Source organism: Balaenoptera ricei, chromosome 15 (assembly GCF_028023285.1).
Source record: "Balaenoptera ricei isolate mBalRic1 chromosome 15, mBalRic1.hap2, whole genome shotgun sequence".
In the NCBI taxonomy this organism is placed as follows: domain Eukaryota; kingdom Metazoa; phylum Chordata; class Mammalia; order Artiodactyla; family Balaenopteridae; genus Balaenoptera; species Balaenoptera ricei.
In genome coordinates, this window is record NC_082653.1 from 78,220,566 (window position 1) to 78,292,654 (window position 72,089).

The window sequence follows — 72,089 nt, forward strand, 5'->3', positions numbered from 1 at the left end:
GCCCCAGCAGCAGGCAGTATACACGAGGTGGTGGAAGTGGGTCGCTCGTCTGAGAGGACAGCCTCAGAAGCCTGTGCCTGGGCAGAGTGGGACATTTCCATTTTCTTTCTCTGCATGAATCCGGATTTTGGCTGCCCTGGGCAAGCATACAGAGGGAGACAGAGGAGAGGGATGGGCCTCAACACAGCAGTGTGCTAGCAAGAGCCGGGGACATTTTTACCCTGCCATCCGCTCTGGCTACACAAAATGAGTGCGAATTATGGGGGCCCGCTGAGCCTTTGATTTCCCTAGGCTGCCATCCCAGCAGCCACTTTCCTGGAAATTAAGTGCGTGTTTCATCTGCTTGCAGAGGGAATGACAGTTACGTGTTTGCCTGTCACTCTGCCACCAGCGGTCCATCGCAGCCCCTCCTCCCTCCCCAGTTCTAAAGTAGCCCTTTCAAAGGACACACGCGTCCCGCCTCTGGAGGCTGGCTGGGATCTGGAAGTCTTCCAATTAGAGATGCTGCTTCTTTCAAAGGACAGGACTTAGGTGGAAGAAAGCAGTTAGGGAGAAGGTTTTTTGTCCGTTTCATTTATGTGAGTTATTGTTTCCTTTTTCTCTCTTCTCTTCTCTCCTTCCTCTTTTCCCCTCTTTTTTCTTCTCTCCTTCCCTCCCTTTCTTTCTTTTCTGATGGGAAGTTTAAAAAAAGACTACTATTTTTTTTCTGCCAACAAAGTGAGCTTTCTAAAGTGGCTCTTCTGGAACTTAAGCATTCAGGTAAATCACCCGGGGGTCTTGATGAAATGCAGATTATGATTCGGTATGTCTGGGGTCTGACCTCAGATTCTATAGTTCTTACGAGCACTCAGGTGATTCTGATGCTGCATGAATCACAGGGTCCATGAACCACACTTGGAGTGGCAAGAGTCTAATCACCCATGTGTCATGTTATTTCCCCAATCGAAAACCCAAGGTAACTCCCTGTTGCCTGTAGAATGAAGTCTAGACTCTAGAAATCATGAAAGGCCTTTCAGCTTCTGGTCATTCACTCATTCATTTATTCAGTTAGTCAGCAACATTTATTAAGTGCCTCCTAAAGGCTGAAGCCCAATATTCCTTTCCAGCCCCATCTCCTACCACTCCCAGCCATGGCTTCCGCGTCCTGCCCATCTTCACCTCCCAAACATCACGACTTCCCACTTCTGTGTCTTTACCTCAAGCTCTGCTTTCAAGCCCTTTCCCCTCTGTTCTATTTTTCAAATTGCTCCTGACCCTTCAAGATGCCCTTTAAATGTTGGCTCCGCTGAGAAGCCTTCCCTAAAATCCTCCAAACACTTCTTTGAGTATCTCAAGGAATCATGTACAAAATCCCGGCACAGCACTTGTCACCTTGTAAGGCAATGCTGGGGTTTTGTGTCTGTAACCTCCATTAAACGGGGATTTTCTTAAGAGCAGGGCTAGCATTTTTCTTTCCTTCTGTCTGCCCCTGGCACCAGCCAGAAACAGTCAGATGCTCAGTAAAGTTTGATAAATGAACGAGTGAATATTAGGAAAGAAGAGGTACCAACTCCCTTCTTGTCCTCTGGTGGAAACACACATACCTAATATGAAGAAGGCTTAGAAGAAACAACAGAAATGTATAAATTGTTCTCAAAGTTTTATAAAATAAACTTGTATTTTTGAAAAGTTCTAGATTTACAGAAAAGTCATAAAGATAGTAGTATAGAGAGTTCTCATATATTTCACACCCAGTTTCCCTTATAATTGATATCTTATATTAGTAAGGTATATTTGTCACAATTAATGAACCAATATTGCTACATTATGATTAATGACATTCCACACTTTACTCCGATTTCCTTTGTTTTTACCTAATGCCCTTTTTCTGTTCCAGGATCCCATTGTAATAATCAACCTTGATAGTCTGTAATTGATGATTTGACATCTTGAAATCACGGGCCAAAACTGTTGACGTCCCTACCACCCCTGTGGTTTTACAGCACACAGAAATCATATTACTAACCTTCCAACACAAACTCCAACATCTGTGTTTGCTTCCTGCTCGGTAGGGGACATCCCCACCAGACAACTCCCCACCACTTCTTTATTTAGTAGTAAGGACTCTGGTCTACACTTTCCTCTCATTCCTTCTGCTTCCTGAATGACCCTGGTGCTTCCTCGTGTGGTCCTGTATGACGGGCGTGCCCCCTCCTCTTGGGAATTGTAAGGCATAAACTCTTCTTCCAAAGCAGCTGTCTCCATGTCTGTCATCTTACCACACCTGATTAAAACAAATCCCAGGTACATTTCAAAACAATTGGTGCGGCCAGCCAGGTGGCTCAGTGACCGATAGTGATGACATGCCTCTAAACTGCTCTTGGCTTACAAGCTGAATTTGTAGAATGACTGGCACCAGCTGTAAGGGCACCGTGGGCTATTGACATTTTGCATTTTAGCCACCACTGCCTTTTGCTGTGTCTGCTGAATTCTACTTTGGTTTGCCCCATTGAATTTTTGTAGGACCTGAAGGGAGAAATCCCAAGACTCCTGCATAGCTTAGGGTAGCTGTAGGCTGGGCAACTTTCCCAGCTGGCACTCGTAAGATGCTTAAGATGTGTGTAGTGTCTGGGCAAAGGTGGCCGGGGTCACTTAGGGTAATTGGGTGGCTGATAAGACAAAGGCACCTCCCAAGGGAGTGGGAAAGGCTTTCTCAAGGTGTTGGGGGTGGATGTGATCCACAGACCAAGCAACACAGGAAGGCCAGGCCTACCCACAGGATTGCTGTAGACTGGGCATTGTGTCCACTCTTCTTAAAATTACTTAGGTGACACCCCCCCCCCCCAACTTTATCAAGGGAGTTTCACACATTTGTAATTTAGTTCACTTTTTTCATCACATTCTACATTCTATCCTAGGATCCCCTGACCTCCTAAATGATTCTTTTTACTTGCATACATTATGGTTCATTCTGTGTTGTAAAGTTCTATGAGTTTTAACAAATATATAGTGAGTGTCATGCATGAACCATTATAGTTTCATACAGATAAAAAATTCCATGTGTTTCATCTGTTCAGCCCTCCTTCCTTCCCCTATGCCCCTAGCAACCACTGATCTGTTTACAAGCCATAGTTCTTCCATTTCTAGAATGTCATATAAATGGACTCAGACAGTATGTAGCCTTTTCTGACTGGCTTCTTTTACCTAACAATGTGCATTTAAGATGCGTTCATGTCTTTTTGTGGCTTGCTAGCTCATTCCTTTTTATCGCTGAATAATATTTTATTGTATTGATGGACCACTGTTCGTTTATCCACTCACGTATTGAAGGACATCTTAATTGCCTCCAGTTTTCAGTGATTAGGAATAAAGCTGCTATGAACATTTGCATGCAGGTTTTTATGTGGACATATGTGTGCAGATTAGTTGTGTAACAAATTTAATTTTTACCAATAAACATTTAGTGAGGGGTAAATATTTAAACACTTTGCTCAAAGCTGCTTGAATGACCTATGATTCTGGGTACGTAAAGAGAATTCCAAATCACTCTTTCACTGTGTTACCCCAGGAGTAGAATAATAGATCTAATAGTTGTCCAAGGAAGGAGAAATAAGTTATATAAATTATGTGAGAGGATTTGGTCTTGAATGCCCAGGGGGACACAATAGTTTAATTCATTAGTTACCTGGTTATTTTGAAATTAGCTATTTAGGAAGCAGATTTGGGGGGGTGGTGTTGAAATCTAGTAAGTGATTCTTAAAATCAATTGTTCCTATAAACCCAAACTGGTTTGGAAATTGGCAGCTGACATCATTTATTGTCAAGTAATATGGCTCTTCTCTACTGAACTAATTTCCCCTGCAACCAGTCTGTCTCCTCCATGTCTTATGAATGCATTCCTTTCTTCCAACCATTTATTAACCTGTTATACCCACTCCAGGCCCTTCTCCTCTCCCCTTACTAATCCGACGCTGACTAAATCCTTCAGGATTTGGTTCCATCCCACCTTCTGTCATTAAATCATCTTAAATTGTTTTATTCTCAATGTCGCCTTCTTTTTAATTACATACCACACAGGTTGGCCCTTCTGTTAAATAATTGATGAATTAATTAAACATGTATTCAGAATCCACTATATTCCAGACTTTTTGCTTAGTCTTAGGTGACAGAGAATGTTTTCATAAATGGCCTGTACTCACTTTTACTTTTCACTTCTGTATCTTGCATTTTAGTTTTCTTTTGCAATGAAATGAAGTGATTTCCATGGGTAGGAATATCTTTTTCTCCTGCATCTTCAAAAATACCCATAATGGAGATGTGTGCGTTATAATAATGGCTAACATTTATTGAGTGTTTATTAAATGTTGGCACTGTTAAAAGCTTTACATATATCCATACATGTCTTCATAGCCTCTCAACATGCTTACCATATAATTGTCTCCATTTTACAGGCTAAGAGCCTGGGTCAGAGAACGTTAAGTAGTTTGTACCAAATTATACAGCGATTAAGTGGCATAACCAGGATTTGAGCTCAAGCAGCCTGACACAGAGCACTTGGTCACTCCCATTTCCATTCCCCAGCTGCACATACACAACTATCTTAATCACTATGCCCTACAGTCTCTGGCCAAAAAAGTGCTCAACACTGGATGATTTTTCAGTTTGTAATTCTTCATGGAATCAGTCATGTGCAAACCCCACTGTGACTTGTACACATAAGCCCATAAAAAAATAACATACTCAAGAAAATGAGAAAAGAGGCCACGGACTGGGAGAAAATATTTGCAAAAGCCACATCTGCTAAAGGACTGGTACCCAAAATATACAAAGAACCCTTAAAATTCAACAATAAGGAAACAACCTGATTAAAAAAATGGGCCCAAAACCTTATTAGACACCTCACCAAAGAAGATATACAGATGGCAAATACAGACACACCTCATTTTATTGTACTTCACTTTATTGTGCTTTACAGATATTGTATGTCTTAGAAATTGAAGGTTTGTGGTAACTTTGTGTCAAGCATGCCTATCATTTTCCTAACAGCATTTGCTCTCTTTGTGTCTCATTTTGGTAATTCACACAATATTTCAAATTTTTTCATTATTATTACATTTGTATGGTGATCTGTGATCAGTCATCTTTGATGCTACTATTGTAATTGTTTTGGGGTGCCATGAACTGCATGCAAATAAGATGGCTAACTTAATGGATAAATGTTGTGTGTGTTCTGACTGCTCCACCCACTGGCCGTTTATCCATCTCTCTCCCTCTTTTCAGGCCTATCTATTCTCTGAGACGCAACAGTATTGAAATTAGGCTAATTAATAACCCTACAATGGCCTCTAAAGTGTACAGGTGAAAGAATCACATGTCTCTCACTTTAAATCTAAAGCTAGAAATGATTAAGTTTAGTGAGGAAGGCATGTCGCAAACCAATATAGGCTGAAAGCTGGACCTCTTATACCAAATAGTTAGCCAAGTCATGAGTGCAAAGGAAAAGTTCTTGGTGTAAATTTAAAGTGCTACTCCTGTGAATACACAAATGACAAGAAAGCAAAACAGCCTTACTGCTGATATGGAGAAAGTTTTCGTGGTCCAGATAGAAGATCAAACCAGCCACAACATTCCCTTAAGCCAAAGCTTAATCCAGAGCAAGGCCCTAATTCTCTTTAATTCCTAGAGGGCTAAGAGAGGTGAAGAAACTGAAAAGTTTAAAGCTAGCAGAGTTTGGTTCATGAGGTTTAAGGAAAGAAGCCATCTCCATAACATAAAAGTGCAAGGTGAAGTAGCAAGTGCAGATGTAGAAGATGCAGCCAGTTATCCAGATGTTCTAGCAAATATAATTAATGAAGGTGGCTACACTAAACAACAGATTTTCCCATGTAGACAAAGCAGCCTTCTATTGGAAGAAGAAGCCATCTAGGGTTTTCATAGCTAGAGAGGAGAAGTCAATGGCTGGCTTCAAAGCTTCAAAGGACAGGCTGACTCTCTTGTTAGGGGCTAATGCAGCTGGTGACTGGAAGTTGAAGCCATCGCTCATGTACCATTCTGAAAATCCTAGGGCCCTTAAGAATGATGCTAAGTCTACTCTGCCTGTGCTCTGTAAATGGAACAGCAAAGCCTGGGTGACAGCACATCTGTTTATAGCATGGTTTCCTTAATATTTTAAGCTCACTGTTGAGACTACAGCTCAGAAAAAGAAGATTCCTTTTAAAACATTACTGCTCATTGACAATGCACCTGGTCACCCAAGAACTCTTATGGAGATGGAGAAGGACATTAATGTTTTCATGCCAGCTAGCACAGTATCCATTCTACAGCCCATAGATCAAGGAGTAATTTCGACTTTCAAGTCTTATTATTTATGAAATACATTTTGTAAGGCTGTAGCTGACATAGAGAGTGATTCCTTTGATGGATCTGGGCAGAGCAAATTGAAAATCTTCTGGAAAGGATTCACTATTCTAGATGCTATTAAGAACATTTTTGATTTATGGGAAGAGGTCAAACTGTCAACATTAACAGGAGTCTGAAAGAAGTTGATTCCAACCCTCATGGATGACTTGAGGGCTTCGAGATTTCAGTGGCAGAAGTAACTGCAGATGTGGTGGAAATAGCAAGAGAACTAGAATTAGAAGTGGAGCCTGAAGATGTGACTGAATTGCTGCCATCTCATGATAAAACTTTCATGGATAAGGAGCTGCCCTTTCTGGATGAGCAAAAGCAGTAGTTTCTTGAGATGGAATCTATTCCTGGTGAAGATGCTGTAAAGACTATTGAAATGACAACAAAGGATTTAGAATATTACATAAGCTTAGTTGATAAAGCAGTGGCAGGGGCTAAGAGGACTGACTCCAATTTTGAAAGAAGTTCTACTGTTGGTAACATGCTATCAAACAGCATTGCATGCTACAGAGAAATCGTTCATGAAAGGAGGAGTCAATCAATGTGGCAATCTTCACTGTTGTCTGATTTTAAGAAATTGTCTGGAATTCCCTGGCAGTCCAGTGGTTAGGACTCTACGCTTCCACCGCAGGGGGCAAGGGTTCGATCCCTGGTCGGGGAACTAAGATTCTGCATGCCGTGCGGTACGTCCAAAAAGAAAGAAAAAGAAAAAAGAAAGAAACTGCCACAACCACCCCAACCTTCAGAGCCACCACTCTGACCAGTCAGCAACCACCAACATCGAGGCAAGACCCCCCCCAGCAAAAAGATTCTGACTCTGAAGGCTCATATGGAGGTTACCATTTTTTAGTAATCAAGTATTTAATTCGGGTATGTTAGTTGTTCTTTTAGACATAATGCTGTTGCACACTTAATCAACTACAGCCTAATGTAAACATAACTTTTGTATGCACTGGGAAACAAAAAGATTTGTGGGACTCGCTTTATAGCAATAGTCACTTTATTGCGATGGTCTGGAACTGAACCCGCAATATCTCTGAGGTGATCTGTAAGCACATGAAAATATGCTCCACATCATATGTCATCAGAGAAATGCAAAGGAAAACAACAGTGAGATACCCCTACGCATCTATTAGAATGGTTAAAATCCAAAGCAGTAACAACTCCAAATACTGGCAAGAATGTGGAACAATAGGAACTCTCATTCATGCTGGTGGGAATGCAAAATGGATCAGCCACTTTGGAAGACAGTTTGGCCACTTCTTGAAAAACTAAACATACTCTTACCACGTGATCCAGCAATCACATTCCTTGGTATTTACCCAAAGGAGTTGAAAACATATGTCCGCACAAAAGCCTGAACAGAGATGTTTATAGCAGCTTTATTCATAATTGTAAAAACTTGGAAGCAACTAAGACGTCCTTCAGTAGGTGAATGGGTAAACTGAGGTACATCCAGGACAATGGACTATTATTCTGCACTGAAAAGAAATGAACTATCAAGCTATGAGAAGATATGGAGGAACCTTAAATGCATATCATTAAATGAAAGAAGCCAGTCTTTAAAAGCTACATGCTGTATGATTCCAACTATACCCCATGGTGGAAAAGGCAAAACTATGGAGACAGTAAAAAGACCAGTGGTTTTCAGGGGGTAGGGATGAATGCAGGGAAGGAGGGATGAATAAGTGGAGCACGGAGGATTTTTAGGGCAGTGACATGACTCTGTATGATACTATATTGGTTGATACATGTCATTTATACTTTTGTCCAAACCTACAGAGTGTGCAACGCCAAGAGTGAACCCTAATGTAAACTATGGACTTTGTGTGATTGTGACGTGTCACTGTAGGTTCATCAATTGCAGCAAATGTACTCTGGGGAGAGACGTTGATCATGGGGGAGGCTGTGCACGTGTAGGGGGCAGGGAGTAAGTGGGAAACCTCTCTACCTTCCTCTCAGTTTTGTCGTGAACCTAAAACTGCTCTAAAAACTTAAAGTCCTTAAAAAAATAGATAACTTCCTCATTGTATCCCAAAGTCTTCCCAGAGATACTCCCTGACCCGTATCTTTGAGTGTGTTTGACTCCTCTCACAGGTAACTGGGTGCCCACTTCACCTTGTCCCTGGAAGGATTTTTCCTGTTGCTTTGTGCTAATTCTCAAGCCTTTCTTAGAACTTTCCCCAGAGTATCTTCCATGTACATGGTGCTGGAGTGGGTGGAGACATATGCATTTATTTATCGATTCAAACATGCCCAATTTATTTAAGTTGTACCGACTGCCCTGTGGCCTCTGGGAATGTGTGTAATTCTCAGAGGCAACCTTTAAACTAAATCAAACTGAAAAACTTATCTTTAAGTAACAACTTACAGATCTAATAACCAAGGAAGGCTGCACCCGAACACAGATGTTATAAATCTATTATCTAAGTATCCTCTGTCCTAACACAATTTTCCCTAAAGCCTTTGAAATGCTAAATTTCTGCCAGACAAGCACACATGAATTCCAACAACTGGCTTGATGGATTTTTCACAGTTTTTTTCCATGAGTAGTCATATTGCATGCTAGAAATACCGTGTAAGGAGAAGGCTATGAATGGGGTGAGTCTACTCAGCCAGAGAGTATGAATCACAAAATCTGGGGTTATAATGAGGTTCAGCCTGATGTGGGATGGTCAAGTTTGGGGGTAGGAGAGTCTAATGCCAGTGTATTGATAGGATGTTGGGTGGGGTTATCAGGTCTTCTGCTTAGAAACGCCGACTTGTGGTGCAGAAACATTTTCTACGGAGGACAAAACCAACAATAGCTGATCAATATAAAAAACAATGTCCAGTCCGGGGGCCAAAGCAATGTGGAATTAAACAAGGTTGTTAGAGATTCTACTGATCATGTGGAAATTTAGAGTTGAACCTCTATCCTAGCAGTCCAAGAGGAAAAACCAGGAACCAAGGACAGAGACATCATGGGTGGGGTGGGGGAGGGGGCGGTAGGGAGCCCATCTTCTTACTTATCCCTGTCCAAGACTGACGCCAGGTAGGAAGGGCTGGACCAATTCCAGAAGCCAGCCTAGTAGAGAGAGCCTGCCAGTTTCTTCATGTATTTCTTTGGTGCTGAGCCTGCAATTGGAAATAGAAGGAAGGACCACAGTACTCAGAGAAGCAGCCAGCACTGGCTAAATAAGCCACTGCTTTGGTGGCAAGTAGCTTCACGCTCACGCTCTTAAGGAAAGAAAAATCTACTACAAATATCTCTTGGAAAATTCTATAAGTAATCAGCGTCAGCAGAGTCAAACTGAGAACTGTTATTCCCAGAAAATCAGATGCTTCTTTGTAAGATTAATTACTGGGATTCACCAAACCCTGGCTTTGAGCGGATGGGGAAAGACTGTGAGGGCTGTCCTTCCCTTTTCCCAATAATTTAGCCTATGACGTGGCAGCCCCTTGGCTCCCAACGTCACCTAGACATTACGAGCCACCTCTACCCTCCCTTTGCCCTCCCCTCTTCACCATACCTGGTGGGATATTTTCCAAAGTGGTCCTTCCCAAACTACGCTCTCACCATTGGACTACGAAAATTCCAGTTTCTCCAGATCCTCACCAACGTGTAGTATTGCCAGTTTTTTCCCCCCTTAACTTTAACCATGTTTGAGATGGTATCTTGTAGTTCTAATTTAACTTAAATCATTGTTAACCAGTGATGTGGAACAACTTTTCATTTGTTTACCGGCCATTTGGAATCCTCTTTTGTAAAGTACCATCTCAAGAATTTTGCAGTAGCATGTTTGTCATAAATCATGTGATTCATATGTGTGAGTTTGTTTCTGGGTGCTCCATTGTATTCCATTGGTCTGGTTTGGATCTAAACTTGTGCCCATACCAGTTGTATTTTTTAAATTGAGATATAATTGACATATAACATTGTGTAAGTTTAAGATGTACAATGTGCTGATTTGATACATTTATATATTGCAATAAGATTACCACCGTAGCCTTAGCTAACACCTCTAACATGTCACCTAATTGTCATTTCTTTTTTGTGGTGAGAATATTTAAGATCTAGTCTCTTGGCAGTTTTGAAGTATAAAATACGGTATCGTTGCCTATAATCAAATGTTGTACATTAGATCCTCAGAAGTTATTCGTCTTCTAGTTGCAAGTTTAATGTCTTTAACCATATCTTCCCAGTTCCCCCCAGCCCCCAGCCTCTGGTAACCACCATTCTATACCCTGTTTCTACGAGTTTGGCTTTTTTTTAGATTCCATGTCTAAAGATGTCATATAATATTTGTCTTTGTCTGGCTTATCTCACTTAGCATAATGCCCTCAAGATCCATCCATGTTGTCACAAATGGCAGGACTTCCTTCTTTCTCATGGCTGAATAGTATCCCATTGTGTGTGTGTGTGTGTGTGACACTTAGGTTGTTCCACATTTTGGCTATTGTGAATAATCAATTATCTGAATAGGCACAGTTTTATAATAAATTTGATATCTGGTAGTTATATTTTCCAACTTTTTTCTTCTTTAGGATTGCCTTGGCTGTTCTTGGCCCTTTGAATTTCTATCTAAATTATAAATTTACATTCTTAAAATATGTATTCAGTTTTCTGACATAGTTACCCTTTCCAGTGTTATTTTTAATACTTTGCTACCTAATTGTGTTTCTATATGGGGTCATTTAATATCTGCCTAAAACACTCTCTTTAGAATTTCCTTTAGGGAGCATTTAATGAGCAGCAATTTTCTCAGTTTTTGCTTGTCTGAAAATGTCTTTAGATCACTTTTAGTTTTAAAGGATAGTCTCACTGGGTATATAATTCTAGGTTAGAAATAATTTTCTTTCGGAACCTTAAAAGGCACATTCATTGTCTTCTGACTTACATAATTGCTGTTGGAAAAACAGCTCTCAGGCTGTTTTAAAGAATAAATATTGTTTATCCCTTTGAAGGCAACATGTCTTTTTTTTTCTAACTTCTTTTAGAGTTTTACTTTGGCTTTCAGGAGTTTTATTATGATATGCCTAGTATGGCATTTTTTGTATTTATGCTTGTAGGGAGCTATAAAGTTTTTTGAATGTGTGGTTTAATGTCTTTTGTCAGTTTGGGAAATTTTTCAGCCAGTGGGCTAAAAAGCAGTACTTCTGTCCCATTCTCTCTTTTTCCTCCTTCCAGGAATCTAATTATAAGTATGTTACACTACTTACCATGTGTTATATGTCCTGCACACTACTTTCTGTAATTTTAAACAGTGTTCCTCTCTGTGCTCAGTCTGTATATTTTTCTACTAAGTGATCTTCCAATATACGAATCCCTTCCTCTGCTATGCCTAACCTGCTATTAAACCCTTGATTTTCAATTTTAGCCTTTACTATTATTTTTTGTTCTAGAATTTCTATTTTGGTTATTTTTATAGATTCTAATTCTCTGTTGACATTCTCCATCTTGTAACCTATTTTCCTAAACATATTATTTTAAAGTCCTTGCCTTACTATCTGTATAACCTGTAGGTCTGATTCTTACTTCCATTTTATTTTTCCTCTTGGCTTTTGGTCACTTGCTCCTGCCTCTTGGCTTGCATAATATTTTTTTTTTTTATTGAATGCCAGTCATTTTTATGAAAAGTTGTAGGGTTCTGGATAATTTTATATTCTTCTAGAGCGGACTAAAAGTAATTCTGGCTATTAGGTACAAATGCCTTAATTTAATCAGGGACCGAGATGACTGGAGACTAGACTTAAGGTTCTATATGGGCTTGCCTATTTTTTGGTTCATACTTGCTCCTGGAGCATAGACCCTTAAGGTCGCAATTAAAACTCACCCATGAGTGCTTAGCCAACTTCTTGGCTCTTCCTGAAGTCCAGTATTTTTCCCTAGCACCACAAGACTGCTAAAAGTTCTATATGTATATGTATAGTTCTCTGAGCTGCCATTTTCTGCTTTATCAGCTTTTTTGTCTAGCTCAGCTTTGGATTCAGCAAATGCGGTGAAGTCAGAAGGGACACAGAACGTCTCTGTAGGTCCTCTTCTCCAAGATATCAACCCCTGGAAGTCTTTGAGCCCTGAACTCTCATATCTACCCATCCCCAAGGTAGTGCTGAAAGCTCTAGGCTGTCACTTTCTGCTGGCCATATAAGCTCCAGGCTAGGGCTTGGAAAATTCCTTAAGGACGGGAAAGCATCGCTCATGTGGCTTCTCAAGACATGGTAGCCTTGGTTGTGTTCTGACAACACCAAAAAGATCTTTTTTTTTTTTTTAATTTGCTTCTTTCTGGATCTCATCAGGAATCCTTAGTTGCTTTCAATGAGAAGATAGCGAAGAGAAGAAAAGAGGCACATTATAAAAGGAAGCAAAAGCCCTCAATAATTTAGTTTTAAGCAATCAAAATTGCTTACTTGGATTGAAGGTTGGGAACGATGCTGCAATGTATAGCTTCGGTTACGAGCAGTGGTGTGCTGGTAAATGTTTAACAACTGGCTCTCTGAAAAAAAAAATCTCACTTGTGGTGTTTTACAATTTCTATGGTGTAAATGCTCTACCATGCCGAATTTCCAGCTACCAACATGATGTCACTGTACACAGAGTTGGAAAGAGATGGGCACAAATGACTTTTGAGGGCTGCTGCAAGCTGGCTCTAGCATACCACTCCAGTATGCCACTAGTCTTCAGAGAGACCAACTGACCATTGGTGGCAACTCAGCTGCATTGGGTTCCTTCCATCCATGAAGGGCCAGGCGTTCCTCCTTATAGAAATATATATCAAACTTGTTACGGGTTTGCTTCCCCCTCCCCGCCCCCCAGAGCCTCCATCAGTCCTCTCTTTTGTGGCTTACATTCCTGATCCACAGGTATGAAATCCCATACAATGTAGCATCCATCCAGGGACCTACTTCATAGTGAAGAAGATTTGAGCATGGGCATATTGTCCACCATTGTCATATAATCTACTATATAATCTAGAAGGAAATGACCTCAAAAAATGCTGAAATAGCCTTCTATTGCTGAAGCAATACTGTGCAAGGATAGAGTGGCATCCTTCAAGACACAGCATATACATTAAATCAGAGACCTTTATATGGTACTGTGTCCCCTATGGGAAGAATATATGCATCTGGGAACAAAGAGGTGGAGTCAAGTTTGCCCCTATTTATCATTATACCCAGTGACCCACTGAAGGACTTTGTATTTTCTGTTCCTGAAATTCTGGGCTCTGCAGGCTGGTCCCCAAAGGGGATATACTTACTAGAGGGCAGCAAGAGTCCCACCAAACTACAAACTATAAGTGCTTTTCCAAGGTACTTTGGATTCCTTGTGCCCAGGAATCAGCAGATGAGAAGGGGAGTCACTAACTTGGCACCAAAAATATTATTGTGTTCTGTAAATACAGTGGTAAATAGCTGTTGGCATTCAGCTTCACACTGGAGAACAAGCAGTAAGGCATTGAGGGGAATGTGGCATAAGTGGGAGGATAGAGGCTACTCAGCCTCAGCTGATTGTTGTGTTTGTCTCAGTATTTGGAGACCTTCCAGTTTTTCCAAAGAATCCATACATTTGTAGGTTGGTATAACATCTCCTGGTTTTCAGAGGTTGGATGCTGAACCTGGGTCTGGGGTCTACACTGAGGACTGAATGAAAGATAGCTCAACTCTTTCTCCTAGGGTAGCACACTTTGTCATGGTGCAGCTGGGCTCCCTGGGAAGCAGACTCTGAGATGGAGAGGAGCATGTAAAAACTTTATTAGAGAGTGTTTTTGGAAAGGAGGAAGTGCCAGTGGAGAGGAGGAGAGAGAAGCCACCTTGGACTGAAGGAGACATTGAACTGTGTGATACTGTCTCAACGGAAGCCCCAGCCAAGCCCACGGAGAGGTCTCAAGATGGAAGGACCCTTCAGAGCCATCCCAAGTTGGGGTGAGAGGACCCAGCTTTCACACCCCCACATCCATCTGTCATTGGATGCAGGCTGGTCCAGGAAGGGGCTGTGGTCTGGGGTTCGGTAGCTCTCTGCTGCTAAGGCGATGCCCAAAGGGGGGCTGAGGGTAGATGACTCTGCTGGCAGCACTCAGAGCAGTGGAAGCAGCACGTCGTTTATCCCTGGATCACAGCATCCACTACCAATAAGAGCTCAGAGGGGACCTGAAAAAGAGAAGGGTCACCTTCTTCTGTGGATTCAAGAGGGAGAGTATTGTATTTAGAGTTAAAAACACTGGTTACTTACGAAGGGTCCAGGGTGATGTCCATGGGAACCTTGATGATCTTTACAATCTTGTTGAAATAGAATGTCAATCCTCCCCTGAGAGTGAAGACTTGAACACAGGTTTGGCATTGCCACTCTGGGAAGTATAGGCAGGACTCCACACACAAAGAATCTTGATGGTCCCCAAACCAACTCACTCACTTTACAAATGATGACACTTGGGCCAGAGAAGGGTTTCCTGATATCACATATGGCCAATCCCTGGTAGGTTGAGAACCAGGATCAGAATCCCTCACCCCAGCCAGGGATCTCTTACGCTCTGCAACATCATGTCACCTCTAGGCTGTCCCATCTACCATTTTAGCCTTGCCATCTGGAAGCCTAGATTTTAAGTACAATTACAATGGTGACTTACATGGATACTGGTGAGTCATACGTCGTCCATCCCCTTATGAATAAGAACCAGTTAAAGTATTATGTCAAAATAATTTATGAACTGTGTCAAGGCAAAAATGAGAAATTCGATTTGCATAGAGCACTATTGATTAGCATGCTGTACCATTGCTCTGAACACCATTCAGGATGGCGTTCAAGAAACTCTGGGATGAGAGGGAGATAGATTCACAGTGCACAGAGAGTCTCTATTTGTGAGCCAACTAAAACATATCACCAACCCCAGCTGCCTCTGTCACCCCTCCCTGTTCCCCCAGCACGACGGCACTGACAGATCTAAATATGAAGAAGAAAAATGTCTCCGGCAGGCTGTTATTTTGCTGCCTGAATTGTGTCAGGGAAGTGTAAATATAATCACATTTTATCCGCCAATCTGAAATGGATTTCAGGGGGAAGGATCACAATGTTAGGAGAAATCTCTTTCATTGTAGCATGCCTTGATTGAAAATAACTCCCTTGTTACCATCAGTAATGTGTTCAAGGAAGAAAAAAGCAGGGCAGTTCATGACAGAATTACTAGGCAATTCAATCAAAACCCCGTGCCTTGCTTTGCAGGTTATATGGGAGACAGGTAAGTCCAAGGTTTACCTCAAGAGCATGTGGATTGTTCTGAAAATCTTCATTTAAACATCGGTATCTCTGGTGGTTTACGCCGAAAACCATTGCGGAAACACTGGCCTCTCCAATGCAGACCTTTAATATCTTGGCTTGGCCAGTCCTATGCCCATCAGGAGAGCCTTTTAATTCCAGAGCAGGATGAACGGGCCCCCCTTGTTCCCTCTGAGTCCTAAACATACTGCATTTATAATGTAATCATTCATCACTTTGGTCTTACTTTTCTATTAAATGAATATATCTATACAGTTGTCAATCAGACCTTCTTTTCAACATTTGATAGTCAGGATGAGTTGAAATAATTAATTCCCCAAACAGAGGCATCTGATATTTAATTGGACTGCGGAACCTTGGTGTGTGTGTGTGTGTGTGTGTGTGTGTGTGTGTGTGTGTGTGTGTACACACACATATATATAAGTACGTATTCATTCAAATGCTAAAGATATTTAAAATCAGTACGAAGCACATTGACAGGCTTTTACTCTTTCTTTGCTACAATAGCCCTAAGAGCATAGATACTGACCCCCAGAGAATAAGCACCCATTTAAGGATGAGAAAATTCATGAAGGACCCTTCAGACTGTCCTTGCAGTAGCCAGCTCCCAGAGATCAGGCAGTCTGTTCCCAGCTGCTCACCATTGTCATAGCACATGTAACGTCGCTTGAATTAAGAGCAAGGGAAAGCGGCAGAGATCACCTTAGGTGTCTGCCAATAATGTGACTTGACATTTTAAGCTGGTCTCCTATTACTTTTGAACTTTTCACTGAGAAATATCCACATGACACCTCCTCGAAATTGTCAAGGCACCAATGTAGCCCTAATCCTCCCCACTCAGGCATTAAAAGGGAAAGAAAACAGAAGTATTCATGACACAGTTACATTCTTGGATGAAATTACTGATCTAAATTTAGAACTAGGCCAGGCTTTGAGGCTTGCCCTTCATTCGAGGTCTAACGCATGAAAGACCTCGTGTCGGGGATTTTTTCAGGCTTGCTTGGAAGGGGGCATTTAACCCAATTTGATCTACAGTGAATGCATCGGGAGCTGATTCTCTGCCGCTGGGGGAACGACGCTGCCCGCCCTGTGGTGTCTCGGCACTTTGAGAGAGATTCTTTCTGATGTCAGCGGGAGCTCTGTTTCCAAAAAAGAGGCAGACAACATAGAAGAAAGGAGAGCCAGGGTCTCTGTTTCAGAAAATTTCTCCCCCGGTTTGTCAGCCAGTAACACCCACTGTGCCGAGGGCGGTGGCAATGGCATTACTTGGAGAGGGCTGGATGGGGGTTGGTGGGGTGACATTTTCTTCTGATGGGAGAATTAGGATGGGATTCTCAGCTCAGACATTTTTAAGGCCAAACCTCTTTCAGTAGAGAACAATTAGGAGAGTCATCACTTGAGGCCGGGTGGATTTTTCTACTATCTCAGCTACTTCACTAATGAAAAAAAAAACAATTCCCTAAAAGCACACAAAGTCATTGTCCGTCAGTAAAAGAGAGTGAATTTGAATTTCAAATACCTTTCCTTTCACCCAGAGCCAAATGCTCAGTCAGCACAGCTGCTTCTCCCCGCCCCCCACCTCAGCCACCCCCATAAACACCCATAATCAAGGCCCTAGGTAGGGCTTAAATTAACAAATGATTGCCCTTGACAATGTCATTGAAAACAGCACTCAAGTACTGTCGGGTTCCTCTCTGCTGTACAAGGTGCATCAATTAGCTTTTGCTGCATAAAAAATTAGCCCCCAAATTAGTGGCTTAAAACTCTACCATGTATAGGTCACATGGGTGGGCAATTTGGGTTGAGTGCAGCGGGGGCTGCTGGGAGCTGCCTCTGTTGTCACGGACTGGACTTGCTCAAGTGTTTGTGGGGAGCAGGCCATCCAGGGCCTCACTCACATGACTGGGGGTTGGCTGGCTATTGGTTAGGGGGACAGGGTAACTGGGCCAACATCCTCATCAGTCACCCAGCAGGCTAGCCCTGGCTGATTCACAAGTTGATGGATGCAGGGTTCCCACGGACAGCAAAGAGATAAAACTGCAAGTCTTCTTGGGGCCTAGGATTTGAGAGCGAGCAGTGTCATTTCTACCACATTCTAGCAAGTCGAAAGACCAGCCTGGATCCAAAGAGTGGAGAAATAGACTCAGCTCCTTGACAGAAGCTCTAAAACCCCATGGCCAGTTTTTCAATCTAGCACACAAGGATTGCTGAGGTTCATGTTTTAATACAATAAATCCCATACATATGAACCTTCAAGTTGTGAACTTTCAAAGATGGGAACATGCTTATGCATGTCCCATCATGTAAGGCATGAGTGAAATTGCAGCTTGCCCTCTGTCTCCTGTTGCTGACGATCCTTCAGCTCTACCATCTCCCACCTCCTCTCCCTCCTCCAGTCAGTAACTCTTCTTGCCTGTTCACTCGATGCCAGCCTCTGTATGCCAGTTGTTATACTGTACTACTGTACCTTTCAAGGTACTGTACTGTAAGATTAAAAACGTTTTCTTTATTTTTTGTGTTTGTTTGTTTTTTATGTATTTTTTATTTGTGTGAAAAGTATTATAAACCTGTTACAGTACAGTACTATATAGCCGATTGTGTTAGTTGGGTAGCTAGGCTAACTTTGTCGAACTTACGAACAAATTACAAATGCGCTCTCAGAACAGAATTCGTTCGTATGTAGGGGACTTACTGTACCATGTAGTGTAGCTGAGAGTGTCTCATGAGCAGGGACCAAGTCACACTTGAGCTATGATTCGTGGCTACCTAGCCTGGCAGAGAAAAGGGACTAAACAACTGAATGCTGTTGAATGAAAGCAAGTTTTAAAATATATACCTTACAATTGTGATATAGCGCTAGGAAAATAAACACAGAAAATGTCATAAGTCAAGATAACCTTGATTACTCATATTGAGATAGAAACAGCCACTGGTCCCCTATCAGGGTTCTCCTTCTAATTGCCCTCCCAGCCTCCAAATGACAGAGGAGTCATTTTAAGACTTCACCATCTAGAAATATGTCAGGCCAAACCCTCTCTCTCCTACCTGAGACCTATCCATAGAGGATAGGTCTGAAGCTTTCTTTCCTCTCTGATGACTGTAAAGGAAATGTCCTTCTCCTTGAGGTGAGGCTGGCTCACCCTCCCCGTAGCCTTCATGGGATGACCATGTGGGAAACCAAAGCATTAACCCCAACAAAAGTGACTCCCATATAACCAAAGGGACTGTTTTCTCTTTGCATGCAATTTCCAGAGAGCGCCTCCCCATTTCCCTCTGAGGATGGTGTTTAGGACTAAGTTGAAGAAATCCCACAGGGCAGTCAATACAATTTGCCTTCAGTCCCCCCAGCTACCTTTCTCTGCAACCCATTTTCCTTCCATTCTTTTCACGTCAACCTTCCCTGTGTTTGAGAAACCCTGTGTGTGTCTGCTCTCACCCAAGTTCTCAGCTCTCAGCAAGGATAATCTATCAGTGATTTATACCTTAATGGGTTATATGAACTGCACTGCCTTTTCAGAGGTATTTGCAGTATCCATGTTAAATCTGATCTCTAATATAAAATATAAGGCTTAATTGCTTGTTAAATAAAAGCACAGCATTGCCTTAGATATTATAAAGTACCTACAAAAGATATAAATTAGTTTTGGATGGGAAATGAACTGTACCTTTAAAAAATGTGTGACCACAGAGAGTAAGGGGGCCACCTGGGATGGGGGAACTTTCTCCATAATTCCTCAAACAGAACCCTCTGATCAATTAGTTATTTGCCTCTGACCGAGGTCACACTGAAGGCTTGTAATCTTTCAAGCTGCCCCCTTGTTCAGCTCGAAATACCTCCCTTTCTTAGTGTCTTCCATCCACATTCTGATCAGGAGTCTTGAAATACAACCCGATTGGGTATTTGCCTGTGGTTCCAAGGTGAGAACTGGACTCTTCCCTGAACTGGCATGTCCCCCAAGGATCCCAGTCATCTCCCCTGGCTGTATTTGGAGCACTTTCTTTTTTTTTTTAATTATTTTTTTCTTTTAATTAATTAATTAATTAATTATTTTATTTTTGGCTGCATTGGGTCCTCGTTTCTGTGCGAGGGCTTTCTCGACTTGCGGCGTGCGGGGGCCACTCTTCATCGCGGTGCGCGGGCCCCTCAGTGTCGCGGCCTCTCTTGTTGCGGAGCACAAGCTCCAGACGCGCAGGCTCAGCAGTTGTGACTCACGGGCCTAGTTGCTCCGCGGCATGTGGGATCTTCCCAGACCAGGGCTCGAACCTGTGTCCCCTGCATTGGCAGGCAGACTCTCAACCACTGCGCCACCAGGGAAGCCCCTGGAGCACTTTCTGATGTAGAAACTACTGCTCAGGTGGAGGAAGCCAGAGTCTTGACGGCATGTCCCAGGGGGATGCTCCGTGATCACCCTTGTTCTTACAAAGCATCTCTGGGAAGTCCCTGCAGAGGAGCACAAGAAGTTGACGTGATGAAGACTCAGCACCAAACACACAAAACCAACAACTAAACCCTCAGGGGTTGTTCCAGTTAAAGTTAGGGCAGGGTCTGCACTGTCCTATATGTGTATGCTTTCTCCATTAGAGTAACCATCCATTAGAGAAATAAGGGCTGAAAGAAAGATGGAAGAAAACAAATAAAATGTACGGAGCCATGACTGACTCAGTACTCCTCACTGCACCTGTGGGAGGGGGATGGATGATCTTCCCAAATAGCCAGCAGGCTCAGAGTGAGCTGAGGGGCCTGAGGCCACGCTTGGTCAGCCTGACTCTGCAGTCCACTCATTACCCCATTTGCCTCTTTGACTGTTTACAAAAACAAAGATTTTCTAGCGAGAGGAAATTAGAACTGCAAAGATCGTGGGAACCATCTAGTTCAACTCCCATGGTTTTAAAGATTAAAATATCATCCTGATTAGTAAACAGTTGTATTAGTTTCCTATTGCTGCTGTAACAAATTAAAGCCATTAAAAACTTAGAGATTGTCATACTGAGTGAAGTAAGTCAGAGAAAGAGAAATATTTATGATATTGCTTTTATGGGGAATCTAAAAAGAAATGATACAAATGAAGTTATTTACAAAACAGAAACAGACTCACAGACTTAGAAAATGAACTTATGGTTACCAGGGGGGAAGGGTGGGGGGAAGAGATAGTTAGGGAATTTGGAATGGACATGTACACACTGCTGTATTTAAAATGGACAACCAACAAGGACCTATTGTATAGCACAGGGAACTCTGCGCAATATTATGTAACAACCTAAATGGGAAAAGCATTTGAAAAAGAATAGCTACATGTATATGTATAACTGCATCACTTTGCTGTACACCTGAAACTAACACACCTTTGTTAATCAACTCTACTCCAATATAAATAAAAAGTTTAAAAAAACAAACAAAAACTTAGTGGGTGAAAACAATGCAAAATTATTGTCTTGCAGTTCTAGAGGCCTTAAGTCCAAAATGGGCTAAAATCAAGCTGTCAGCAGGGATGTGTCCATTTCTGGAGGTTCTAGAGGAGAATCCATTTCCTTGCCTTTCCCATTCCAGCCTCTTGAGGCAGCCCACATTCCTTGGCTGATGGCCCCATTCATCTTCAAAGCCAGCAATGGCAGGTCTACTATTTCTCACATAACATCATTCTGACACTGACTCTTCTGCCACCTTTTCCCCATTAAAATTAAACCTTTCTTTCTTTCTTTTTTTTTTTTTTTTACGAAGCAGATTAGCCATATGCATACGCAGGTCCCCATATCCCCTCCCTCTTGAGCCTCCCTCCCACCCTCCCTATCCCACCCCTCTAGGTCATCGCAAAGCACCGAGCAGATCTCCCTGTGCTATGCTGCTGCTTCCCACCAGCCAACTCTTTTTTTTTTTTTTTAAACATTTAACACATTTTTTTTTTAAAGTATTTGTTTATTTATTTATTTATGGCTGTGTTGGGTCTTCGTTTCTGTGCGAGGGCCCTCTCTAGTTGCGGCAAGCGGGGGCCACTCTTCATCGCGGTGCGCGGGCCTCTCACTATCGCGGCCTCTCTTGTTGCGGAGCACAGGCTCCAGACGCGCAGGCTCAGTAGTTGTGGCTCACGGGTCCAGTTGCTCCGCGGCATGTGGGATCCTCCCAGACCAGGGCTCGAACCCGTGTCCCCTGCATTGGCAGGCAGATTCTCAACCACTGCGCCACCAGGGAAGCCCCTAAACCTTTATTTCTTAACAATTGGGCTCACCTAAGTTTTGACTTTGGGCCCACTCAGATGATCCAGCATAATCTCCTTATCTCAAAGTCACCTGATTAGAAAACTTCATTCCTTTTGTAACCTTAATTCCTTTTTTTTTTTTTTTGCCAAGTAATCTAACATATTCAGAGGCTCTGGGGATTAAAATGTGGACATAATTGGAAAGCCACGATTCAGTCTAGCACATTTGGTCTGCTTAGCTTCACACTAGAATGTAGAATATCTTATTCCTAGATGATGCTCTTTGCCCATTTCCAATATTTTCCTATTAATGAAGAGCAAGATCATTTCTTTTCTTTCTTTTTTTATTGTTTTTGATGTGGACCATTTTTAAAGTCTTTACTGAATTTGTTACAACATTGCCTCTGTTCCATGTTTTGCTTTTTGGCCGCGAGGCATGTGGAATCCCAGCTCCCCAACCAGGGATCGAACCTGCACCCCCTGCATAGGAGGGTAAAGTCTTAACCACTGGACCGCCAGGGAAGTCCCAAGATAATTTCTAAATATCTAACTGCTGTTTCCTTCTTCCTGCGGCTAAAGTGCCCTCACATCTGAATTTTAAAAGGTCTGGGCCTCCATGAGTCAAGACTGATTTTTTTTTTCTCTGAAATCACCATTTGGCCCTAAATATAAATATAGCTAAGGGAAAGTTTACACTGCACCTTGCAAAACAAGTTTCAGAATCATGCAAAATGAGGTAGAGCTGGGGATATCAATCTGCATATGGAAGAAGGAGGGAAGGAAGGAAGGAAGGCAGGAAAGAAGGAAGGAAGGAGGGAGGGATGGAGGGAGGGAGGAAGGAAGGAAGGAAGGAAACAATTAATATATATTAAACACCTACTCTATATCACTCAGTGGAACAAGTCTATATATTTATTCATTCAGCAAACATCTACGAACTCCTTCTTGATTGACACCATGTGTCCGAGTCTAGGTTCTGGGGATACAACCCTAAATGAGATAAATAGAGTTCTTGCCCACAAGAAGTAGTGGAAGATCTAGGCAATAAACAAATACACAAATAATGTCATATGGTGAAATTGTCATAAACATATCAAGAAGGGCAGGGGAGTAGAGGGTGTTGGAAGACAGATGGCATTGCATTATTGCCCCCATGGCTCTGGAGGCAGATGCTCTTTCACCAAGGCTCAGTATGCCAGACAGAGGGATGTAAAGTGAGGAGTGCTGTGTGATTCTAGCAGCCATACTGTCCAGTGTTACATGGTCTTTGTATGTAAAAATCCCTGCACGTGGTACTTCCGTTCCCATGGCCAGTCCACAGACACATTATGACAGCCTCAAAAACAGGACAGTGTCATCTTGCGTGTGCTTCCATCTCCAGTGAGCTGCTGGGAGCCCACCTCTCTGGTCTTCTCACTGAAACTGAAGCTAATCTTACATGCAGGGACAGAGGTATACAAATAAAGGGGCTCAAGTCCTTAAAATACCCACTGCACATCCATCCTGTTTGCATCTCTGGACTTCCCAAATCTATTAAAACCCTCCGAGGTGCCAGTTTGAAGAACTCAACAGCATCAGCCAGGCCACTCTGTGGACAGAAGGCAGGAAACCAATTTACAAGAGTGCAGAGATAGTTTAAGGCCATTCCAAAGGGAGAAGTCATTTTTGCCATGGCCCTGATTCCTCCCTGGAGGGGAAAAGATAATGAGGACTCACAGCTGCTCTTTCTCAAAGGGGAAAGACCACCAGGTTTCTCTGCTGCCCCTCTATGCAGCCTTCTTCTCCAGGTGCTCTGCAGCCCAGGTGTAATGGATTTCAATGTTGTCCTACTTCTTCACTCCTCTCCTATGCACAACCTTTGCATGGGAACTTGCAATCCCTTTCCTCACCACCAGAGGTAGAGTATATTTTCTGCCCCATTGACATTGATTGGGCTTGTCCACATAAATTGCTTTGGCCAATATGATTTTAACAGACACATGCAAACAAAGGCTTGAAGCATGCCTGTGCGTTTTCCTCTTGTATTTGTGTCATTGCCATGAGAACTTGCTCTGAAGCCTGCTGGTCCGACAAGGATGAGAGCTCAGTGGAGGAGCAGGAGCAAATCCACAACTCAGAGCAAAGATCAGCCAGTTGAGTCCAGATCAGCTGACCCCCAGCCAAGTACGGGCACATGAAGAGAATAAATGAGCATTGCTTTAAGCCACTGAGTTCCAAGCTGGTTTCTTACACAGCATTATTGTTGCAATTAGCTGACTGATACACAGGGGAGTGCAGTTTCCCCTGGTATAAATCTTGGTAGCAGTAACAAATATGCAAATTAGAGCTTTGAAGCCATCTGAGGGAGATATTTTTGAGAGCAGCAGCTGAACATGGGGCCAAGTCAGTCCTGAAACATCAGCTTAGAGTCTGCACAGAAGAAGTCTTATTTACTAGAAAACACCAGTGCTGCCTCACTCCAAAGATCTGGGGTCATGCCTTCTCTAAAGCCAGCAGCTCTGCTCTGCATTTGACCCCTGCTGGACGGAGTTATTTTGGATCTGTTCGTGTGACTCTGGGGCTTAAAATAGTCGCTGCTGAGCCATCTGTCTTGGGATCCATCTCACTTCTGAAACGTGTAGCAGCTGTGGCTGAATTGAAACCAGCTCCTGTTAAGAAAGTGAACAATCTCTCAGCTTTTCTCCATCCTATGAGTGTGCCCTAGGGAGAAAATAAAATAGAGGGCATTTGGCTGCCAAAGAAGGATAAGAGCTTGAGAAGAGAACCTGGGAGAGGCTGGGTAGATAGAAAATGAAGACTGGGACGGCTGCCAGAGGGTCTGGAAAGGAGCCAGGTTACATAAAGTTCAGACAGAGATGCTGCCAGCTGGAGGTGCAGGAGTAAAGGGGTAAAGGAGAACAGGAGGGAGCGTGGCCCTTGGGATAGCAGAACAGCAAAGTGTGGTGGAAAGGTTACCAAGTCCAGGGTCAGAGGCCCCAAGCCGAAGACTCAGCTAGACCGCCAAAGTTGTCACTGTGGAATCTTCTGCAAGTCTCTGCAACTCCCAGCCTGAGCTTTCTTACCATAAAGATGGACTGAGTGATACCTAGCTCAGGTTGAGGATCGATCAGAATGATACAAAGACTAAATAAACTGTATAAACCTAAGCAAAATGTAGTCAGTCACACCCAGGTCTAGTGGCCATCTGTCTGTCCTTTTTGCTGTTTTATGGTATATTTCCAGGACTTAGCTCAAAGTCTGGTGTATACATGTATGCACACACACCTGTGCACACACACGCACTCAATAATTTAATTGTTAAATTAGTAAATGCCATTAATACACGTACGAAGAAACATGACTCAAATTCCTGGCAAAGTAAGAAACAGCTGTTGTCTTTATCCTGAAACCTTCGGAAGTTGCGTTCCAATACAGAATAGTTAATGACAGTCGACTCGCCAGTCTGACACCCATGGTAGAGCAACAAGAGCCACTGTTGCCCTGAGCAGGATCCCAGCCCACAAGAAAAAGTTCATCGCCAGTGTGGAGCTGACGGGAACCTTGTAATAATGGAATGGGGCAGGCTGCTGGGGAAAATGCCCGTCTTCCATCTCTCTTCCTAAGGCACGTGTCTTCATTGTTTGCAGGCATTTCCACATGGTGTGTACATGGGCCCCGGAACTGGACACACCTTGTGTTGCCACTTAAAATCTGTATGATCTTTGGAATGTTGCTTAACCTTTTCTCTATGATTCATTTTCTCCTCTATAAAACGAATACTAAAAATATACTTACTTCAAAGTGTTGTTAAGAGCAGGAGTCAGCAAACTATAGCCTCAGGCCAAGCCCAGCCTGCTGCCTGTTTGTCTAAATAAAGTTTTATTGGAACATAGCCAGGTTCACTTGTTTACATATTGTCTAAGTAAAGTTTTATTAGAACACAGCCAGTTTCACTGGTTTAAATATTATCTAAATAAAGTTTTATTGGAATACAGCCAGGCTCACTTGTTTACATATTGTCTATGGTTATTTTTATGCTGCAGAGTAGCTGGGACAGAGTTACTCAAACCTGAAAGAGTTACTATTTGGCCCTTTACGGAAGCAGTCGGAAACAGTTGGCTAACTCCTGGTTTAAGGATTAAATGAAGTAACAAATGTAAACCTTTTAATACAGAGTCTGGAACACAGCTACAGTCATGAAATATTGTTGGTATAAAATGAGGGTAAATAGAAATAACTGCTTTTAAGTTTTTGAAGAGAGGGTTTGTTGACACAAGTCCAAGTGAGGGATGTGGATCCAGGCCCCACAGGAGTCAACAGAGGTGCCATAGGAGCCAATGGGAACCTCAGCTGGGTTGGCACAACTGGGTGTCCACATCAAAGGCAGAGGAAGAGGGACACAGAAACCTCCTGAGTCTCCAGGAGAGAGACCAGGGCAAGAAGGGTTGGGAATCATGACACTGAGTCTGGGGATGGGGGATGGCAGGTGTTTTGGTGAGAGTTCTTGGCAGAGAAGGGGTTAACCCATTACATAAGGAGTATTTTTAGGGAACTGCAGGGGAAAAAAAGTGCTCTCCCAATTGGAAAGCTTGTGTGGTGTGTGAGCTACTCCAGGCGCCCTAAAAACCTGCTGGCTTCACAGGCGTGCTTCAAATACCTTCCACTGGCCACTCTCCCTTTACACTCGCATATAATTTTATCTCTTTCGGTCCACAACAATTTATCTTTTTAATACCCTCTGTTCGTAAAGCTGTGCTTGGCCCAGTCAGGCATTTCCAGTGCTGGCTTAAAAATTTCAGTGGCTCACTCAACGAATATTTTAACAGGAGGGGGAAAAAAAATACACAAGAGAAGAATGTTTAAGTAGGCTGACTGCCAGGCAAAAGGGAGCAGAACAGTAGAGACAGAACTTCTAAAAACCTTTCTTCAGATAAAAAATAAAAACAGGATCATGCGAGCATTCTGAAATGGGCTGGATATTAAGTTTTCTCATTGCAGATGCACTCAGTGCTACCAGTTTTATGCTTCCTGGACTTCAAGTAATTTGGGGATTGAGTGTCCATCTATTCAAGAATTATTTCTTTGCTTTATGACTAGGATGTCTTAGTAGCAAACTTCCAGAGTTATTGTTTTATTATAAAAAGTAGACATAAAGATCAACTATTGTCTATTGTATTGTGCAAAAGGTTTTTCACCTCCAAAGCTTCATTGAATCCTCAGAACCAGTTTTCAAGGTTTAGAGAGAGTCAAGAAGAGAATGAACACCATTAGGCTATACGGCCAGGTCAAAGAGCCAGCGGCAGAGTCACAAGTTGAACCAAGTCTATGGGAGTCCAATCTCAGTGTCCTTTCAAGTTCACAAAACTACGTCATGAATTACAGCATCCAATGTTGCCCAGAACACAGCAGGGGCAAGTGGAAACAGGTGCCTTATCTGGTGGAGTAGGGGCTTCCAAGAAGGAGCACATAATTCTGGGGCATCTTGCCACGCCAGACTTACCTGCCCACCCGCCCACCATTCTGAAGGGCAGCCCCCAGGGATGAGTCTGACCACACACTGCTTATCAGTAAAAATGGGCATTGTCACTAAGGTTCCAGTCAATACCCTTGACTTGTTTTCCATCTTAGGTTTCATCCTCTTTCCAATGAGACTGTAGGTTGATGTTGCTTCTGAGCAAAGAGTCAAGGAGGACACTTTTGAAAGGAGTTCAAACCAAAAGCATATTTTAATTTTCCTGTACTTGGCAGAGAGGCCACGAGGCCTCAAATGTGAAAAGTCCAGGTCTTTACCACTAGAAAGAGGAACATCTTTATGTGGGGACTTGGGATCTGAATTTCGTCTCATTCTTGGGACTCTTTCAGTCCATGACTCTTTCGAGGGCACCATTTTCTAAGCTCTAGTCCCAGCTTGCACTCAAGTCCATTTCCGTGGTTTCCTTTTATTATATAATACAGAAAACAATCTGGACTTCACAGAAGGCAATTCAAGGAGCGCAGTCATAGTGTATAGGTTTCTACTATCGTCTCCCTCCTGGTTCCTCTCTTTGTAGACCTGTGGACTGCAATTACAAGACAACTTTATTCTGTCTCTCATTGTCCCTTTAAACTTTATTTCACGAGGGAATCTTACCCTTGTTTTCTCTGCTCACTCTTAGACAATAGAACATCTCCAAGTTATTTTCAGTTACAAACACAGATTGATTCAGAGACTACAATGTTCACACCGCAATTTAAAGAGAGACTCTGAACATGGCTGGAAGCCCGCGGTAAGAAAGGGGGCAGAGGGGTCAGTATTCTCAAATTTCTCTTCCTGCTGCTTCTGCTCTGTATCCCCTTGAACCCCCTTGAACCTCCTGCCCCGGCCCCCTCCCACCCTCACAGCACCAGCCTCCAGGCACTGCTGTTGGAGAAGGAAAGGGCAGAAGAGGTGTTGCTTGAACTGACTCTGGAGTTGTCTGGCTTTTTGTTCTCTGGGTCTGTTCAGATGTGTACAGTTGTTGCTTTCTCCTTTGCGGTGCACTTGGAGACTGTTGGCTTGGCGTCCTTGACCTGGGCACCGGGGTGGATGTATCTATTCTAGGTTGTGACTTAACAATCTTTCTTCAGCCCCTGGGCATCCAGCTGTGGTCCTCTGGCCTCTTTCTGCTGACACTTCTTGGCCCCCGGTGCAGCCTGATTGAAAAGGATCCAAGATGGCCCCATAGCTGCCTTGTCACCTATGCCTGCTCCGTGGGAACACTGGCATTCCCCATGGCCCTACAAACCCTGTGCTGGCCAGTCCCAATGCCACCCTTCCCAGGCTCCGCCACCAAGGCAGGTGGTCAGCCCTCCCAGCACCCTCCACCTGGGATATCCTGGGTCAGGAGTCTGAAGCAATTCACAACCCACTTTTCCGTTCTCAGACATCAGGCTCCTGTGTCTCCCGAAACAGGGATGCCTTTGGAAGCTCTGAAGGGTGCTTTGGAGCCCCTTTTCCCTCATCTCCTCTGAAGAGGCAACTCAGCATGATAGCTGTCCTTTGAAGGGATATCCTTCCAGAGTATTCCCCATCGTACCTTACCCTGCCCCTTTGCGTACCTGGATCTGCTAAGCCATAGAACAAGTTCTCTTTGTTTCCTTTTAAATAGCGGCATCTACAGTTTAGAAGGAAAGCTACCAATTGTCACAAAGTGGAAACAGAGGCAGAGAGTATCACTCTACTTTCCTGCTCCCCTCGTCTCCCCTTTTCCTGGGAAAGTTGCCACCTTGCTTTGTATGATGAAAAGTTCTCCAGACACCAAATCCTTTGGGAAAGAGTCCAAAAAATAAAATTCTCATCTACATCCCCAACCAGACCCCTCCCCATCGACTCACTGTCCGATCTGAGCTGCAAGCTTCTCCCCCGTGAATCTGGGCATTGACGCTATGGAAGCCTTCAGTGGAGATCCTGCCTGCTTGACCCCGCCCCCAAGAGGCCAACCATACAATGAGAATGAAATGCAAAATGTAGATATCGGGGAGGTCTAAACAGTCTACAGGCGGGAAAGCAACAGAAGTTAGCTCGCAGGAAGGAGAAGGAAGTTCCTGAGAGATAAAATGCTACAGATGGAGGAGTGTAGTCCAACCTGGTCACCAGGGCCTACGGTAGCAGGAAAGAAGAGCTGCAGGGTGAAAGGAAACACTGTGTCTCTAACAGTCAGTGCAACTCAGCTGTGGCCCCACCTGTCCCCTCTCTTCTCTCTCAACATCAAAATAAATAAATAAGAAAAGGGCAACATTTCCCTGCAAGCCAGTGAGGAAGGTCACTGTCAGATCTGGAGACATGTTGAGGTAGAAGGACAGACAACACTGTCACAGTCAGAAAATTCAGAGTTTAGGGGCAGATCGGCACGCCCTTGTAGATGGCCCAAGCAAGGGTGGTGAACCAGCCAGAGTTGGAGGCTGCAGCAGGAATTCCTTGTGAGACAACTGTCCCCTCCCCTCTGGTGTGCACCAGAAAGATACAAGAGGGCACGCGGTGAGGCCATACTGCTTGACAAGTGAGGGTTATTGTTCCAGCTGACTCGGAGACAAACATTGAAAATGACCTTAGTTAGCATCTAGAAACTTGTAGGGACGAGCAGAATAAACACATCTTAACCTCAACATAACATCTATAAATGTACTATTCATTTGATGAGAATTATACATGCAAAGTATTAAGGGGAGTGGGTCGGGATGGTCAGAAAGGGATGCTGGCTCAGCTATTCAGTGGTTGATGATCTCATTCAGTGGTTCTCAAAGCAGAAGTGACATCCTGGGACTTTCTAAAGATAAACATGTCCTGGTCCCCCTACCTGGATCTGTGATTCAATGGTTCTGGATGAGTCCTGGGCAGATAGAGATTAGAAAAAGCTATGCAAATGAGGCTGATTCATACCCCTGGTGGAGAGCTGCTAAATTAAGTCTTGGACAAGTTTACATTTCTTTTCTACCTTTTCTGTCTGCTTCTGTGTGACTCGTGACCACTTAATTTTTTTTTTTTAACACATCAATAAGAGAGGACCCGGGAAAAGGAAAAGTGCAAACTCCAGGGGATGCTCAGATTCTTGTAAGTGGTTCAGATAAGGTTTCAGTGGCTGAGGCTGATGAGACTGATGATTGAAGAACCGTGTATTGTGAGTACATTCTCATAGTCCGTTTACCAAATATTACCAGGACTCACTCCACAGAAGGAAAATGATTTTAAAAAATTAAAAAGCATGGAAATCAAACAACTGTACTATTTGGAAATGTCAGTTGATGGATAATGAGTTACTAAGTGATTGTTTCAGAAAAAAAAAAAAAGAAGGTAGATACTTTTTCCTCGTCCATCACATTTATATAAGTAGAAATATTCTAAGTTTTCTGGGATTGGAGCACAGGTAACAAGATTGGCATTTTGTTTTTGTAGGGCAGCAGTGGCTCAGAAAGCTGGAACAGTCAGCCATTTTAGAGAAGCAGGCTTAGATTTGGATTACCAGTAGAATATCTGCCTGGATGGCAAGGACATCACCACAACAGATCCTGACAGCATTTGGCACTTAGATTTAGATGGCCTGGAAATCTGTGCCACATCAGAGTGACAAAGGCCAGCTTCTTGGTGTCATCTGGGGCCTGGCCAACTAGATATTCCTCTGGTTCTGGAGAACGTCTTTCTGCCTAGGAGTCAGTTCGCTGGAATTTGATATTTATGTAAAATGGCAACCTGATTATATTTACTCAGTCTATTCAAATCTAGGGGAAAGCAGATCGCCTACAGAGACCAAATATTTGGCTCCATGAAGACAGGAGAAACAGGCAGACCAAAAAGACAAACTGGATGCAATGCGCTCTGGATTCAAACAGACCATGATTCATTTCCTTAACATCTGGCTAAGTTATTCCACCAAGGGTCTCAGCTTCCCTCATGAAGAAACAAGCACTGTTCGCAAAAAAGTCCATGTGTTCTCCCAGACACTCGATGGGGTTCTACTACCCCCGTCCCACGTCCTTTGACATCAGGCATGGTCAGGTGACACGTGAGCACAAGAGAGCCATGAGCACTTCGAGGGAGTTAACAGCCGGTTTGCAATCCATCCTGCTTTTTCCTCTGTGCCCCTGGGACTGGCAACAGTGGCTGCTCCATTCCCTAGATCCTGGAGTGAGGAAGCTTGGGAGGAAAGCTGCCAGCTGAGCAAGCATCAGACATGTAGTGTCAGTGATGAAGAACTGTTACAAGCCACTAAGATTGGAGGCGTGTTTGTTACCACAGCATCACCTAGCTGATCCTCCTCACTGATCTGGGAGTCAGTCCATTTTCAAGGGTGTAGAAAAGAATTGAAGCAAAGTCTGCAGAGCACCTGGAATGATGTTGACATATAGCAGGTAATGAACTTATTCAGTCTTAAAATGTATGTTAGGACATCATACACCAGAGGCTGTACTAGATGCTGGGGACAAACTGATGCATAAAACAAAAAGTGGCCTCTGCTCTCATCTGCTTACCGCCTAGAGACGATTCCTCACCCGCGGACATTGTCACTGCTGCATTTTATAACAGGCTCGCTTTGCATAAATGCTGGAGCAGGGAGTTCACCTATAGAGGAGGCTCTAAGAAGACATCAGAATGCACCGTGGCTGCCACATCCGTTCTCAAGAGCTAAAATCATACTGGGTACAGGGCACGATATTTTTGTGGGGACATGGGGACTTGGGTACATATTGCATTTTGCAAAAGAATATTGATGATAGCTGCTAGTTATTTTGCACTTGCTATGTTCCAAACCCGGTGCTGAATGTTTTCCACACATTATCTCATTTAATAGAATCCTCACAAGAATGCTAGGAGACTGGTGTTATGATGCCCATTGGATTATGAGCAAATTGAGGTTTAGAGACTAAACTACTTACCCAAGGGTACAGAACGGTTAAGTGGCAGAGTCTGAATTTGAATCCAAATTTGATACCAAAAAAAAAAAAAAAAAAAAATGCAAGTCACAGGCCTGTTAGACTATTTCAACCAGAAAGAAAAAGAGTTAGCCTACCATTTTTTTTCTATACAGTTACACTTTAAAAATAGGCTTGCAATTCAACAACTGCCTCTTTTGCAAAAAGTTTATCTCACACAAGTTGCATTCGTTTGGCTGGGTGTATTTTTCTGTTACTGTGTTGTTGTGGTTGGAACCCTCGCCATCAGTCTTGGCAAACTGGTCTCTGCACAGAGGCGGAGAATGGATAGATCAGGATGCCGTGCTTGTGCTTGTCATTCTTAAGGGGAAAACTTGGCCCTGATAAAATCCCCTGTGACCGGTTGCTTAGGACCACAATGGGGAAGGCAAATCTCTCAAGTTACAAAATAGTTCAATAAGGCTGTCACCACTCCCCTACCACCCTCCCCCCCGCCCCCCCCCCCCCCCCCCCCGCAAGGTGTCTGGAATGCCCCCACCCAAGAGCCTGGAGCAAGATGGATGCCAGGAGCTCATCCTCATCCCCTTTGGCCCGTGGATCATTCAGAGCAGGCGCTGTCAGATCCTGTCTCTTTGAGATCCCAGTGTCATCTGTGCTAGGTGGTTTCATTCTGGGAGAAAGACAGCCACCAGCAAGGGTTCTAGAAACATTATTTTCTTTCCTCGTTTGACTGACAGGAGCGAGGTGACAGGAACAGTGGGCTTTCGCATGAAATGACGCCTCTGCCTCTGTGTTATTCCAGCCGTGGAGCTGGGAGCGCTCCACTCACAATAACTCATCACGTCCAGAACAGAGCTCATTATCTCTCCCTGCAAGCTGCCTCCCTTCCCCCCCCCAGTATCCCCTCTCTTGGTTAATAGCATCGCCATACACTGAGTCACCCAGCTGGAGGGCTAATAAGTAGGCAGGAAGGAGAGGAAAGGCCTTGGGATGTGGAATTACAAGAGCAGGACTTAATCGGCATCGTCACAATGGAGGGACTTTGGGCAATTTACCTAACCTCTCAGAGCTTCAATTTCCTCTCCCATCGGAGTTTTGATGATTATAATAATGATTGCGATGTATAAGATTTCCCCTCTGTCCAGCCTTGCTTCAGGGTTTTTGTGGGGTTTTTTTCCCTGCTTAACCTGTACAGTTAACTTTCTTTTTTTTTTTTTTTTTTTTCAGTTAACTTTCTTTAACTGTAGTGGCCAATTTTGCCTGGCCAGGTCTGAGCCCTATGGCCCCCTCAGTTGGCTTGTCATTAGCTATTTAGTCCAGGGCACTTCACAAGGACTAGCTTGTAGATTCAGCTTTCCCACTCACCTGAGTCCTTTCACTCCACTGTAGCCATGGGGACCTTCTACTCTTAATAAAATGCATCAATTTTCTGATTATAGAGATAATATACATTTTAAAACTGAAATTATAGAAAAGTATAAAGAACAGAATAAAAGCATCACATGGCATAATACTTCAAAGACAGCTACAGTTGCTATTTTGTTAACTCCCTCCCTGTACGTGCTTATGAGTGCTTAACACCGCTGGGACAGGGCACCCTACTTGCAGGAAGCAATCCGTCAATGGGCAGAGCAGGCAAGAGGGACAGCGGTGGGAGCATGTTTCTATCAGCTGAGGAGAGACAGGACCTACTCACATGGGCACCAAAGAGTCCTGAGCAACTTCATTGGACAGCAGGGAGGTTGAGTTCTGTCCCTAATAACAGCCTCTACCCTTCCCAACACAGAATCCTTACACAAATTGTATGTCCAGAAAAAAAGCACACTTCAGTCAAAGACAAAGTATCATATAAAAGGGACCAAGACAAGAACTGTATAGAAACTATACAAGAAAAAAGGTAAAAAGTGGGAGAAAATGGCAAATGAGAAATGCATAGAGAGAAACGTGGTCTTTGAACAGAGGAATAGTGGCACTACAGTTTCATTCATTAAAGGATATTTTAATAAAGTATCAATATTTAAAAATAAAGCTCAAAGCAGAAATGTAAGCACACAGAGAATATATGGCACCGTAACAGAATGAGCTGAAACTGAAGCGGGCGGAAAGAAGTGAACAAAAGGGAAACAGAAATATAAAAATTCTGAGAAATACAAGCTACATTAAAGAAAAGATAAAGAAGAATTAGTATAGTTGAAAGCACAGTAGTTTATTATGGAGGAAAGGGTTGAGAAAATCAAGCAGAAATGAACATAAAGGAAGAACCAAAGACTATACATATATTCTATAAACTCATATATGTATATAATATCGATCTCTATATTATTTCTCCATATTGTGTTCTATCTACCTACTTACATATCTATGAAGAGAATAAAGTCAAAAGAGTTCCAACTTGCCATAGGCATTGTCCCCAAAGAAGACACTAAAATAATGAAACAAAAAAATTGTAAGATTTTAGTCCAAGAAAACTTTCCGTAAAATAAAGATCGAATGCACATAATGAAAGCACACCATGCTCTCAAGAAAAACTGGCATGGAACTATTAGCACCAAGAGATATCCTAAGAAATAGTGACCATTACAGAAAAAGAAGCATTGAATCAAAATGTCAAGGAAGCTGTAAGGATAAAAATCACTGGATTGGGGCTTCCCTAGTGGCACAGTGGTTAAGAATCCGCCCGCCAATGCAGGGAACATGGGTTCGAGCCCTGGTCCGGGAAGATCCCACATGCCACGGAGCAACTAAGCCCGTGCGCCACAACTACTGAGCCTGAACTCTAGAGCCCGCAAGCCACAACTACTGAGTCCACGTGCCACAACTACTGAAGCCTGCGTGCCTGGAGCGCATGCTCCGCAACAAGAGAAGCCACCGCAATGAGAAGCCCGTGCACCGCAACGAGGAGTAGCCCCCGCTCACCACAGCTAGAGAAAGCCCGCGCGCAGCAATGAAGACCCAACACAGCCAAAAATAAATAAATAAAATAAATTTTTAAAAAAATCATTGGATTGGGCCTCAGACTTTTCCATATTCAGTGCTGGAGACAGTGGAGTCACACTCCCAAAATCTTCAAGGTAAGAAATGAAGACCCAACCATTTTATACCCAGTATAACTTTTGTTAAAGTACAAGGGCAAAAGAAAATCATGCTAGTACTGGCATAAGAATCAACATATAGACCAATGGAAAATAACTGAGAGTCTAGAAATATACCCTAGCATTTATATTCGATTGATTTTTGACAAGGGTACCAAATCAATTCAATGGCAGAAAGACTAGTCTTTTGAACTAATGGTGCTGGGAAAACAGGATATCAACATGCAAAAAAATGAAGCTGGACCCCTAATTCACAGCACATACAAAAATTAAGTCAAAATGATCAAAACCTTAAATGTAACAGCTAAACATAAAACTCTTAAAAGAAAACATAGAGTTAAATCTTCATGACTTGCATTAAGAAATAATTTCTTATATATGACACCAAAACCACAAGCAACAAATGGAAAAATAGATAAATGGGACTTCATCCAAGTGAAAAATATTTGTGCTTCAAAGAACACCATAAAAAGAGTGAAAAGACCACCCACAGTGGGAGAAAATTTTTGCAAATCATACATCTAACAAGGGGATTAGATCTGGAATATATAAAGAACTCTAACAACACAATAATAAAAAGATGAATAATCCAATTTAAACATAGGCAAAGCATATGAATAGATATTCTTCAAAGAAGTTATACAAGTGGGCAATGAGCACCAAAAAAAAAAGATACTTAACATCATTGCCATCAGGGAAATGCAAATCAAAACCACAATGAAATACCACTTCATCACCACTAGGATGGCTATAATAAAAGAGATAGATAATAATGTGTTGATGAGAATGTAAAGAAACTGTAACTCTTGTGCATTACTGGTGGGAATGTAAACTGGTGTAGTCACTGTGGAAAACAGTTTGGTTGTTCCTTAAAATGTTGAACATAGAATTACCATATGACCCAGAAATTCCACTCATAGTCACATACCCAAGAGAAATGAGAATCTGCATCCACACAATAACTTGTACATGAATGTTCAAAGCACCATGGTTCACAGTAGCCAGAAGTGGAACAACTCAAATGTCCATTAACTGTTGAAAGGATAGACAAAATGTGGTGTATCCATACAATGGAATATTACTTAGCATTATGGTAAGCGAAAGAAGCCATCACAAAGGACCACATAGTGTATGAATTCATTTATGTGAAATGTCCAGAATAGGCAACTCTATGTAGACAAAAAAAAAAAAAAAATGCATCCGTCGTTACCTAGGGCTGGTGGGGGGAGCGGGTTGGGGGAGGGTGGGAAGAATGTAGTGTGACTATTCATAGGTACCAAGTTCCTTTTTGGCGTGATAAAAATGTTCTAAAATTGATTGTGGTAATCATTCTCAACTCTGTGAATATACTAAAAGCCATTGAATTGTCAAGTCAAATGGATGAATTGTATGGTATGTGAATTATAGCTCAATAAAGCTGTTATAGGAAAAAGAAGAAAACCATTTTAAAGGGTATAAAAACTTAGAGAATATAAATCCCATAGGGTCTTGTTAAAGAAATACTAGATGATTAACTTCAGCCAACAAATGAACAGTAGCACTCTGGTAAACAGACTGGCTGTAAACATTGAATCAATCCAACTGTGGGACGAAGCTAAAAAAAAATGTGGTTTCAAAACTGTGCTTAAGTATTACAGATTATAATACAGTAAATAAAGTAAGAATCTCTCGGTCCATTCTGATGTAAATAAACAAAAGGAGAAGGAAAAGCTCTACCTTATAGTACAATTCAAACTAATAAGTATAAAAGGATTGATGGAAACAGAAAATCACTATTTGGCAGCCCATAGTGGTCCTTGGATATAGTGGACCTATGGTCACTGATTCAGGCAGGTATTAGTTCAGACATGCTAAGGTAGGTGGGTAGTAATATGATGATGTACATAATATTGGTATGATCTCAGAATATACCCCCACGAGATAACAACCAGTTACAAAAGGGAAAATGATGTCATTATGGTGGAGAAACCTGGCATATACCAGCCTGACCAGGTGATCAAGGTTAACATCACCAGTGGTGGGTAGCTTGAGTTGACATCGTGTATACGTAAAGCACTGTGCTGAGAGCACAGCATCATGTCTGTGATACCCCTACCAGGAATGCACGATCTGGATCTGGTGTTGTGGAGACGTCAGATAGACCCACGCTGAGTGTCATCTGACAGCGTGTGAAGCCTGTACTCTTTAAAATTGTCGAGGATGTGAGAGACAGAAAAGATAAGGAACTGTTTCAGGTTGGAGGGGACTAACAGACATGACAATGAGATACAGTACATGTCCTTAGATGGCGGCCTGGACCATAAAGGAAAAAGAGACATAGTTGAGAAGTTGAGACAGTTGGCCAAATTTGAATGGCATCTTTGGATTGGATGGAAGCAGTGTAAAAATGTTGACTTTCTGATCTGGAAGCTTGTATGGTGGCTCTGTAGGAGATTATCTTTGTTTTAGGGGACACATACTAGAGTCCTTACAAATGAAGGGATTTCACGTCTACAGCTTGCTCTCAAATAATGAAGAAAAAGAAGTGTGTGTGTGTGTGAGAGAGAGAGAGAGAGAGAAAGGGAGGGAGGAGAATATGGAGCAATGCAATGAAATGTTAACACCTGGGGAATAGGGGTGAAGAAGTTATGGGAGTTCTTTGAACTTGTTAACTCTTCTGTAAGTATGTAATTACTTCCAAATAAATTATTTTAAAAAGCAGAATATAAATGTTACAAACCCTGAAAATGTAAAAATGTTGCCATGCAATTATCGAAAATCAAAAGGTGGTTAGTTCTGGGTCTCAACATGCTATTCCTTTTTCCGGGGACCCTCTCACTCCACATTTTAAAGTGGTGGATTCTCTTGTGTCATTCATGGCTCTGCCCAAACATCCTCAGGAAAGGATGTCTCTGACCACCCTTGCCTCTGTTTTCTTTGAGGCACCATCACCAGCTGGCATCATACTAGATATTTAGATACCTAGCACTTGATCTGCTGGGCGTATATTCTGCTATGTCTCTTTTTATTTATGACCCAGGATGCTATTAGGAACATGCATTGCATTTAGTTGTCGTGTCTTCATCTCCTCCAAACTTTGGTGCTTAGAAAAGTGTCTGGCACCAAATAGGTGCTCATTAAATATCTTTTATTGTCGAAAAGCTGGGGTGAGGAAGGAGGGGAGAAAGCAGAGCATGAAGTACTCTGATTTCTCCTTTACAGCCAGTGGGACCAACAGATAAAATTCAGAGGGAAAACTGCTGTTTGTGTCATTTGTAGCCATTTGTGTAAGAAAGAGACGAAGTAGGTGGAGGGACTTCCTTGGTGGCTCAGTGGTTAAGACTCCACGCTCCCAATGCAGGGTGCCCAGGTTTGATCCCTGGTCAGGGAACTAGATCCCACATGCATGCCACAACTAAGAGTTCACATGCCACAACTAAGGAGCCCACGTGCTGCAACTAAGGTGCCAGCAAGCGGCAACTAAGGAGCCCTTGAGCCGCAACTAAGGAGCCCTTGAGCCACAACTAAGGAGCCCACCTGCCACAACTAAGATCCAGCACAACCAAATAAATAATTTTAAAAACAATATATTTTTGTTAAAAAAAGAAGTAGGTGGAGAACAGGCTCCGTATGCATCGGCTGTAAAGGTTTAGCACATCTCCATCCTCCTGGACTAGGAAACAACAGGGCACTCACGTTTCCCCCCACACACCCCTTACTTCAAAGAGAATGTCTGGCTGACCCCATCCCATTTTAGGGCAGGCTCTCATACTTTGGAAATCCATAGATCCAAGAATCGTACTGCCTGGGCTCAAATCCCAGTTCAGCCATTTCTTAGCTGTGTGATGTTGGGAAAGTTACCTAACCTCTCTCTTCCTTGGTTCACTCATCTGTAAAATGAGGACAATAGTAGTACCTATCTCATAAAGATATCTGAGGAGAAAATAAAATGTAAAGTGCCTAGAACAGTGCCTAGTCCAGAGTAAGTGGTAGCTATGACTGTTGTCAAAAGATTTGGACCTTTTTGTTAATATCTTTTAATCAAACCACTATAGGATAAGTGACTTCCAAATATTAAATAGACCCCATTCTTTCCTCTAGCCTAGTCCCTCTAATGATGAAATTATTCCAGGATTTGAAAAAGAAATACAAACTATCAATGTTCAATGTGTCCTGTGATATCATTCATGCAGAGACTGCTATATGCCCGCTTTCCTTCTCCTTGTTTTCTTGGGCACAGAGGGAGGGGTGTGTGGCTGGGACCTGGACGATGGGATGTGGACAGAGCGATGCACGCTGCATGACGCTTCATGCCTCTTTCCTTCCCTCGTGTTTGGCCAGCTGCAGAATATCCAGTAGAGAATTCTGAGGCTCTAGGGAATGGAGAGTCTGAGTCTCATAATGACCCCACTCACCCATCTTAGGCTGCAATCTGAGTGAGGAATAACCCTTTATGGGTTTAAGCCATTGAGTTTAGGGGCTTGTTTGCTAAAGCACTTAACCTGACCTGGCAGAGAAATGCATAGTGAGCCTACAGTCTTCAAGGCACTGTTCTAGGCTCCAAGGATACAGCAGTGAATAGAATAAATAACGTCTGTGCTGTCATGGAGTTTATATCCCTCCTGTTACAATACAGATCATAAACTACTATATGAATAAATGATACGCCAGGTGGTAATGGTAATCCTTGCTTAAGCAAAAGAAGATAGAAAAGAAACCAGGGCAAAGTGGATGAAGATTCATACAGATAATAGAGGACCATGTAAATAGTGATAAAACAAGGCATGGGACAGAGTGGGCATCTAATTCTATGAGGAAGTTAGGCTGAGCAGAGCTCTGCACTTGAACTAGGAAACTGAGCTCTGAGCTTCCTGACAAGCAAAGGAAAAAGCAAAGCACGTTGAATTAAGTAGTTAGGATTATGGGAATAGGGGTGTGTGTGTGTGTGTGTGTGTGTGTGTGTGTGTGTGTGTGTATTAGATAAAATGTTTTTCCAGTAGCAAACCCCAAAAGGAATGTATTTCAATAATCCCTTCAAGGACCCCAAGTTCAGAGGATGGAAAAGGTATTAACGTTCTGAGTCGTGCACAAAGAATTATGGATGAGTTGGGACAGAAAGTGGTGACTTCCCAGGAGGAGAGCTGGGGACTTATTGTGAGGCTGAGCCGGCGTTGACCAGCCTCTCTCTGCCTCAGTGACCTCCAGTGATTTCCTGCAGTGAAGCTTTTCTAAATGCACAGGCTGTTAAACTCCATTGTGCTACTTTGACATCTGGAACAAATCCTTTTGTCATACACCATCAGACTTTAAACAAATAAGAGCTAATGAGTTATCCAGACGCCATGAGTTTGCCCCAACCAATAATTACTTTGTTCACTCAAGGGTAGTGTAGAGGTAACAGGCAGAAAGATCTCTCCTGTCCCACCTTGCAAATATCTGACTTGTCTGATGTTTACAATGTAACATATTTATTTTGCCAGGTCTGCCCTATATATCATCCTGTCCAGAAGCTCTCCACCATAATGGTGTGGAAAGAGTCTTTGTTTTGGAGCCAAGCCCAGCAGAGTTTCAGTCCGGGATTCTCTCCATCATTACCAGAGCGAGCAAGGGTGCACCAGTGACCCTCCGCGGGCCCCACTTTCCTCACCGATACACTGGAGGTAACAGCACACGCTCCATAAGGTGGGATTACGTAAGAGTTTAATACAATGTCTGGCACATAGTAGGAAATCAATAAACATTTGTTCCCATTCTATCCTCAAACCACTTTTAATAAGTGTGCCCTTTGAGAAAATGGTCAGTGATTTTTTTTTTTTTAATAAGACATATTTGGTAAGTTCACTTTGAGGATAGCGATTTGTTCTTTTGAATTGAAAGCCAATTAATCAGTGTAATGTGGCCTTCCCTCTACCGGATGCCTCTCCGAAGTCTCTTTCCCTACAGTTGACAAAACAGAGAAAAGGCTGTTTGGGATAAAAGGATGCACACACGCCTTCTCAGGCTGGTTGCTGGGGGGTCGGGGGGGGATATTAAGCCACTGGATGATATTTGTGTGTCTGGTCTCTGGGGACAAAGAGCATGGGAAGGGTGGACCTACTTCCAGCTACAGTAGCTCAAAGCCATGAGCACCTGTAGGAGAGGAAATGAACCGAAGATGAGGCACCTGGAAGACCAGATGAATATGGGTGGGACATCAAAACATCATCCCCAAAGGCAATCTGAGATGCAGATTTGGGAGCACGCAGAACTAAGCAGCATACGTAGGAGAGGCAGAGGCGATTGGCCAGGCGGCGGGTGTCAGCACAGACAGGAGCCAGCAAGACAGAGAAAGGGCAGCTGTGGCCAGTGCATGGTCTTCCCAGACCAGCCGCCACAGACAGTGGCTGGAGGGCTTTTTTTTTTTTTTAATGGCGTATAATTGCTTTACAATGTTGTGTTAGTTTCTGCTGTACGACGAAGTGAATCAGCTATATGTACACATATATGCCCTCCTTCTTGGAGCTCCCTCCCCCCCCCCATCCCACCCATCTAGGTCATCACAGAGCTCTGTGGAGGACTTTTATTTATTTATTTATGGCTGTGTTGGGTCTTCGTTGCTGCGTGCGGGCTTTCTCTAGTTGCGGCAAGCGGGGGCTACTCTTCGTTGCGGTGCACGGGCTTCTCATTGCTGTGGCTTCTCTTGTTGCAGAGCACGGGCTCTAGGCACGCGGGCTTCAGTAGTTGTAGCTCACGGGCTCTAGAGCGCAGGCTCAGTAGTTGTGGCGCACAGGCTTAGTTGCTCCGCGGCATGTGGGATCTTCCCGGACCAGGGCTCGAACCCGTGTCCCCTGCATTAGCAGGCGGATTCTTAACCACTGCGTCACCAGGGAAGCCCAGGAGGACTTATTTTTTTAGCCTTTCTTTTAATAAGTTTTTAAATATAGGTATTATAGGGAAAACTACAAAAATCAGTACTGTGTCACAATGATTTGAGAACACACAAAACCCTCCTAAGCACGAGCCATCACCCAGCACGCAACCTCTATCCTCTTCTCCCTCCAGGAAAGTAACTGATCCCCTGACTAGGATATAGAATATCTTAATAACTCTCTTGCTTTTCTTTATAGTTTTGCCACTTTAGCATGCATACTCATACACAGTGGATTTGTTTGCCTATTTCTTGAACAGTTATATAAAGAGAGTCATACACTATGTATCTTTTATATCTGGTTTATTTTGCCCAACATGATATTTGTAAGATGCATTCGTGTTGTAGCAGGTAGCAACACGTCATTTATTTTCATTGCTGTGTGGAATTCCATTGTATGGATTTTCTGTGGTGGATTTATTCATTTTGTTGTTGATGGACATTGGGATGGTTTATGGTTTGGGGATACAACCCAAAGTGCAGCTATGAATATACATTTTTGGTGCAAGCAAACACATTTCTATTGAACGTGCATGCATGTGTGTGTTGCCTAAGAGTGGGACTGATGGTGTATAGGGTGTGAGTGTATTTGTGATTAGTTGACAATGCCCAACTCTTTTCCAAAGTGGTAAAATGGCAGTACCATGGAATAGCTGATCTCAATGGATCTTCCATAGATAGTTCTTTGAAAAAGGTCTCAAAGCTCCCTCACGTCTTCAGCGGAAACAGTTTCCTGACCTAATATACACCGTCCTGCTTATCTTAGCAGCCCTACCAAACTGTTGGATGCCACATACATTCAAAGAGTGACATTGCTGTTGGATTAGAATAAGAACTACTTCTACTGGGGTCAGTTTGGTATATACATATACCAAATAATATAATTCAATATACCATAATATTTTATAATTATACTAAACAATAATAGTAAATATTATATAATACGTATGAATGTACCAAATAGTAAATAATACAATCACTGGCTACGTATATTGTCAGACTAGGTCTGTCTCACTTTCTCATTATGAAAAAATATTTAGCAGCAGCTAGCAAAGATTGTTATCTGCCCCAAACCCAGAGAAGGCAGCTTTCTGTTCTACTGGCTCAGTAGCTGACTCTTTCATTTAGCCTTGTCTAAGAGGTAGAAATGTGCTCAACTACCCATATCCAAAACTCAGGAATTTGGAGTTATCCTTCCATCAGACTTGTTTTTGGCCTGAGAGAAGCAGGCCCAGGTCTAGGATCAGTCCAGATAGTGAGGGTAGGTTTTCAAGGTAGCCTCAAAAAAAAAAAAACTAGAACAGCAAAAATAAAAGCTAAGCTACATAATGAACACCCTAAAAGAAAGCATAAGTGAAGCTCTTGGAAGAATTCTGCATCATGACAATTAAGGATAAAAGAGAGGAAGACAGGAAGAAAGCTTTCCCATGAAATAGATTTATTTAATGAAGTGGAAAAAATTAGAAATAAATAACTGCTTTAAAAAAATTAGAACCAAATGGATACTTATTATGCAATGGCAAAAGATAAAATAAATAAAATGAAAACATCATTATCGGAAATACGTTGGCTGCAAATATTTAGGCTATGGACCCTTTCCCTAGAGAAATGAGTACTTATAAATAAACATAATATTTTGAATTTAATTTTAGGAGATTCTGAAATTCTCATAAACTTCTGCTTGGAATGTAAAATAGTAAAACCACTTTGGAAAGCAGTTTGGCAGTTTCTTAAAAAATTAAAAGTACTCATGCGATGTGATCCATAGCTATTTACCCAAGAGAAATAAAACCATATGTCCACACAAAGATTTGTATGCAGATATTCATAACAGCTTTATTTGTAATGGCCCAAAACTCAAATCAACCCAAATGTCCAACAGCAGGTGAATGGATACACAAGCTGTGATTTATTGTATAATGGAATACTGCTCAGCAATAAAAGGGAATGAACTCTTGATACCTCTGTAAAGTACAAGAATCTCAGAAGAATTATGCCAAATGAACTATACTGCATATTTTCATTGATTTAAAATTCTAAAAAAAAGTCCAAACTCATCTGTAGTGACAGAAAGATCAGTGGTTGCCTGGCAAGTGGTCAGGGGTTTAGGAATGAAGAATTACAGAGACACAGGAAATTTTAGGGCTGACAGAGATGTTCATTATGTTGATTGTGGCGATGGTTTCATGGGTGTATGCAGACATCAAAAGTTATCACGTTGTATGCTTAAATGTGTGCAGTTTGTTATATGTCAGTAATTCCTCAATACAGCTTTGTAAACCATTATGCAACACAGTCTTGACCACTTCCAATAACAGTGCACACATTTAACACCTGTTTGGAACACAATTTTGCAATATGCATCATAAATTCTTACTATTACTGTTATTACAATACAGGTGAAATGTAAAAGAGTCAACCCAAATAGGCAATGATCGGGCAGTTTGTGGTAGGTGGTGTTATTCCCTGATTTGTCTTTTAGAGAAATGCCTGCTTGGAAATGTTACAGACTCACCTATCAGGGAGCACCCAGTTCTGTGGATGCAGCGTCTTATATCAACCATTTTGTTCATGTTTATCTGCAATCACAGATTGTTGTGTTTGATTGACCCTTTGTTCCTTGTGTTTAAAACCGAACAGCTAAGTTCTTTAATTACTCCTTTAGGGACAGTTAATACATTCTAAGTGTTTCCTAAGCTTGGGAAAGTGATTGAGTGTTTCTGGTTAATACTTTCATATTCAAGGTTAATTATTGTTTTTTGATGATATTTTAAAATTCATTAGCATCCTTAATAAAGTTGGCAACCATTGGTTGGTTAAGTGGACAAAACTATTAGTATGAAAGCTAGATTGTCAATGAAAGATAAGTCTATTCATTTCTTGGTCACAGACAACATGGGCAGACCCTATAAAATAAAAAATGCTTATCCTGAGTACCTTCTCTTTAACTCAGTGATATAAAAAAGTGCTGTAAACAGCCTGGAGCTTATTATTTCAGCAAGACTGAATAACCACAAAGAAGACAGGGCAAAGGACATTGAGTACAAAGAATTTGGAGAGTGGATGGGAAGGTAGCATAACTGTTCCTCATTGAATGTGATGAACTGCACATAGAAATTTACTGGAAGGGAAAGAAGCAAGAGAATGCAAAGGTTTTTGGCATTTCACAGACCTTCTCTGAACCTTAAATTTTAATGTTATCCTTAAAAAACGATGCATCCCTTGTTCTGGAAGGGAGGTGAGAACATGCAAACTTCACATCGGGCTTAAGCCGGCTCTCTGCTGATTGAATTCTACAGAAATCAGTAGAGATGCATTTCACAGTCTGGAGCGATCTCAGGGAGTCCTTCCCAAGAAGATGAGCGAAGAACTGGTGCATCCCTTGAAGAGGGCTAAAAGGGAGCAAAGCAAAGCTACAGACATTGAACTAAATTCAGGTAAGAATTTCTGACACCATCACTCAAAGCAGCGGATGTAATTAAGATAGAATGAAAATCATGGAACTGCTAAAACAGCAGAACTATGAAGATAAGGGTAATACCATTCCACATGGCTCCTTCCTGCCTTGCTTAAAAAAGTTATTTAGTAAACATCAACAGTGCTCACAGCATGTTAGGTAAAAAAATGGGGAGAGGGAGAGAAAGAGAGGGAAAGAGAAAGTATTTGACTGTCATAGTTTACCTTGTCACTCTCCTGCTGAAAAATGGCTAATTGGCCCTTCACTGAATTAAAAACAGTAAATAAACACCTTAGCAGGGATAAAAATTTGTTCATATTCTGTCCCCAATTCACCCATTTCTCATTATATATCCTTCTCCACTATCTAGTCTTTGGATTTGATATACCAGGATAAGCATGGTACATAATCAATTACCCAGTTCCAAGTATTAGGTAGCAATACCAAACATTAGGTTCATTAATGCTAGTTGCTATCTCACACACACAACACACACACACACGCGTGCGCACACACACACACACACACGCGCGCGCACACACACACACACACCACTACCTCAGTGACTCAATGTAAAAAATCATCCAGCACTTCACCACTTCGTTCACGCAAAGTCCAGCCAAGATATTCCTGGTCGGGTGGCTCTCTGGACAGCTGTCCTCTAAGTATTAAATCTGACTCATACGTCTTCCATTTTGATTGACTACGTCCCTTAGAGTCTCTTTCCAGCCTTCTGTTCTCCTGACTCACTGGCCAAGAGAAAGCAAGTGAACAGTCTTTCAGAAGATTCTAGGGGCCAGCCCTGGAGGTGGTCCATACATCACTTTTGTCCACATTCTCTTGGTCAAAACTAGTCACATGAACCCATCTAGAAATGAGGGGATCCATCAGTGACGTGTTGCCATATAGCAAAACACCCCATAGCATAGCTCATGTACTTAGCTCACAATTCTGTGGGTTGGCAATTTATGCTGGATTTCACTGGGCTGACTCACACATCTTTTGGTTAGATTCTGCTTCTGGTGGTTGACTGGCTATTGGCTGGAACAACAGGGACGACCTGGCCATGAATCTCTCATCATCCACCAGGCTAGCACAGGCTTGTTCTGTGGCAGCTCAGACTTCTAGGAGTGGAAAGAGAGCAAGTTCCAGTGTGCAAATGCTTTTCAAATCTCTCCTGGGCCAAAGAGAGAATGAATTTATGAATGAATGAATGAATGAAACAATCTGAAGAGTAAAAAACTAAAGTGTAAATCTCAAAATATGCATGGCCTTTAACCAAGTAATAGCATTTCTGGGATTCCATCTTAAGAGAACAATCCTAAATAAAGGGCAAAGTGTAATTTTTAATGGTAAAAGTTAAAGACCTCATGATGCAAAGGTTATGTAACCCATTCAATGGAACATTACACAGATATTAAAATTGAGAAAACAATATAAAATTGATGTAATACATTGAATGATGTAATAACATCAAAACATCTATGATTTAATAGAAAGTTAAAAAGCAGGATAGTATATAACTATAGCAATGTTAAGAAAAATATTTATAATATAGAAGACTCCCATTAAAAAAGCTGAGCACAAAACACTAACAAATATTAACTGCACTTACCTGCGTGGTACGTGCAACGATAATTATTTAGTTTTGTTTTAATCTTCACTTTTCTTATTCTCTAAATTTTCTTTAAGGTGCAGTTCTTGTTTTTATGGTGAAAAATAAACATTAACAAAGTAAAAGCACTAACATAGTGTTTGCTACAGTGAGAATGGTCACCAGGGGGCTGAGGACTCAAGGCGGGGAGGAAGGAGGGTGGATCTGTCGGTACCCCGTCCCTGGCCGAGGGGCGAGATGTGTGACCAGTTCCATCTTTGCCACCTTCCTGTGTAATGATGGCGTTCCAGGTGGCCCCACCTGCCTCCGTGCTTAGAGACGCCTTCTTAGTGGTGGTGGCACTTTTTCTCTGAGTCATTCACACTGTCCCTCTGTCTCCTGCTGTTAAAGCGACTGGCTTTCCGACACGTTGGTCTGAGTTGAGGGCACCAAGCTTAGCAGAATCCCCACTAGCACCTGCGTGCTAATTAGAAAAAGCACCCTTTGTGGGCAGAAAGAGCCCAGAGCCAGGAGGTGGGTGTGATGAGCAGACCCCGGGCTGGATTTCAGCACCCGCTCCAGCCACCCTCCTGGTTGCTTTCCCACCTCACCCCTGCAGGGTGCAACCTCGCTCTAGCACCCATGTATCTGGGTAAACCTAGTTATGTTTGAAGCCAATGAACTCAACGGAGTTCAACCAGCTAAGGTGAGATGTTCATTCCATGCCATCACTTCTACCTAACTCTGGATGTAAATGTTTGACTGCACTTAGACTTAAAGGTTCTAGAAGGTAGCTAGTGGGAAGCAGCCGCAGAGCACAGGGAGATCAGCTCGGTGCTTTGTGACCACCTAGAGGGGTGGGATAGGGAGGGTGGGAGGGAGATGCAAGAGGGAGGAGATATGGGGATATATGTATATGTATAGCTGATTCACTTTGTTATAAAGCAGAAACTAACACACCATTGTAAAGCAATTATACTCCAATAAAGATGTTAAAAAAAAAAAAAGGTTCTAGAAGGCAAGGACGACTTTATCAGAAACTTTACTCCCATAAACTCAGATCAGGGTGTTACACAAACCTTCCCAGTTGGCCTGCAAAATACTGTGTATTTAACTGCTCATGCAAACAGCAAGAAAGATTCAATTCATAGCATATAAAAGCTCGAAGGGAATTTTGTAAAACAATCGAGTTTATCTGATCATAAAGAAGACTAAAGACTTCAGGAGATTAATAATAATAGAAATACCATTAGAATGGTGATAAATAAAATAATAATAGTAACAAAATAATAAAGGACTAAAAGATGAAAGACATGACAAGTAAATAGAATGTGTGGTCCTAGATTGGATCCAGGACCAGAAGAAGAACAATTGGGAAACTTTGAATGAGGTCTGTACATTAGAAAACAGTGTTATATCAGTGTTAATGTCCTACATTTTGATCATTGTACCGTGGTTATGATAGATATAGCATTCAAGGAATCTGGATCAAAGGGATACAGGAATTCTTTTCACTGTATTTGCAACTTTTTCTTTAAGTCTGAAAAAAAAAGTAACAAACACACCCACACAAGCATAGTCCCTCCACATCATCTTACAGACGAGGACATTGAGCATCTTAGTCACTGGCTCAGAGTCAGAGGGCAAGTGGGCAGCGACAGAGGGAGATGTCTCCGCTCTGCCTCCTCGTCCAGGGTCCACCGTCTGCAACGATTCCGGCCAGTGAGGCCCGTGGATGGGAGGGTGCTCTTGGAAAATAACCCTCAGTCATTCTTTTTCTGAAGTCTTGGTCTACTCAGTGTGGTCAGACTTGGTTTAAAGGCTCCAGAAGCATGGGAAGGAGGGTAAGAGCCAATCCTGTGCCCCATCCAGGGCTTAGGCACCTCTGAGGACCAGTTCCCTCAAGGCACTGGGCTTTTAGGAAGTCTATAGTGTACTTGACATCCTTGCTGCCTGAGAGAAACCCTCAGAGGGGCTGTGTGGAGAAGGTCACTGCAAGGTCATTGGACAGCGGTCATTACAGTGTTCAGCAGAGTATCTAAGGGACGCTGGAGCTGGACACAGAACTGGGATCTGCCAGCTTCTTTCAAGGGTTTTGCTCCCAGCAGGAGAGGAATCCAACTCACTGTACAAAATGGTAGTCCTTGCTCTTTACCCAGAAATGCATGCTTCTGCTAGATGAATGGCAAACGAGGGGTCCCGGTTGGGTGTCTCCATCTTTCCCACAAGTGCATGAGCTGGGGGAGAGGGGATGGAGCAGACTTCACCCAGATCACACAGACCTCCCCCTGAGGTCTTTCGGTGTGTGAGGCTGCAGAAGGCCAGGTGGCCTCGTCCAGTTCAGACCATGGAACCCAGATCTTGATAGGGTCTTTGGTTGGGATAAGGAGAGGCACATTTATTATAATAGCCGTGCCATTCATTCACAATGACTTGTTCTCCTGGGTCTTCAGGGGTCAAGCTGGTTTATTCTTAGGTACACCCGTCTTTGGAAAGCGAATGCTCCTTACTTAGACTGTCAACAAATATTGATGTTTTGAGCCTCCTTTCTACCTGGTGAACCCAATTCCTGATCGTGTGTGTGTGTGTGTGTGTGTGTGTGTGTGTACTGGCTCGTTTCCTGTTAGCCACACCATTTATAGGCACTTAGAGTTCAGCTTTTCCCCTTTATTAAATCAGTAGTTATTCCCCCCGTAGAGGTTCATCTTCAGAAAAATGTTGTCATCTCTCAACATCTCCTGTTTCCTCACCTCTTCTAGTTGTCCCTCCGGGCTTATCACCTTCAAAACATTTCTTGACTGAATTTTTTTAGTTGAGCTATGGAAGACACAGGGATAAATGCATAACTTTAATCGGTCTGGTTTGACTGTATTGTACAAATGTAGAATTTTCAACCATTGAGGGTATAACTGTACAGCCGTGCAGACCGTTCATTTACAAGTCCAGGAGCATGGAGCACGTAGACTCTAAGTGGTGCAATGTCAAAGCCCCAGGGAGAGGAACACATCAATCACTGCTTCTGGGTTCAGATCTGTCTGTGGAGAACTTGCTGAAGTACAGAGGCTGTTTGGACCCCTTCAGCGATCGCATGGCCGGATCACAATCCTTTCTGAAGGTCAGGATGAGGCAGCATGCTCTTGGATGGAAGTGAAGATGGACTGAGGCCGTCATGAGTGGCCTGTTGGTAGCATAAGGGGACATTGGTGGGGGACGTTTCCTGAGGACCCCACAGCCTTGCCCTTGGTGCTTTGAGTGTGGGTATTGTGCACCCAGGCGCCCAACTGGTGATGAGTGGAAACTCTGACAAACACGTGAAGGAATCAGAGCCAATAATAGTTCATGGGGTGCGCTGAGCGGTCTCTGAGGTGCTGGCTCCCCCCCCGCATCCTGGACTGACCCCCCAGCTCCCAGCCCACCAGCCGGCCCTGCACAGCCCAGAGCCCCTGAGGCCAGGACTAATTTCTCATCTTCCTTGCCTCCTTGAGGGGATTTCCCTGGATAGTCTGTGACTCTGAATCAGATAGGAATTATGATAGTAATAGACATTTATTGAGTGTTTACTTAGCATCTGGCCTCTAACTCTTACACCACTGCCCCACAGAGGTTGTTAACGCCACTCTGACCTTCCAGTACAATCAGTTTAATTTAAAAAATTCTATGGAGGGACTTCCCTAGTGGCACAGTGGTTAAGAATCCGCCTGCCAATGCAGGGGACACGGGTTCGAGCCCTGGTCCAGGAAGATCCCACATGCCACAGAGCACCTAAGCCCGTGCGCCACAACTACTGAGCCTGTGCTCTGGAGCCCACGAGCCACAACTACTGAGCCTGCGTGCCACAACTACTGAAGCCCACACGCCTAGAGTTTGTGCTCCGCAGCAAGAAAAGCCACCGCAGCCCGCGCACCGCAAAGAAGAGTAGCCCCCGCTCGCCTCAACTAGAGAAAGCCTGCGTGCAGCAACAAAGACCCAATGCAGCCAAAATAAATAAATAAATAAAAATTTAAAAAATTCTATGGAGTGTTTACCCTGTGTCGTCAGATCCTGCTGATTGTTTTATTTGTTTGTTTTTTTTGGCTGCACCACACAGTTTGCAGGACTTTAGTTCCCCGACCAGGGATTGAACCTGGGCCCTCAGCAATGTAAGCGCAGAATCCTAACCACTGGACCGCCAGGGAATTCCCAAGATCCTGCTGATTATTTGCCTCCAAAATTTTACTAAACCTGTTGCCTGCTTTCCGTCTCTTGTCCACCACCCTGGTCCATCCCTCGCCTCATCTCTGCCACCAGAACAATCAATGGTCAGGGTCACTTTGCCCTTCTCCAAATTACCCTCCAGCCCAAGGGATCTTCCAAAACAACAGACCCTGGAGAGGTACCCACTTGTCAAAAACTCTCCAGTGACCCCCCATCACCAACGTGACACAGTTCTGCTCATTCTCTGAGCTCACAAATCCCCACGAGGTGAGCCCTGCCTGGGTCCCCAGCCTCCTTTAGCGTCACCTACCACTTTGAACTTACGCCAAAAGCCATCATGCTGTTTCCCTTCCAACTGGAACTAGCTTTCTTCTTTTCCTTCCGGCTGGTTCTTTCCCACCCAATTTCAACATGGAGCTGTTGAGGTACCCAGCACACACACGTCTGTTCTAGGACTTACTCCTGAGCATGATAATGATCTGTTGGTGCATCCTTTTTAGACTCTGAACTGCTAAAGGCAGGTCTCTATCTTAATTGCCTTTGAATTACTATCTTTAGGAAGTAGCTAAACATGCTTTATAAAAGCCTCTTATAACACAGGTTACGTGTCCAACACTGCTTACAAACATTTCTTACAAACATTTCTACAATCTCCATGATAAATGTGCGCTGAACATATGGTGTGAGCTGCCTTATACACATAACCTTACTGTGTTAGGTGATCTTTTAGAAACATAAACCTGACGACACCTTCCCTGCCACCTCCTGGTCGCTCACCGTGCTGGGGCCGCACAAACACACCAAGCTCTGATCTACCCCAGTGCCTTGGGCGTGCTGTTCCCTTAGCCTCAGAGCCTCACTGGTGGACTCTTTGTCATGCAGGTGACAGCTCTTCTGTCACATCCTCAGAAAGCCCCTCTCTGATGTAGACTCTTCCTCCCTCCCCCAAGTCAGGAGTCACTGCCCCATCAGCCCTGTTCATTTTCATCACAGCATGTGTCTTAACCAGCTGTCTTGTTCCTTTGCATAAGTGCGGCCTCCCACTGGAATGAAAATTGCCCAAGAGCAGAGACTCACCTGTCTCGTCCTCTATCCCCTGAGCCCCGAGTACCTCCTGGCACACAGTCTCAGTGAATATGCCGAATATCTAATTTAGTCCTTCTTATAATCCCATGAGCTATGTGCTATTATGATCCTTATTTTACAGACGAGGGAAGAGAGGCTCAAAGAAGTTCAGTGAGTAGATTGTACAGCTATTCAGCTGAGACTCCAGGCCTGTTTGATGTTGTAGCCGGTGCTCTTTGTCTGACTACTGCACTAGTCTGTGCCTTACACTGAGATGGCATCCCAGTCTGGTGCGAGGCTGCACAGTGTCTCGCCCCCTCCCTGCCCATTCCTGAGCAGGAGGAGGAATTTCTGCTTCTCTGCCCTCATCCCTCAGGCTTTCTCTCCCTCCTCTTCTGCTTGGCTTGGCTGCACACACACTCAGAGCTGCCTTAGGCCACTCCACAGTTTGGTCAGACTTCCTGTCGAAGTCAGGATACCTGGCACTGTGTCTCCTACCTCCAAGTCCTGGACCACTGTGTCCCCTTCTAGTGCTAGCGTTTCCCAATGGCATGTGTTCTCTGATGCCTGTTCTGCCGCTTTAAAATGAAGTGTACTTTTGAGAGGACAAGGGGCATCCTGGAGGCTAGGCTTTGGCATGTGTTTAGGGTAAACCTGATAGCATTTGCATTGATGATCAACTCCCTTCTTGCACAGAATGGCTGAATGCCACAGCGTCAATCCTGTATTTGATCTCTACATCACAGACTCTAAGTTTGTTTTTCCTCTGGGGACTGAGATCTCAGTTTTGATGATGGCCTTTTTCCAGCTTCCTCACCATAGAGAAAACAGTCTTAAAACCATTCAAATGTTTATTCGTTTCACACATATTTCTAGCCCCAACAGTATCTACCAAGTATGCTAAGTGACATCGATGTGTAAGATAGGACCAGTCTCTCCTCACTGCCATGGTCGCCAGGGATGGGAAATGTATAATGCCTTCCCCAAGGGAGTAATCATTTTTATTTTCACCCTTGTACTAGATCACTCACTCCACCATCTTGACCTCTTAAATTCAGCAGAGCTCCCCTATGACCATGAAGAACACCCGAGGTTGCGTGAGAAACATTAGCTGGTGCATAAAGCTGTCAAACTCCCAAGAAGAACTGGCCCAAAGCAGACACTCCACAAGACAAAGATGGAGGAGCACGCAGGAAATGAAAGGAAGCATTTTTCACCTTCCAATGTGGAAGAATGCCCAGTAACAGAGCCAGAAAAAGACCCAAGGAGGTCAATCAAGATGACTTGACATTCAAGTCAAGGTAAATTAGGTGGAGGGGAAAGAATAAGGAAGAAGAACACAGAGATCAAAAGCCCAACTCCTATACCCAGACGTGATGACTGCGTTTAACCTGGGGGCCACAGAGGCTGCCCCTCCTACCCATGACTTTGGGGTAATGCGGGAGGTGGGAGCCACCAGGTAGGAGGGCTTCTGCAGTGCAATCAGCTAATTTGGGGGCTGTCCTTTTTTTTTTCCTGCTCCTGAAGCCTATGCCTTAACTTGCTTAGGCTTGCTGCTTTAGACTCTCCTTGGACCAGCTGGCTTGCACCGGAACAGAGATCATAAAAACTGTCAACGTCAAGTGATTAAGCTCTGTGATTTTAAAGACTTTTCTCTTCCCAGGTTTTGCCACATTCAATTGACATTTTCACTCTACGAGGCGAGGATGGGAGAGCGTAGGGGCCATATAAGAGCAGCACGGACTCCACTGCATGGGGCTTGAGCAAGAATTCTGAGACTGCTTCTTAAACATTCCCTGGCTTTCTGTGGTCCTTTGCCTCAGATTCCCATCTGATTAGAGGAGGCATCTGCCCTCCCTGATGAATACCTATTCTAAGGTCCAGAATTTTTGTTTTGATAGAATCTCACTTACATGCAAGTTTATACATTGATCCTATTTTCAGGAGGTAATTTTTACACTTGAAAGGCCCACTTTCACATCATGCTGGTGGTTCGAAAGCAGAACCAGAGCATAAAAGAAAAAGAGAGAGAGATGAATGTGTCTTCTTCAAATCCACTTCTTGGGGCCCAAGTCTCCAGAACAGCATTGTCAATCAGGAAGATAAACACAAGATCTGTGCTTTTTCCCTTCAAGGAGCCACTGGTGAGTGACCTCAGTGGAGGGCTGCAATTGGCTCTTCCCTTCTAGGTGTCCTGTCTGTAATTGTCAGTAATGCCAATTCATTAGGTATTTCATTAGCTAAGCTGAAAACCTATATCCTGATCTTTAGCTGAAAACATCTCTGAATTAGATCATGAAAATTAGAATAAAACTCATTCACCAGTGGCAATTAATGAGTCATGACTAACTAAGGAAGAGGGAGTAGGGCGGGAGAGAGTGGCTCTCCTTCCACGCTGCTGATAGTTAAGAGGAAGGGAAATTACACCGCATTTTGTGAGTTTGCTGGAGCATGAAACCATCACAGCTGGGAACCACCAGACTTCCTGACCCAGCTCCTGGGCTTCTGGGTACCGCCTTCCTTTCAACATTCGAGGGGAAGAATCCCGAATGTGGGTAGTGGAGAATCATCCTCAGGGTGGAGACCCAGCCCTCAGCTGGTGGTGTTCTTTGCTGGTGTGCCAAGTAGAAGGCTCTTTATCTTCTATTAGGTATGGAGGAGACAACCCCAGAGGTATGACTCCAATTTGCATCTCCTTCACAAAGGAAACTGAGGCCTGAAAAGTTAGGTGGCCTGTCCCTGGTTACACAAGTAATGTCCTGAAAGATGGGGACCCCAAGTCCAACCTCCCGACTCCAAATTCAATGCTCTTTCCTCTAAACCATGATGCCTGCCAACTTTTAGGCAACAATCCATGCATCATTTAATACCTGCTCTATGGGAGGTGGTGGGCAGGTGATACAGACAGAAAGAAGGGTAACACATGGTCCCTGCCTTTCGAGAGTAAAGTATAATGCGGGGATACTGTCAGGCAACAGGCATTTAGAAAACAATGTGCCCCGAGAGAGGTAGGCAAACAGTACCCTTAGCATATAGAGGTCACAACCTTTTACTGCCTGGAAAAGTCTAGGAAGGAAATATTTCAATAGAGATTTTAAGCATGAGATCATTAATTTGTGTCTGAGATTGGATTCACCCTATAAATAGACTCTAAAAGAAGGAACTGAGAGCAAGAAGTTTATTTGGGAAGGACATGAACCCCAGAGAGAGAATAAGGAATAGATAAAGGGAAGAAAAAGCAACCCATAAGGATGTATTATTAAGTCAGCTATCACAGTTTGTGCATAAACTCTGGTAACAGGTACCAAATGAGTGTCTCAGAATTATCTCACCTGATGGGTGAGGGAGCTGGGGTATTTATGCACCCACTCCCAAGTCAGGGTTGAGTTCCACTCCTGATGAGGAATGTTGAGTGCTCGGCACTTTCAGCCCTCTCTGGCTTGGTGAAAGCCTCAGGCACAGACATAGACCCTGACAGTTGCAAGGCTGCCAGATACATGAACGTGTGTAAGGTCTGAGGGTTATAGATGAGGCACTGGCAGCGTCCGCTCCAGTGGGCAGAAGGGGTTGGCCATTGCCAGCAATGCAGCGGCAAGGGGGCTCCAGGGAGCATGGTGTGTTGAGAGCAAAAGAAGTAGAAAAATATTTGAAGCCTAAATTGCAGGAAGGAGAATGGGGGATGACAAGGACAAATGGGTATATAGGTGAGAGCATGGGGCTCTTTTGTGTCTTGTTTCATAATCTGAATGGTTCATATTCTGTTGTCCTGGTTGATTGGGTCTAAGACAGAGTAGGGAAGGGGTCTAGGATGGTTGTTGAATTTCTGGAAAAGGGTTTGGAGAAAGAGCTTGCCCACATCCTGGAGCAGCACAGACCAAGTCTTACGCCATGCAGTTCTGATGGGATTGGGTCCCTAAAGGAGTGTTTTGGGCCATTGAGCCCCAGGAGGAGGGAGCAGGTGCAGGTCACTCTCCAGAATCCCCAGGCCTGAGCAGACAGCCGTTCATGTCTAACTCACTCCACCTAGGTCTCACAGCAAGCCTGGGGCCTCAACAACTGTCCCATGTCACAGATGGGAAACTGATGGGTTGTGGGAGCTGCTGCCTCTCTCTCCCACTCCTCGACCCCCTCGAGACCCCACTTGGCCACTCTCACAGGTCCCTCCTCCCTGTGCTCCCTTCCACCCAGGTATCTCTCTGCCCAATGACCTTCCACCAAGACTTCATTTCACTGAAAACAATATTCGCTGCCCTCTGAACTTCTTAGAGTTTCTGCCTGTTTCTCTTTTTTTTTTTAACTTACATCCTAACTTGTCTCCTGGGCCTCAGTCTCCAGCCCTGGCAAATAAGAGGATTACGCTATGTCTGTAAGAGTCCCTAAGCTTTGGTATTTAAGTGCTTGCTTCTCTGTAGTCACATCAAAAAGGAGGCGATGCAGTGGAGACGCAGAAGAGGGAATGACCCCATCTCCTTTGACAATCGGGAAGCCTTTATGAAGCTGTGTCATTTTAGACAGAGACACGGGAAAGGTAGGACTGCAGTGGGAAACCAAGAGATAGAGAAGAGGTTACATACGCCCGGAGGGAAAGGAAGTGACCAGATGACATCTAGGGTCCTACCCAAGCATGCAAGTTCATGATTCTGGGTTCCTATGGATACCTAGGAAACAAGTAAACACAAATCTCTAGCAGAGTGCTCCCAGAACTTCCTGTGGGTGAGGAGGTCAGCAGGTGACAATGACGTCATTTCTGAAACTCAGTAGCTCCAGCCTCTGTCCCACCTGAGTCCTGCTCTAGAGCTGAGAAGCCACGGGAGGTTGTTTCTTAACCATCAATGAGTTTAACTTGCATGCAGTTTTTCAGGATTAGAAAAGACTCCTCTGACTATGAGCTTTAGTCCCCTGACAGTTAGTAGATGCTCAATAAATTCCAGATGATGATTGTAATAATATTGGTTTGTCTATAGAATTTCATGGAGAAATTCTATATAGATTCATCTACAGAATTTTCTGGAGACTTATGAAAACAAGTGAGATGATCCCCTGCATAAAATGATGTAGGAGGAGCCCTGCCCAGAGGCTGGGAAATGCGCTGTTCAAGCTACGGAGCAGAATCTTGATGTGTGGTCCCTGAGCTGGCAGCATCAGCTTCACCTGGAAGAGGGGTAAAAAAATGCACGTTCTCAGGCTCCACCCCAGACCTACTGAGTCAGAAACTCTGAAGGTGGCGCCCTGCTCTCTGTCTTAACAAGTCCTCCAAGTGAGTCTTGTGCTTGCTCTGGTTTGAGAATTACTCTTTATTTTGAGGAATTTATGTAATGCCTCTGTATAAATGGATTTTACTCAATTTATTCAGAAAAGAAAGGAAGGGGAAAGGGAGAGGGAAAGGGAAGAAGAAGGAGGAGGGGGGGGAGGAGGAGGAGGGGGAGAGGGAGAAGGAGAAGAAGAAGAGGAAGAAGGAGGAGGAGAAGGAGAAGAAGAAAGAGGAGGAGGAGAGAAGTTCTCTGGAGTTCCAGAATGACCCAGCCGAAAGACCAGGTATCACTGAATCTGTCATTAGAGAGGAAGAGTTGGCCAAGGAGTGAAACAATAAGTACAAGGACAGCAATACGGCTTCCAACCCTTGATCTGCAGGCAGTAAGCTTTGTCATTGTAGCCACGTCACTCAGCCTCTCTGAGCATCTGTGAGGTGAGGGCTCCGCCCACGTGCTCTCCGGGAACGCATCCAGCCTGCCTGCCGCTGCGCACAGGGTAGATGAGGATTTGCCCTCCGCCTCCATAAATAGAACCAGCTCCTATTTGCCTAGAGTGATGGCCTCCTCGTGCTCTGGGTCACAAGGGTCATCTTAGGAGCCTGCCGCCCTCAGGGCGAAATCACAAGGAAGGAGAGTGGACCCCTCCCCCCAGCTGTGTCCTGACCTAATGGCTCCCTCTTTCAACTGACCACCCAAAGCACCCTGGGTCTGTGCTACTCTTTCTTGAAAATTGAGATCTAACTCACATTCTGTAGAAGTCACCCTTTTTACGTATCACCCCAAAAAGAAATGCTGTACTCACTGGGCAGTTACCCGCTATGTCCTCCTACCCCAGCTCCTGGCACCACTAATCTACTTCCTTTCTCTATGGATTTGCCTATTCTGGATGTTTCACACCAATGGAATCATATAATATGCAGCCTTTATGTCTAGCTTGTTTCATTTAACATAATGTTTGCAAGGTTCATTTATGTTATAGCAAGTATCCAAATGTCATTCATTCTTATGACTAAAAAATACTCCATTGTATGAATAAACCACATTTTATTTATCCATTCATCAGCTGACAGACATTTGTGTTGTTTCTAATCTTTTGGATATTCAGAGTAATACTGATATAAACATTTGTGTGGCACATTTTGTGTGAACATAGTTCAGTTCTCCTGGGTGTATATCTAAAAGCGGAATTGTCATTATAAGTTACCTTATAAGTGGAGTTATAAGGTAACTCTACCTTTAACCTTTTGAGAAACTGCCAAAATTTTTTCCAAAGTGGCTGCACTATTTTACATTCCCATCAGCAATGTACGCGGATTCCAATTTTTCTGCATCCTTGCCAACACTCGTTGTTTCTGTCTTTTGAGAATAGCCATCCTATGGGTGTGAAGTGGTACCTCACTGTGGTTTGAATTTGCATTTCCCTAATGACTGGTGATGTTGAGCATCTTTTCATGTACTTATTGCCCACTTGCCTATCTTCTTTAGAGCAGTGTCTATTCAAATCCTTTACCCATTTTTACATTGGGTTGTCTTTCTATTTTTGAGTTGTAAAAGTTCTTTATATATTCTGTATACTAGACTTTTATCAAATATGTGATTTGAGGGACTTCCCTGGTGGCACAGTGGTTAAGAATCCGCCTGCCAATGCGGGGGACACAGGTTCGATCCCTGGTCCGGGAAGATCCCCCATGCCGCGGAGCAACTAAGCCCGTGCGCCACAACTACTGAATCTGTGCTCTAGAGCCCACGAGCCACAACTACGGAGCCCGCATGCCATGGCTACTGAAGCCCATGTGCCTAGAGCCCGCAACAAGAGAAGCCACTGCAATGAGAAGCCTGTGCACCACAATGAAGAGTAGCCCCTGCTCGCCGCAACTAGAGAAAGCCCACGTGCAGCAATGAAGACCCAACACAGCCAAAAATTTTTTAAATATATATATGATTTGAATACATTTCCTTCCATTCTGTTGGTATCCTCTGAAGTAAAAAAGTTTTAATTTTGATGAAGTCCAATTTTTTTCCCTTTGGTTGCTTGTGCTTTAGGTGTCATATCTAAGAAACCATTGCCTCATCCACAGTCATGAAGATTTACACTTAAGTTTTCTTCCTAGAGTTTTATAGTTTCAGCTTTTACACATAGGTCTTTGTTCCATTTTGAGGAAATTTCTTGTATAGGATGTGAGGTAAGTGTCCAACTTCATTCTCTGGCATGTGGCTATCCCGCTGTCTTAGCATCATTTATTGACGAGACTATTCTTTTCCTACTGAATTCTTGTGCCACTCATAACTCCCCGTAAATCCTGCCTCCTGTGATTTACTCCTTTGTGTGGGTTTCTCCAGTTAATGTGGCTAAATGGTCAGTCCACTGAGGGCAGGAACTGGGGACAAATCTTTAGCTCCCCCATGAGGGCTATTGAAAGCCTCTGTGTGCACGCATTAATTGAGTGAGTCATTCTGGAAATTGCTGCAGAGTGACGCCTCCCTTCTAAAAATGTTTCACCTAGAGGCCCTAAGTTTCCTAATAGCCCACACCAACATGAATTTAGTTTAATGACGTTTAATAAAGTCCGACCCAGAAGCAGACATAGGGAAGAGTGGAGGACAGTGGCTTCAGATGAATTTGTGCTCCAAACCTGATGGGACAGCCCGTGAGTGCTTTGTGGGGAGGTCCTGGCAACCTGGTCCCTTCATCCTCACCCCCCAACTGCTCAGAATGATCCAGAAACACCAAGGAGGATGGGCCTTCCCACTCAGCCAGTGAGATCAAGGAGGGAGAGGAGATTTAAAGGCTGTGCAAGGGAGAGCCAGGCAAGGATGGGGGGGGAAATGTATTCAGAGGCTGAAGAGCCTGCCAATAGAAAGGCCTAGAGAGACACAGACATGGAGGGCAAAAGGGGGTCATGGCGCCGGCGACCTGAGAGCTGGTCATCGCTCAGCTGCTCGTGGAGGGTAGGTCCCCAGACCACCTACCTATATGGGAAGCTGCCCTGGGAAGGCCAACTGACCAACAAGGAAAATAATAGCAGCCTTTGCCTATTCCTGGCAACACATTGTTAAAATAATGGGTTTATGTTTCAAAGGTTACTTTTCCCCGTGTTTGATCAATAAAATGTTCTTTAGATCAATACAAGTGTAATTTTCGCTGCTGGCAGCCATTTACAGCGTACCGTGTAGGAGTCACTGCCCAGCGAGCTCCGCTCGGGAACGTCTTCCGAGCGCGGGGCTCCACTAGCAGTGGGTTGTGCTTGAGAACAACAAGGATAAGCAAATAAGATTACCAGCCAGTAAGCTAGATGTTGGCACCAACGTCTTGGTGTCTGCATTCATCTCTTCAGCTCGAGGCTTTCAGTAGAAAGAATCTGGCTCTCCTAAATTTGTTTTTAAAATGAGATAATAAGAAGAGTGGAATTGCTGATGTTTATTCGGCACTTGCCATGTGCCAGAAACTATTCTAAGTGCTTTCTGCAAATTAACTCATTTGAATCGGTCATAAACCCAATGAAATAACCCCATTATCACCTTCGTCTTATTGATAAGGATATTCAGGCACAGAGAGGTTGAATAACGGGCGCCAGGACACAGAGCTGATAAGGAGCCAGGCTGGGATTCGAACCCAGGAAGTCTGATGACAGAGGCTCTGAGCGCTGTACTGAGCCCTCCCTCAGTCTGAGTACTACCTGTAGTCCCTGATACTCACTTATTAGATGCTCACCACACGCCACACCTGCCAGGCACCGTGCTTTATACTTTCACAAGGTGTATGTTCTTTATTCCACTAAACCCTTTTTCCATAGGTGAGAAACTGAGGCTAAGAGAAGAGCAGTAACTTGCCCAAGGTTTTATTGCCAGGAAGCAGCAGAGCCAACATTTGAAACCAGGCCTCCTGAGACCCCTGCTGCTGGGCTTTACCCTCACCTTCAAGACGGCAGGCAAAGGGAGCTTCAGCAGCCACCTGGTGAAGGACAAAGGACGCCCACCAAGGGAGCTCAGAATGAGGGAGCAAACCCTCGGGGGCGGACTAAGTGAACCAGAGGCTCCCGGGGACCCCCAGCAACGCGAGCGTTCAGCCACAGGACTGCTTAGGGAAAGCCCACCCGACACAAATCCCTGCTCATGCTGTGGCTTTGCTGTACACCTGCTGGTGGATCTGAGTGTCTCACTGGGCTGAGCGACAGATGAGCCTGAGTCTGGTTTTCAGACATTCTCTGAGCCCTTGCTTTTACCGCTGGCACAGGCAGGCCTCCGAGTGCATGTGACTCCGGATGCTGCTCTGCTTTCTCAGTGCTTAATCTTCACGAAGATGGAGCAGGTAGCGAGTCAAGAGCCCTGGCCTGGGAGCCAGAATGCACGGATTCTGCTCCCAACTCGGCAGCAGCGCGTGCGAGTTCACCAGGTCACGCTGTCTTGTCTCTGAAATAATGAACTCGGACCAAGTCATCTCTAAAGTGTTTCCCAGCTCCAACACTGCAGGAATCAGTGGAAAAGGAGAAGGCCAGAGCTGCTGCGATAGAGATGAACCTTTCGTTCATTCTGCAATATTTATTGAATGCCCGTCATGTACCAGACATGGAGTTCAGCAACGGGCGACATGGACGACATTCCTTGTTGTCCTTGTGAAGCTTAAATACTAGTGATTGGTGAGATGCCAGATTCATTCATTTCATTCATTCATTCATTCATTCATTCATTCAACGATCACCTATCATGTACAGGTGCAGGGGCAGGTACTAAGGTTTCAAAGGTGAGAAAGTCAAGGCCCTGCCCTGGAAGCACTGAAATTTTAGTAGGGAAGTAAGACGTGTCAACAAACACATCTTCGTGTTGAGGTTGTGACCAAAGCCATGCTTCATCTAAATCTATCCCCAGCATCGTATAAGAACATGCCAGAGAGCAGGGTTTAAGATCCAGCACCAAAGTGGGACAGAAGAACACGGAAGCCAGGGAGGAAGGCAGGAGGCCACCTGGCAGAATCCCCTGGGTCGGGGCAGGAGCCTCTTCCGTGTGCTGCCCGTGAGCAAACGCTCATGCCTGTGTTAGCTGAATGAAAGGGGCTCAAACAGGGCAGGCCTCAGACCTTGCTCCGTCTTTGCCTCAACTCTGCAGTCTCAACGAGCATGGAGCAATATGCAAGCGAGTTCTGCCCCTTCTCTGAAGCTCATCAAGCTGTTAGATGGTGGCCACTCTCTGCACCTGCCTCCACTCCTACTCGGGCCTTTCAGTTTGCCGGGTTTCCCCAGAGCACCAGTCCCCCGGGAAGGGGAGCCCTGTGTCGCACCCCAGCCAGCCTAGGTATCTTTCACCCCACTTCCTGGGAGCCAGAATTCATTCGTGCTCCCCCTTACCTCTCCAGGGCATGGCTGGGACCTGTAACTTGCACTCTGTCTTCTCAGCACCTTTCCTCCCGCTTCTCCTTCCCCGAGGCTCAATAGCCCTTTGGTCTCAGTGGCAACAAACCCTGACACCATCATCTAGTTAAGAGAGATGACCTTTGACAGGTCACTTCCCCTCTGCTGACCTCAATTTCCCCATCTGTACAACCAGACTAACTTCACGTGTCTGGATGACCGACAGAGCTATATTGAAAAGCAAACGTAATTGATAGGAAATAATAAGCTAGGAAGCATTATGTGTGGAGGTAGAGGATATTGCAAGACACCCCAGAGCAGCAAGACGTAGAGATTGGGAACCACTTCTTTCCACATTGAAAGATACAGATTAGCAATCCCTGAGAATCCCACGTGTGTCAGGCACTGGGAGAGCTGCTTTTGTGGCCCTAATCTCATTGGAACATCACATTATTCCTTTCCATTTATAAATGGAGAGACATAGGCTCTGGGAAGTGATATATTTTCCCCAAAGACACAGAGCTTAAGCGAAGGATCTGGCTCTTTAAGCCACAGTTACCCAGAGCACGAAACTCTCATCCACATGGTCTCTGGAATAATACAAAATGTGCCGTGCTCCTACCTTTAAATATAAACCCGCTGCTTTCAGACCCAATTAGGAGCAGGTAATTACCTGTGGGAAGTGGGGAGTTGGACAGTCTGCCGGATCGAACAGAGAGTCCGTGAGCTAGTCTTTTCTAGTTATCAATAAAATGCTACAACAAAATCATTATTTGGCAACGTGTTGATAAAATATTTCATCCAGCCCTGGATGGAAAGTAGCCACAATCACCCCTCTAAGATAACATTGTGCGTTGGTGTCGTGGCTTCTCTGCCTGTTTTTGGCAGAAACGTGCCCTGCTAGAGGTTGACCCAGTTTTCCCAGACTTCCGTAAAGAGGACGGTATAATCTCACAATCCTCAGCACCCCCACCCAGGGCCCTTGGTCCCTCCCCTAGAGGCTCAGCCTTGAACCGGCCCCAAGAGGATCCTGAGCGAGGCAGGTGGAATTTCCACTGCCTGAGCCCTGGAGCTGGAGGCCGGGGGGTGGGGGGGACTAAGCCAGCTGCCGTTGCCGGGTGGCGGGTACACTGGAGGAAGCCCCTGGCATCCTGCGCTCCCTGGATCTCACCAGTCCAGAAGGAGTCCCTGGGATTCCAGCTCAGCTTTCCCGCCCAGCCCTACAGGAACCTGGCAGGAATGTGTACTCAGCCTGGATCACAGCCTGTTTGGTGAGGTCAGCTGTGCATGGTCCAACCTCTTCCCCTGGAGACTAGATTCTGCTCCCCTGTGACACCTGTGACAGTCACGATCCTGCCGTCTTCTGATTCTGAGTATGGTCTGTCTCTTGGTCACGGGCACCTGCCTGAACCACACCTGAGCTAGTTGACCCTTGATCTCCATGGACCCGCTGCTGGCGGTCCACCTCAGGGCCGAGAAATAAAAGGTCACTTAGTCCCGCCTTTCTCCTGCTGCACCAGCCTGAGCCTCCAGGGTCCCAGCATGCTTCCTATGAGAGCCAGCGGCGCTGCATGCCTCTTGCCCCTGCTTTGCCAGAGTCGCGTGGCTTCCTGCTTAAAGGACATGTGAAAGTCACTGAGAGAGCAAAGGACACTTGAACGCTGCCTGGCCCCTTTTTCCCCTGGGGCTCTTTCTGTCTTGGCAACTTCCCACTGTTTTACTTGTTCCTTGAAACAGACATGTCACTGCAGTATCCAGGGGGGCCGCCGTGACGGCAGAGTGCTTGGTATCGTAAGAAACAGCTGTCTTCAGTTTTGGGATTTTCCCGGAAAGGCAAGAGGAATAGAAATAGGGGGATGTTCACCCTCCACTGTGGGCAGGGGGAGAGAGTCAGATGTGGTTTGCCATTAGCAGGAAGGTTTCCACTTGAAACACCACCTTAATTAACTGCAAAGAGTGATGGGCCAGGAGGTGCTCTTGCCCACCCCCATCCCACGTTCCTCAGGCTTCATTCCCCCACTCATTAGTGCTTGAACTGGTGGACTCAGTAGAGCAGTTTGTCCTTCCCAGTGGGGAAGAGCATCAGCCAACCCTTTGAGGGCCTGGTTAGAAGAAACAAATGACAGAAGGGAAAATCTGGCCCTTCCTGTCTGTCTGACTGCTGGAGCCGGGACATGCATCTTCTCCTCTCAGCACGCCTGGTTCTCAGGTCTTCAGACCCAGACCGGAATCTGCATCGTCTGCCTCCCCAGTTCACAAGCCCCAGTTCACTCAGATTGAATTACAACACCAGCCGTCCTGGATGTCCAGCTTGCAGGTGTCCGGTTGTGGGACTTCTCAGCCTCCATAATTGCACGAGCCAATTCCTATAATAATGATTTAAATATAGAGGATATAGATATAGATATAGATCCTACTGGTTCTGTTTCTCTAGAGAACTCTGCTTAATACATCCCATATGTTTGAGGGCTTTCCTTACCATGCTGTCATCCCATCACCCAAGCATCTGAGGCCATCCTCAGGGAATCTTGCCTAAGTGGGGAATTTGCCCTCTGGTCGAACATAAAGCAGTAAGAAGATGGTGGGCCTTGCAGTCTGGCTCTGTGCTCACATCATGCCGGACCTGCAGGAATTCTCAACCTAAAGATGTTTGCAAAGCTGCTTCCGTTCAGCCCTGAACACCGAGGTAGGGAGGAGAAAATGGGAGAACATAAAGTTCTGCACAACAGGAAGTCACGCTAGAAAGCTGTGAAAATCATGTACCCTTTTGAGGCGTAATGGTTTTAATTTTCTCAGGCCCTGATCTCCCTGGCAACAATTTAGAAGTGCAGAAGCATTCATGAATCAGTTGGGCACGTCTGCATGTTTAATTACGTGTCATGGGATGGAAACCTTCCTTTTGATCTTAGAGTTTAAAGGGATTTAGGCTTTAACAATTACATTTTTTTTTTTCTCCTCCCAAAGTCAACGTGGGCTATTGAATAGTATCAGCAAGGTTGGGGGTGGGAGAGGTTGCTGAGAAAGTCAGGGGGGATTTCTGTTCTGTCCGGGCTGCAGTGACGTACTGACCACGTGCTCCTCTTCTTGGGGAATGAGTGAGCTGGGGAGGACGCTCCCCCCATGCTGTGAGTGCCCCTGTCACCAACGCCCCTGGCCCACTCCACAGGATGCTGGGCCTGCAAAGACCAGAGCTTAGATCTAAGACAGGTTAGGGTCTCCTTACCCTGTTCAGAAATGACCCCTGATGAACCTCCAAGTCTCCCCAGTGACAGATTGATTCTAGATTGATTCCACCTTCAGGACAGATGTTAGTGACCACCTAACATCAGATATGAGATGGAATTCAGACACAAATGGAAGGTGGTTAATCCTCCATAGAATTTAGATTGCTCTTCTTTCCTTTTCTAAACCCTGTTTTCCCTCTCTTTCTTCACCTCCACCCCTTCCTTCTTTACCCTACCCCTTACTTATTCACTTCTTCCCTCCCTCCCACATATAATATATTTCAGTGATTCTTCTGAGCCCTCCATTAGGGGCACACTTATAAAAGACTTGTCAAAACACTTAAGGTCTGGATATAGAGGTTTCTCACCCTTTCAGTGAGGGATTCAGGTGGGCCCAGAAGTACCACAGCATTGACACAAAGGTTATTGTCATCTACAATCCCACCTCAAAGGAACTGACCTCAACTGTTTATTCAGCTATACATTCACTCAGATGGAAACCCATCTCTTTATTTACTGAGTCAGTATGCCAAAGTCATGAGTCTGTGAGGCCAGACTGTTTATGTTTTTTCCTGACCTCTCCATGTACACTCCCTCTCTATGCCTCAGTTTCCTCATCTGTAAAATGGGCATGGAAAAAAACCCTCACTGGGTTACAGTGAAAATTTAAAGATAATCATTTAATATGCTTGGCTCAGTTCATGGATATAACAAACCACTCTTAAATTTAGTGACTTAAACAGGGTTTGCAAAGTTTTTCTGTAAAGGGACAGATAGTAAGTATTTTCAGCTCTGTTGCAATGACCCAACTCTGTTGTTATAATGGGAAAGCTGCTCTAGACAGTACGTAAACAATCAAGTGAGGCTGTATTCCAATAAAACTGTATTTACAAAAGCAGGAGGCAGGCCAGATTTGGCTGATGGGCTGTGGTTTGCCAAGCCCTGACTTCAAACAACAACCATTTATTTGCCTCCTAGTTCTATGGGTTGATGATTTGGATGAGAACCCACTATGTGGTTTTCCTGGCCTTGGCGAGGCTTACTCATGTATCTACAGGCAGCTGGCAGGCCAGCTGGGGCTGGCTGGTCTGAATTGGCCTCAGCTGCTCCCTGTGGTCCCTCATCTTCCAAGAGGCTAGTCTGGGCTTGTTCAAACGGAGGTTGGGCAGGGCTCCATGAGACACAGCCGAACTGTGCAAAGTCTCTTGAGGCCTAGGCATGCCCCTGGCTGTCACTTCTGCCACATTGTATTTGGTCAAAGTAAGCCACAGGGCCCGCCCAGTGATTGGGAAACTGACTCTATCACTTGATGGAAGAGCTGCAAATTCACATTGCAAAGTGGAAGATATACAGGAGGGAAATTATCGCTGCCATTTTTGCAAACAACCTACACATTAGCGCGTAGGAAGTGCTCTGTAAAAGTTACCTGTTAGCGTGAACCTCTTCTGTATCATGGTCTGTGGCAGAAAGAGGAGAGATTATACAACCGTGAAGTCCTAGCTTTGAGATGCTCACCGTCCAAAATGTCAAGTAACAATCACAGAGAATAAAAATAAGAAGTGACTCTGCAGCATGGGTTTCAAAGCTCAAAAAAGTTAAGCAACTAAAACACAGAAGATAAAAAGTCCTGGTAAGTTTAGGCAGCCCTTAGGGACTGTAATCTCAGAGCCCTTTATGACAAAACAGTATTACGTAGTATTCTAGGCTTCGGACACCCGAGCTGAGAATGACATAGCCTTCAGTCTCATGAGAGAAGATTCGCCACCCTCCTGATCTCTGAAGGAGAGAGAGCCCCAGCATTAGCTAATCCACTGATTTCCTGATCTCAATTACACTAGCAGAAGGAATAGAGGGGAAGTTGTTAGATGGGAGCCATGAAAGTAGAAGAGATCAACTGGGACAGCATCTCAGGTAGAGAGGTCAGTAAGTGCAAAGTCCTTGAGATGGGAGCATGCCTGCTGCATCCAAGGGACGGTTAAGAGACTGGTGTAGCTGGGTCAGAGACAGAAAGTAGGACAGTGGTGATAGATGGGGTTCCAGAGTAGCAGTAATTGGGGCCAGATCATCCTATAAGGGCATAGACTACGGGAAGACAAGGGTCAAAGCAGGAAGGCCAATTAAGAGAGATGCTGATGGCTTGGTCCTAGGATGGTGGAGGTTGGAAGAAGTTGTTGGCTTCTAAATATATTTTGCATATAGAATCGGCAGGATTTGCTAATATATTAGTTATATGGAGTAAGAGAGGAATCAGGGACAACTCCAAGATTGTTGACCTGAACCACTGTAATGCTAGAGGTGCCATTTATCCATGCCTCCATCCATGCCTCCATCCATCCATCCATCCATCCATGCATCCATCCATGCCTCCATCCATGCCTCCATCCACCCATCCATCCATCCATCCATCCATCCATCCATGCATCCATCCATGCCTCCATCCATGCCTCCATCCATCCATCCATCCATCCATCCATGCCTCCATCCATGCCTCCATCCACCCATCCATCCATCCATGCATCCATCCATGCCTCCATCCATCCATCCATCCATCCATCCATCCATCCATCCACCCATCCATCCATCCATGCATCCACGCATGCATCCATCCTTCTCTCAATCTTTCCATCCATCCATCCATCCACACATCCATCCATCCATGCCTCCATCCATGCCTCCATCCACCCATCCATCCATCCATGCATCCATTCATGCCTCCATCCACCCATCCATCCATCCACACATCCATCCATCCATGCCTCCATCCATGCCTCCATCCACCCATCCATCCATCCATCCACCCATCCATCCATCCATGCATCCATCCATGCCTCCATCCACCCATCCATCCATCCATGCATCCACGCATGCATCCATCCTTCTCTCAATCTTTCCATCCATTCATCCATCCACACATCCATCCATCATCACAAAACATTAATAGAGCACTTCCTCAAAGCCATGCCAGGTCATGTGAAAACATAGATAAAAGGTACATGTTCTCCCAAAAGTCCACATGTCACTTAATAATAATATCTAATACTTATATGTTTCTATACGACAGGTACTGTTCTAAGTGTTCTACAAATATTAACTCATTTATCCCCCCAAACAACTCTAAAAGGCACTATTATTATCCCCATTTCATATGTGAGGAAACTGTCCTTTGACTCCTGTTTCAACATTATGAAAATAGCCCTGGTTAGGTTACAGCAGTGTAGATTTGAAACAAATACTTTTCAGGGTGAATTTTTTTATTTTTTATTTTTTTAGTAAAAACATTTCTTTCAGGTGGCACTGTAGAGAGGAAAGAGTATTAATCTAAAATTCAATAACTTGGGTTCTGTGGTTAGCTGTATGGCTTTTGACAAGTTCCTTCCCCTCTCTGGGCTTCACTTTTCTCCTCTCTAAAAGAGGATTGTATCTAAGTGCGGTGGGGCGGGGGGGAAGGACAGTGGTGGTAATGACTAGATTTATCAGAATCAGTTAATACAGTTGTGCAGGTTGTACACTGCACAACTCCCAGGGCCACCACGTACATAGGCTAAAGGTGAATGGGGTCACCTGATGTTGTTCAACATGATGGCCCTTCTCTTAGGTGCTTTCTGCCTCTAATGATTTTGTAATTCGGTGATAGTTTCCTCTATTCAGAAATGATACACTATTCTTTGCGTTGATGGGGGACCATATTTCCCCCCCAAAAATTTTCTAGCCTCTCTAAATTTGGGGTACAACTTAATTGCACTCAGAACTTTCCATGCAGAAAACAATCTTCTCCAAACTCCTTCAGCATCTCTGCTTGTTTTCAAAATTTCCCCAGAGAAATCTCCCCGCTGTGGAGGAATTTGTGCCTACTGAAACAGGCAGAGCAATTTGAAATTCTGTATCTTCACAGTTGAATAATTTCAAGCCAAGCCCAAAGTGCATTGGTAGTAGGATAGGAAAGGAATCTGCCACGGAGGCATGTAAGCAGCCTTAGGCAAGAGCAAAGTGGGGGAATCCCACTATGCCACATGTTCCAGGGACCCAGAAAGGAGTAGTAATATGCCTCATCACCCCCCTTCTCATTTTTCTTCAACTCACTGATGGATGCCTGAAATCTTTTTTATTAAAATTCAGCATTTGGAGACTTCTGCTCCTACTGTCAAAATACAAATGTTACCATTCAGACTGAGTTTCCTCAGTTGAGAACCTAGGTCTCAAAGTATTCTAACACATAGTAAAAATCTAAAAGTGAATAAAACATCATCTTAATAAAGTTTCTTTCTTCCATTATGCAAGTATCATGTGCTCATTATAGAAACTTTAGAAAATAAAATTTTAACATAGTATTTTTTGGGTTACTTTGGTGTTCCCATTTCTCTTAATTTTAAATTTTATACAGTTTTTATTTTTGCCTTCTTTGAATCACCCAGGATATAAATTTTATGAATATTTTAACTTTTTATGGACATATATACACTACCAAATGTAATATAGATAGCTAGTGGGAAGCAGCAACATAGCACAGGGAGATCAGCTCGGTGCTTTGTGACCATCTAGAGGGGTGGGATAGGGAGGGTGGGAGGGAGACGCAAGAGGGAGGAGATATGGGAACATATGTATATGTATAGCTGATTCACTTTGTTATAAAGCAGAAACTAACACACCATTGTAAAGCAATTATACTCCAATAAAGATGTTAAAAAATTTTTTTAAATAAATAAAAAGACTACTGAGTGAACTGATGAGGATGAGTATAATTTTTGTGACTTTCTGTCTGAATTTAAAAAAAAAAAAAAAAAATTCCACAAGGACTCAGAGGCAAAGAATATACAAATCAATTTTCACTGCAAAGTAAAGGAGCTGTTACAGTGGAGGATTACTGGACTGAATGTCAATACTATGACATAGTATGAGTGTGTTTCATGTTTGGTAATTGCAATCATTGTTGCTTTTGTTGTGGTCATCCATGTACAATGCTTGGTGTCAGTCGATTTATCTCTTGTAAAAATAAAATACAGTGTGTGTGTGTGTGAAAAAAAAAAAAAAAAAAAAAAGACTAAGAACCTCTAAATAAATAAATAAATAGCCTATGGTTATGTTATAAACAATTTATCCCATATTATCACAGCCTCTTCATAACATAATTTTTAATTAAAAGTTTTATTGAGATAATTATGGATTCACATACAGTTGTAAGAAAAATAGAGTGCTCTTCACCCAGTTTCCCCCAGTGGTAACACCTTGCAAAAATATAGTAGAATATTATTCCAGAATATTGACACTGACACAATTCACTGATCTTATTCAGATTTCTCCAGTTTTACTTATAACTCATCTGTGTCTGTGTGTGTATGTGTGTGCATTTAACTTAATACAATTTTATCAGACATGCAGATTCCTATAGCCATCACAATCAAGATACTGAACAGGTCCACCACGACAAGGATTTCCCATGCTGCCCTTTGATAACCATACCAACCTCCCTCTTTTTCCCACCCCAGTCCATAACTCTTGGCATTCACTAATCTGCTTTCCATTTCTAAAATAGTGTCTTTTCAAAAATATTCTATAAATGGAATCATGTAGTATATCACATTTTGTGGTTGACTTTTTTTCTCTCAGCATAATTCCTGGAGATTCATCTAATTTTTTGCATGTATCAATAATGTATTCCTATGGAAAACAGTGTGGAGGTACAGAGGTTCCTCAAGAAATTAAAAATAGAATTACCATATGATCTAGCAATTCCACTGCTGGGTATATATCTAAAGGAAATGAAATCAGTGTCTTGAAGAGATAACT

The 72,089-nt window shown here is 43.8% G+C and overlaps 1 pseudogene; it reads left to right on the forward strand.

Moving 5' to 3' along the window:
* Positions 1 to 5,317: 5,317 nt before the first annotated feature.
* On the forward strand, positions 5,318 to 32,832 carry LOC132349901 (tigger transposable element-derived protein 1-like; annotated as a pseudogene).
* Positions 32,833 to 72,089: the final 39,257 nt, after the last annotated feature.